Here is a 68804-nt window from a genome sequence, read left to right as displayed (position 1 = left end):
ATCCATAAATACAGTTAAACAATAATATTAAATACATATAAAAACATTAGCTTTTACAATACAGCTTTCACAAAATACATAAAATGTGAAATTGCATTTTCAAAAATAGGTTGGTGTCTTCTTTCTGCAAGTGCAAGGTAGTTGCCCACTTCAGACATTGTATTATTCAGAAGCAAGGCATTCATAAGCAAGAGCTCTGAAACAGAGCTTTTCTTAAAATACAAACAAAAAATCCATATGTCCAACCAGGTTTTCATTTTCGTGTCCATAGAGAATTATTAAAACTATAGAAAATAATGGGAAAATAAATTAGAATTGTTTTAAAAATCAGTTTTTAATGTGCACCAATGTCATAATAAGGATGTATGAATAGGTGAGTGTATTTATTTTAGCAGATAAATTGGAAAATACAAGTAAATAATTTAATCTGAATTAAGCCTATGTTTTTAATTCTGCCTACAAAAATAATTATTTCTTGTAAAATAGAAGGTGTTATTTTGTTCAAAATAATTCAAAATTCTGCCTTTTTCAAATGCTGAGAAATGTGATGAAAATCACCTTTTCACAGAGAAGGAATAGTAAAAAGTGTTGCCCCTTTCCTGCTCAAGACTAGAGCAGACATCAGTCACAGAATAGCTGCTTACATTATGTCATGCTTCAGGGGTTAGGAAAAGCTTCCCATTTGGGAAAACACTGGACTCACCAAATTAAAAACTCTGCAGGCTCACCTCAGATTCAGCTTTTGACATTAAGTCTCTACTAGTAAACATTCAGTGTGCTTGAGACTGGCTCAGGAGAATCCCATTCTTGTCTGAATGGGTGAACTGTTTATTGCTGCTCCTGCTATGCCGGAGACGACTTCCTCCACTGCATGTTTTCCTTGTTTTCTCTCCAGGTTATAGGGTGACTTCAATCTTCAGTCATGACTAGTTTCAGGAAAACTGAAATTGGATTTAACTGAATTTTGCCATAAGTAAAAATCACTCCATTCCAATAGAAAGCAATGGAAGTATTTAAGGATATCTTAATGGAAGCAATCAAAACTTGAAGTGGCAAGCGTGGAGAATAGCTTTTAAAAGAGAACAGCAAACTGGATTTTGATGTGACAGTATTGCAAGTGACTTTTAAAATCCAGTTTTAAAATCAGAAATACATGAGTAGCCTTTAAGGACGAGGAACCCATTTGCATGTTTTTCACCTGAAGCTTTTAAACCAATCTTGTACTTCCAGGATTTTTTGGTAGCATATTTGGACTGATGGGTGTTTACATTTATGATGGAGAACAACTGTCAAAGAATGGATTTTTTCAAGGATACAATAAACTTACTTGGGTGGTGGTTGTTCTACAGGTGAGACCTTCTGTTGTATGTTTCTGTGAAAGCATTAGGGGATTTACTCTTCTATAAGTAACTGGAGAAACTAATGGGTGTCATTGAAGCTGCTGAGAATTCTATAGTCAAAGGTCTGATCTATCATTATTAGCATAAACCTCTAAATGAAAATCTGGGAAATATATAGCAAGTATGTGCTTATGTATTGTGCAAATTAAAAGCATGCAAGCATTAGTGATTTTGTGATGCTTAAAATGATCTCTCTGTATGCCCTTCCTCATGTGGCTAAAAATGTACAGTACAAGCATTTCCACTTATTTCATGGTGCTAATGTGATCAGCAATTTCTTCAATGGGGAAAGAACTGCTCCCCCAATATTTATTTTCAACAGTGCGTATCCCTAATATAAAATAAGTGGTCAGCATAGACCAAAGCTTTTCCTAAAGTAGGTGCATGGTGTCAGAATAGATGCTCTCAATCAAATTAACAGTTTGTGAATCCAAACCTTGCTATTTTTCCAGGCACTTGGAGGCCTGGTGATTGCTGCTGTTATAAAATATGCAGACAACATTTTAAAGGGATTTGCAACTTCTCTCTCTATTATACTTTCAACGTTGATCTCCTATTTCTGGCTGCAAGATTTTGTCCCTACAAGGTAAGAATTATTTTCCTATCCTATTACTATTTAAAATAGTAAAAAAAAAAAAAAAAGTTGAAAACTTATTGCTTACCAGATATAAATGCGAAAATAAATTAAAAAAAATCCAAATCCCGTCCAAGCCACACTTTCAGAATGTTTAGGTCCAGCATGCACATCAAAGTTTAGCCTCATCCCGTGGCTAGCAGTGAGTTTTTCAGGCGGGTGAGGAGCTTCTGGCTCGGGGTCCCTCGGCGGCCGCGCTCCCTGGGGCAGCAGCCGCCGCCCGGGGCCGCTGTTCCGCCCGGGCGCGCCCCCTGCGGCCCCGCGCGGGCACTGCACGCCTGGCGCTGCGGGGCCGGGCACACGGGGTACCGCTGCTGCTGCTGCTCCGCGTCCCGCACCGCGGGGCCGGGCACAGGGACATGCCCTCTGTGCTGCCTTTGATCGTCCGCACCGCAGGCTCTGACACAGGTCACTGCAGTCACGCACCTGTAAAGTGACGCTGGAGCGCTGTGTTGCCCAAGGGCACCCAGGAGGCCAAAGGCAGAGCTGTTTCTAAAGGCAGTGCTACATTTAGTAGTGAGAGCAGCCGAGAAGGAGAAGTGCTTGCTCTGTTCTTCTAGGCCCTGTGCAGCGTCCGGGTGCTTTGGGGATCAGAATGTGGTGGCTCTGCATGCAAGAGTTTTACACATGGGTGGGATGAGAGCACTGCTTGTCTTGGCAGTGCATGTTCTTGTATGGAATGTAGAATTAATAATCCCACTGCCAGATACAGGAATCGGATTTTGCTTATGACTGACCAACACTCCTTGCATATACTGCATGTACTCATAACATAAAAATATTTTGAATAATATTTACGACTTTTGTATCTGGTACAACGAGACATCTTTTATCTAAAAATACATATTTGCAATACTGTGGTCCCTTCTATCCCTATTCTGTGATTCTGTATTATCAGGGCTTTAAACATTCAAAAAAGGAAATGGAATAGCTGTTTAGGCTTAAGAAGTGGAAAACATTGAACTTAAATTATAAGTAGATTATATTTGTCCCATTAAAACAAACGTAGAAAGTGTTTTAAGAGTTTCTGTGTGCTCAAATGGAAAATTAATAAGTAACTTAACAGCTTCTACAAACATATTGAAAATTAAATAGAGCCCAGTAGTGATATGTAGAACTCGAAGCCATCCCACTTTATAGAACTTGATTAACTTGAGTTAATCAAACTTAATCTTTAGTACCTTGCTTATGCTAACAGTGCATTTGAACTGAAACTCTGTAATTGTTTCTGTCATATCAACAAACAGTTTTGATTGGGGTAATAGGTGTAAAGTATTTAAATGCTTGAATATGTTGCAAGGGGCCATGTCCCAAAATAGGCTAAATGTATTCTCTGAAGGATTATCATGTCATATGCCACAGGTTTTTTAGCATTTGGTTCAGAAGATGAACCTGTTGACATTGCCATGTCTGTGAGAAGATTCTTTTCTAAAATGTGTACTGATGGTCTGCTGGCTTCAGTTTCTTTGTCTCAGACTTTAACTAAAACAACTTGAAAGGCCAAAATGTCACAATAGAAAAGATGCTTTTATTGTGTTTTCATAAGACAAATCTTTCTGTATCTGCCAAAAATTAGATTATACTGACTTGCAAACTGGTTCTTGGGCAGCAGTAATTTGTTTTGACACAAGCTTTGGACTTCAAAGCAAACATAGTTTCAACAACATGATGTATGTAGTATGTTAAGAATGGGTGGGTAACCACAGTAGCTGCTTTTCTTCAGCTCATGCTTTCATTTTGCACTCATCTTTAGGTAAAAATTTAGGAAAAAAAGGATTGATCTAATTGCTTTTGCCAATTGTTCCATGAAAGTGTAATTTTAATTTTCAAAATATGTTAATATAATGATGCATTAATTTGTAGTTACAGGTTTCTTACCTCTACAACTTTCTGTATCCCACTAAAACAAATACATACAAATTATTTTGCTCCTTATAAATTGGACAAATATAATTTATCTTCCTGTTTTCCTCATGAAAAAATGTCCTTACTTTTGATTATATTGCATAAATAAATTTGCATCAACTAAAACAATTTTTTTTTTAATCCCTATTCAGTGTCTTTTTCCTCGGAGCCATCCTTGTAATAGCAGCTACTTTTCTATACGGTTATGATCCCAAACCTGCAGGAAATCCCATTAAGGCATAGCAGACTTCCTCATCAACCTGCTTCTCAAGATCATGCACTGGGGGCCATGCTGGCACTGGCATTTGGAAAGTGTCACTGTGCACTGCAAGGGAGGATGACTGCCCTGAATGTATTGAAGAAATGCTGATGAGTAGTTCTGAACAGCCAGAGAGGTTACAGGTGGAGGGTGATGCTGTCTGTAACTGAAGGGGGGGGAAATGTCAGGGGAATGCCCAGTGCAAATTGCTAATAAAAACTTGAAAGGAACCAAAAGTTTCCAAGAAACTACAATTAGGAATGTTTACAGCTTTGACTAAGATTGCATCAAAAGAATTACTGTATTGACTGCTGCAGAAATATGTCCTATGCACTCTTTGAAAGAGCACATGACAACATTGTCAGATTGTATGTTTTTGCGATTGGATTCTATTTAATGTATATGTTTTTAACTGTTTGTCTATTTACGTGAAATGAGCTGAGCATCATAGTTCTAAAGTGATGGTTCTAATTAGGTACTCCTTATTAAAACTGTGAAAATTGAAATATGATTAAAAGACACTTTCACAATATCAAATATTTTTATATTTTTAGAAGGCTGATTTAATAACAAATCTGTTATTAAATGATATTATTACAATTCTGTCGCTTCTATAAAACTATTGTAAGACTATTAACATTCTCACTGAAGTACAAAGGGAAGAATACTCCAGCCTTCATCAGCCTGTAGCATTGGAGCAGATGGAATAACTCTGGGATCACCGGCTGGAGGTTACTGCGCTAACCTGGGAGCAGGAGCAGGGTTATGATGGGTGCTTACTCAGATGTAATGTTCATTCTTGTTATTTTACTGATTATAAATCAACTTTTTGGTAGAACCTTGAAAGTAGTTTTTGTGCTTTAAATAGCCTCTGAAGATTTCTTTAAACCATGATTTAAAAAAACAAAGAGCCCATAATAAGCATTTTAAAGGCATTATCATTGTCTGTAACAACTCCAGCTGGAGATATTATGGTATGGCATCTGTATACTGTACTGTACTTTATTACAGAGGTGTTTTTAAATAAGTATTGTTTACTCATGAACTCTTCCAGGCTTTTTCTGTATACTTCTATGTAATGGCTTAATTAGAGTTTTAGTGGGGGGTTTTTTAATTATTATTATTTTATTCTGGGAGTCCTTGAGCCAACAGACCAAAATGGGTTCTCTGGACCTATTTCTTCTATTAGTGGAATTACTTTAATAGGAAATATAATTAAAAAGCAATTAATTGTGCAATAGGTAAATATAAAAGCATGCTGTTATTGTGTTTCAAACAAACAAAAAAAAAAACTTCACAAAGAAACCTTGCTGCAATAAGATCAATTAGACTGTTATGAACACTTCACTTGAAGTATTTGCATATAGTCAGAAACACTAAAAAAATCTGGAACTAATAAACAAAAAACCTGTCTTAAAAATCATTGTTTTTCAGGAGACTGTTCACAGTGGATGTTAATGTCGGGTGACTCGTGTGACATCTGTGATGGTGCATTTATATAAAAACATATCAGGAGTCCCTTACCAGTAGAATGGCAAGTAGTAAAAATATCTTTATTCCTTTGTTCCCCGCCACTCCATTCATGCTCTTTCTCATATCTGCCTTGTACTAAAGAAAAGCGTGTAAGAGAAAGGTGTTTTAAAATGTTTACTAGAGTTAACATCTGATTGACAAGGAGATTCTCAGAGTGCTCTGAAATTTCTTAGTGAAGTGTTGTAAACAGGAAAGGAAGAATTCCACTTATATCAGTCAAGTAAAAATAGTGTTTTTCTTCTGTTGGCAATTACCTGTTTTATCGACGTTTTGTTTGTTTGTCTTATCAGAGCAAGACATTAAAGAAATGTCAGAGCTCTGCCTAGGGCTTGCTAAGTTTTGTGAACTGTGAATCTGTCCCAGCATGTTGTAATTGCAGGAGCTTTGCTACTTGGCAGTCAAAACTATCTAAATGGGCAATCTGTGTTAATATTAAATCTTTTACATGTAACATTCAATGTGGCACAATCTTTGAGAAGTTACATTTAGCCATTTCCCCTGTGGTGCAGACTGTGTGTGTAGTGCAGTGGCTCACGGCAGTGCCGAGTGCAGAATGGGAACTGCATGGCTCTGAAAGGAGGTGGGAAGTGCTGGTAGTAATCTCTCAGTTGGGGTTCGGCCCTACACAGTAATACTTTTGATTTCAGGAATCACAGTATTGGGGGTGTTCAAGCGATGTAATTGGTTACTTTCCTAAGAAAAGTCTCCAAAAACGTAAAGAAGCAGGTTGAGAACACTGTAAACCAAGTTGTACAGGAAGGGACCAAAAAAGCCTAATAATTACCATGTGGCTCGAGCTCTGTGACATGTAGCCTGATTTTAATATTTCAGGTGCACCTGCCAATATTTACCAGTAAAGATGTTTAAAGGAAAGACCAGGAATATGTGTTCTTTGCTTTGGAATAGGATGCCGTGCAACTTTGGAAAACTACCTGCTGTACTAAGGAACAATAACTCCTGTCTGTGAATCAATGACTTCCATGCTTTCACTTGACTGTCCAATTCTGTTTTCCAGCAGAAGGATAGAGCTTGTCATGGACGTGTTGCTGAAAAGGAAAAATGAATTTGCATTTTAGCCTCTTCTCTGAGGTGTGACTGGACAAGGGGAGGTAGCACGGGTTTAGTGAGAATAGAAGGGAGGGCTTACTGATTTCTGTAACCTTTGCATCTGAGAGCATATGCATATTTTCTCACTAAGATACTTTTGTATTTGGATTTTAATTTTTTTTTTTAATGGCTTTAAGTCTATAACTCATTAACTAACCAAAGAAGAATAGCTAGCACAGAGCTTTGGGAAGTAGTGGATAATGTGCTTTGAGTTTGCCCTGAAAGCAAATGCTATAGGAGTCTAACTTCCCAAAAAGGAACTTGTCTTTCTGAACTACTTCTCTGACTTTTAGACAATGGTTTTGTTAGTTTAGTTGTATATTTAGGAGGCTAACATATACTTAGCAGAATTTTGTTTAAATATTTATAAAGTTATAGCTAGGTATTTATTTGCAATAACTTGAATTATGTGATTTTTTTTTTTCTCTAGACATATATTGGGTGTACTAGTATTTATTGAATACTTGGATATTTGGTAATTTTATTTGAGAATCTCTGGGATGCATGATAAATGGTCAAATAATGATAAATTTAGTACTATCTTCGAAGCAAAATAGATCAGATCAGTGGTGAGAAGCCTTGAGTCTAATAAAGTAAGATAAACTTTTCTTTCAACATTGTACTTCTAAGCAATCCACAAGTGCCCAAAAAATTTGTTTTCTCAAAGAATTCAGATAATTGTATAGTTTTGTTCAACTTCATTGTTTTAAACAAACTTTAAGAAAACTTCCCTTTTTATTTGTTTCAGTAAAGGGTAGATTAATGTTCTGGATTCAACTTCTACAGTAAAACACCTTTGGTTTTTTACTACAGTGTTTTGGTAACTATTGTTTTCTTTTTCCTCAAAAGACAAAATCTCATTTTGCTTGTGTTTCATGTGCATATAGGCCTCTCACAGACACTTAGTACATAATTCTTTTGTGTTTCTAACTTGTTTTTATGGCTGTAATTCAAGATACTGTAATAGATTTTGTTCATTTTTTAAAAAATTGATAAATGAAACATTGCAATTCTTTTGGTTTTTGTTGTCAGTAACTTTCATATTTGAATGTACTTCCTGATCAGCCCAGCATGTTCTGTTGTATTTAAGCAATTGTCATTTTCCAAATTTGAATTTGTTGCTCGTTTTTCTCCTGGTGACAATGTTTCTTGCTGGATATTGTGTTGAGGAAGATTATTCATTTCTTTCATATCTGAAATCTATGTTTTGTGAGAATGAGTTATTAAAAAACAGGGAGTTTTCTTTGTGTATTAGAAGAGTAACATTTATGTATAACATGATATTGTACCATATATGTGTAATGTGTCATTACCTAAGGTGGTGCATTACTGTGAGAAAGTCCAAGTAGTGTTTCCTTGCCTTTGTTTTAATTGTTCTTTTCATTTTTAATGCTGATTATTTTCCACAGGAAGAGAGTCCCACTCTTTCCAGGTGAGCTCATTATATGTTTTTAGATACCTAGAATTAAGACATTTTACTAAAGAAAAATATAGAGAAAAATGCAACAAAATACGTGGAATTTTTTAGATCATAACTTCTGCTTCAGTTACTGTCCAGAGTTCTGTTCAGTTGAATTCTTAACTTTTTCTAAGTATTTCTCAGCTGAATTTATAACTCTTTCTAGAAGAAAAAAGAACCCGTCCTGATTTGTCATTCAGTGCTTGTTCTCATTCTTGAATGTCTGCTGCACATTTGCATCCAAGAGAAGTGGCACATTAACTCATCGTCACCCTCCCATCATCCTTCTGACTGTAATTAGCCATATTTATTTCATTAGTGATTTATAGCTCAGTAAGAATTGCTTATATGTTAAGCATATGTTTATATTTGCTGCCATGACTATAATTTTGTTAGATTTTTTTAAACTTTGTCCTTATTGTCAATATATGATCCCAAATATAAACCATTTATTCAAACATTGTAGCAAATTTTTTAAGGTAGTCTTAGTTTTTTACATGTTGTTGTTGATATTTGTGTGTGATTACACTGAATACAGTTCTAATATATGGTGTTTCCAGGCAGTTTGGAAAAGGTTAGTTTTTTGGTGTAACACTGCTGAACACTGGAATGCATCTTACATGACCTAACACAGTCCTTTTTTTAATCCATATTGAGGTAAAATACTGTAATTTTTTTCCTTCTATACATGTAGATAATGCCACTGTAGTAATAAACTGGTTGAAATTAAGCACTGTCTTTATTAAGAATATGATTTTAAAAAAGTTTGAGAGCTTTGTTAAAAGGAGAGGCTTGCCTTGTGCATATTTTTGCAGAAATAAAATGTTTTAGCTAACGTTTATTATTTCACAATATAATTTTAGCATAATTTTCTATAAATTCTAGAAGGCTGTCATAAGACTTTTGTTAATGTTGTCTTTTAACATACATCTTACTGAATGTTGCCAGCAATTTAGTTTTGACTGAGACATGCTTCTTTTTGACCACTGAGTCATGACTTCTTGTGAATCACATTCAAGAACAGTGTTCTTGTGACACTCTGAGCTCTTCTGGCCTGAAACCCCAGGTGTGCCCTGAACCAGGGAGCACCTGGGTCTCAATACCAAGTGGTAGTGTTGGGTGTGGTTGTAAAACACTGTAACACTGTAAGCAGCTGTGAATAGTTGTAATCTACACTGTATCAAAGACCTGAAGAGAGTTTACAAGCAATTGCTATAGATGATGGATATCATGTTTCTCTGCCCTTTCTGCAGTTTCATATACTAAAACTGGGTCATTTCACCAGCAGTTTTCAGGGCATTTAATTTCTCAATTTCTTTTGTCAGTTTTGCCCTGCTCTTAACATTAACATGTAACATGATTTAAACTGAAAAATTTATGCCATTAGGTAAAAAATTAGTTACTCATCATCTAGGGAGAGTGTTCTTCAAGATTGGTGTAAAAGCACTTCCCTGAGGAATCTTATCTGAAACTAGTGAAATCATCTTGCCTGTGTCTTGGAATCCCCTTAGGGAGATAAGTACTCTGTCGATTTTCATCCCTCTTCCAAAACGATGATAATGGCTTCTATGGCTAGCAGGTAGTAGTATGCATTTACTTAGTACAGGCAGTCAAACACTGTAGGTGTTCAGATGTAACAGACAGTTCTTGTTTCTCTTCCTCAGGAGTTTGTGTTAAATAGTAAGGTTAATGTTATGTTAATATATAAATTAAATAATGTTAGAGCAGATTATGTGTGACTTGTGTAGGTGAGTGGAGTTTAATATTTGAAAACATGTAGCTGGCTGAAATTCATGACAGTAACAGCAAGTTTCTGCTACATTCTTATTATTTGAGTTTATTCTACATTTCTTTATTTGAATCATCTGCTCTGTCTATATGAGCAAACTTGATATTAAATGCATTTATTTTGAGATAATGACATCAATAACAGATGTTGGTCTAATATGAAGGTGGGGGTAAAAAACCATCTTGTGAGCCTAGTTACCAAATGACTTTGCTGACACTGTAGTTGTGTTGACTTTTTACATGAGTCCCTTACATGTCACATACATGTCTCTGTGTGACTTTCCCACCAAAATCTAACGGCACTCTGAGGAATAGGCTTGAAACTATGCCAACATTTTAGACCTCTCTCCTTTTCAAGTAGAAGTGGGACAGAATTGTCAAATATTTCATGTGACACCCTAATACTTGTAACAGATGACTGATAATAGCAAACATCCCAGACCCGCTAGACGCACTCATTGTTTCCTGAGCTGGAGTCTGCTTGTCTTTGTCTAGATCCATTGGTCTGAGTAGGTCTGTGCCTCGCAAATTCTAATTCCTTACGAGGTGCCTTATGATGGGATAAGAGGTGCTTGATCTTGAGGCTAAGGGTTTAACTTAAGCCCACATGATCTTAAGTGGTGAGTGATTGACACCCGTTTGGTAACACGGTGGGAGCTGCAGTGCCCATCTGCACATCAGGAATGAGTTCCACTGCTGGTAGGGACAAGAAGCCGTTCATGTTTAGCTGAGGTTTTGGGAGAAACGGTGATGTCACAGCAGCTGGGGAGATGGAGATAAGCGGCAAGAGGGCTGAAAGATGGAGGACTGAGAACATAGAGATCAGACTGATACATGGGTACAGCCATGGACACTTGTCTGTGTCATGCACGTGATAGTACAGCATGGACAGTTGTTGCTCCTTAGTGAGGCCAGACATCAACAGTGGATGAATTTATAAGCCACAGAAAACCTAATAATGCCAGCCACATATTTCGAAAAGATTTTCTCCGCTAATTGGCATGCTGCCGTGGGGAAGCTGATCCCTGTTATCTTGTTACTTGCAGGTGTTGTGGCAAATCAGAACCTGAGGTGACCTGCCGGTTTGAAGATGTTGGAACTTTCATAAACTAAGTTTAAAACTTGAGAGTAAGAAAGAAGAATATGTATCTCTAAGCTGTATCTTTAGGGTGGATTATATCTGTGTTTGTGTACTCTGGCTCTAGGAATGTCAGGTATTTCCCGTACGAACTGCCTTCCTTTGCTCCTTTTTCTCGGGCGCCTCAGCAGCTCCGGAAGGGAGGAAGCGGGGCCGGGTGTTTCGATTCGGGTGGGAGGGACGGGTGATGCTCCCGCGGGGCGGCGTTCGGTGCTTTAGCCCGTGGCCTTGTCAGGCTGGGGTGCCGAGCGGTGGAGGCTGCGGGGGCCGCCCGCGTTCCCACAGGTGCCGATTTCCCGGGGCGGGGCCAGCCCCAAGCACGTGAACGGCGCGCGGCCAATGGCGCGATCGCGTGATGCGCAGCGCTGGCTGCGCGCGCGGTGGGGCTGCGCAAGATGGCGGCGGGCGCGTGAGGGGTGGCGGCGGCCGCGCCGTGGGGACGGAGGGAGCCGAGGCCCGAAGGGAGCCGGGAGGGGCCGCTGGTGCCGCCCCCGGGGTGCGATGGTAAAATGACCCAGGCGGGGAAGAAGAAGAAGCGTGCCGTGAACCGCAGCATCATGCTGGCCAAGAAGATCATCATTAAAGACGGCGGGACGGTGAGGCCGGGGGCGCGGGGCGGCCCGGGGGACGGCTGGCGGTGGCCGGGGGCCCCGGGCTCTGTGGTGATGCGAGGGCCGGCCCCGGACGGGTAGGACCCAGTCCAGAGGGAGTCGGTGGGCCCGCGGGCCTCGGGCGGCGCGCTTGTGTCGGTCGCGGTGCCCTCACGGTCGCCGCAGCCCCGGTGGCCCCGCTCGGCAGCCCGGGCTGGAGTCCGCGGGGCGGCTGCCCGAGGAACACCTGTAAGCGTGTCAGGCCGCTTTGCTCCGCCCGTAAACGGGGTTTGTTCCTCGCGTGGGCCGGGTTTTGGGGCGCGGGAGCGAGGGCGGCCTCAGGCGCTGGGCCTGGGGCACGGCGGGTCGTTACGGGCGCCCGAGGTGAGCGAAGCGTGTCCGAGCCCGCCCTCGCCGAGCGTGGCTCCCGTGAGTGGCGGCTGCGGGGGCACCGTGCGGGCAGGGCCGCGGAGCGCGGCTCGAGTGCGGGGCTGCCGGCGGGGGCAGGGACCGCTGTCCCCGTGGTCAGACAGAACGGGCCCGCGAGGGGGACAGACGCCAGCGCCTGAGCAGTTCCGCAAAGGGCGCCTGGAAGAAAGGTTTTGCGTTTCTTCCCACTGTTTTGCTTCCTCTTAAATACATAAATTTGAAAAAGGAAGGAAGTTCTTAAAGCGTTTTGGCTGCTGGAGCTTGGAGTTGGTTTCGGTGGGTTTTTTGGTTGTTTTTTTGTATTGACGAGTGCTGTTACTTCCAATGTATCGTTGCCCCTGGATTTTTTCCACTGTGTAACACTGTGTAGCTTCGATGTTCCCTATTCTAAATATAGTGTCATTATTTCAAATAAGGAGACAACTTGACAGACTAAATTGCTGATGGCCCTTCAGTTTGTCTTTTTGGAACAATAATGAAGAAGAGGCAGGTGTCAGAGTCACTAGATGTGTTCATTGAGGTGGCCAACTGGCTGGATTACTGAAGTAGTAGGAAGCAAAACGAATTCTGGTGATTGTTGTTGATGTTATCCAGGATGTGTTCCTGGTGTTTGTAAAGATAGAAATGTGTGAGATTACCTTGTACTAATGTTAAATGCAAGTATTTTAGATTGAGTAGTACAAGGAGAGTAAATGTTGTTACTTAGGGAACATGGTGCTTCATTGTTTCCCTCTGGAGTCATTGATTAAGATACAGCATGTTGTGTTTCTAAGCGTCCCTAACCGCTCAACTTTAACTTCCTTTTGCCAACAGAGGAGAAAGTATGTTACAATTAACTGCATTCTGTGATACTTGTAGTTCATCATTCAGTGCCTGCTGCCAGTTTCAAAAGCTGAGTGCAAACTCCTGTGAGTTCTGTATTAATTAATTTTTTGAAAACACAGAAAAATGAGCCAAAAACATTAGATGAAGGTATGTAGATTGTTGTTAGGCAACAAAAACTTCCACTTGTGATACTTTATGCCTTCAAATAAATGTTTGGGAATTTATTTGTTTTAAATACATATTTTTAAGTTATGAAGTGATGATACATGATATCTCTTATGAGATATCATATTATATATCTTACGATATAAGAGTGTTCTTTATAACAACAGCAGAAACTTCATGCATGGATTTTTTTTTAATATTTGCTGAAATGTGAAGTTTGCCTTTAGTGCTCAGTGTCCTCAGCTGCTTTCATTCTTTGCCCAGCGTGGTGTGTGACACTGTGGGAAACAGGTACCTAAAAATGACCCCTATGTCTTCAATGTCTCCTGCTGGCAAACTGGTAATTAATCAAGCATCTTCATGTTCACGTTCCCGGCTGTTTGGTTTATTTTGGAACTGTTTGACATCAAAGAAAATTGTGTGAGCCAGAAAAAAATATACAGATGGTTAATGAGGTAGTGGCACAGGCAGAAAGTTTCTGATTGGAAACCAAAAAAACCCCAAACAAGCAAAAAGGAAAACCCACCATTGTTTCTGCAAAGCCTCTCCTCCCACTGCATTTTCTGCTGGGTCTCCTTGACAAGGCAGTGGGTGGTGCAGGAGCTTGGGTTGGTGCATGGTGGTATTTTTGTGTTTTTCTATTTGCAGCTTTAGTAGCTGTATCAGAGAAGGAATGTGTAATGGTGTGTTGTACTCAAGTGTGTGTTGTCAGATTTCACCAAAGGAGAGGCAGTAACACCAGTGATGTGGTTTCACAGAATCATAAATGGTTTGGGTTGGAAGACACCTTAAAGATCATCTATTTCCAGCCCCCCTGCCATGGGCAGGGACACCTTCCGTAGATCAGGTTGCTCAAAATCCCGTCTAGCCTGCCACTGAACACTTCCAGGGCTACGGCAGCCACAACTCCTGTTTCAACAATTTTTTTTCCCCAACAGTTTTCATTTTTCCTTCCCTTATATATTCATCTTATGTATGATGATGCATTTGTGAAACAGTCATGAGATGAATTAGAGATTAGGACTTCATTTGGTGCTTTTTCTTTTCCAGCAGAGAAGCAGCAGCTGTGGTCTTACACACGATACCTTTGTTGCTTTGATAGTTAATCTGTTTTGTTGTCAGGTGGGTGTTCTTAGGCTTGCCTGGCATGTACAGTTTTTATCACTCGTATAACTGACAGTACAAAATGTTTGATTAAAGGCATCTTCTCTATAACCAGAGGAAAAGGTTTTCTAGAAGCCCTCTTTGTGCCGTGGGTTTAGCCAAGCTCAAATATGCTCTGCTCTGGCTGCTGGTAACAGAGGAGGGTTGATATTAATCTGATTGGAACATCTCAGTTCCAGCTTGTTCACATATGGCCTCTGTATCTTTTCTCTCCAGGTGTAGGGCCTTCAGATTCAGTTGCACTTTAGAGCACTGCATTACATTGTGTTCAGAAAGCTCAGGAAGCAAGTTTGTAGGGTAGAGGAGGGCAGGACACCCAGCACCTGCACCACACCTGTGGGCTCGGACAGTGCGTCAGGCTGGTACTGAAACCTTGTGGAGTGAATGCTTGTAATGTGTCTTAATACACTGCAGTGTAACTGCTTATCCTTCCCTTGCTTCACCTCAGAAGCATCCTTGCTACTGGATAGTTGCCACCACCTTTAAAAATAGCTATAAAGGTGATGATCTAAATGTGACTAAATTACTTCCTGTTTTTATAGGTAAGAGCAAATAACAATACCTATGATATGTGGGCACTAGCAACAAGAAAGCAGGGAAGTTGCACCATAGTGATCTAAATGTCACTTCTGGTTTTTTTGTCAGCATGATGGAAAGCTCTGTTGGTGCTGCTTACAGCTGGGTGACATGGCAGAGGGCAGCAGTGACCCACATGAGGCCTCTAAAGTCAGCAGCAGTTCCCCTGTGCAGAACAGTCGCTGCTTTCATTCTGCTGTTTCGCTTTGTGCGGGTGGTCTTGGAGCTGCCCAGAGCTGGATGAGGGCAGCGCGGGCACAGATGGCCTTTGAGCTCACTTGTGTTTGCTGTGAATGGAGGTGCTCCTGACCCCCATGCTGGGAGGGGTGGGATGGTTTGTGACACCTCCCTCACTGTCTGTCAGGCCTCCGGGGGTCATGAGCCAGCAATGTGACAGGAATCTGGGGGCTATCAGAGTGAACCTGATTTTATGAGGCTGAGTCAAACAGCTAACGATACTTGCAGTTTGTGCAGAGCTGGATAAATTTTTAACCCAAAGCTAAAATAAGGATTGTGGGTGGAAAGGGAAAGGAATTGTGGGAAGAGAGGATAATTATAGCCACTCTGTACCTACAAAGACTGTTAATTTACATCCTTGGGAGAGTAGGCAGAAAAAAAAACCCAGCAGAAATATCTGTATGGTATGTCTGTATTTACTGAAGAGGGCTTGGGAAAGAAAAACAGCACAATGCTGAGGTACTTCTGTAATTCACCTTTTACAGACTGATATGGTCACTTTCAAAAATGATGATATTTTCTAGCAATAGGAGTGAGTAGGCAGTAAGATTTTCTGTATTTATTTCCTACATTTTTTCACTAAGCTTTTTTTTCTATGTTAGAAATATTGGAATCTGGAAAAAAAAAGCTAGGTATGGCTTGCATAAATCTCCTAATTAAAGAAAGACTCCAGTATTACCTAACTGCAACTTAAAATTGTGTAGTATTTGAGGCTGGAAGGCACCTCCAACATCACTAATCCAACTACCTCAGTCTCTTACCCCAGACCAGGGTCAGCTGGAGCAGTTTGCTCAGGGCTGTGTCTAGTGGGGTTTGGAGGATGGCAACTCCAGACTTCACTGAGCAGCCCTTTTCAGGAAGGGTTGCTTTTTGAGGTTCAAATATAATTTCTTGTATTTCAGTTTGTGTCTCCAGTCCTGTCACTGACACCTCTGAGAAGAGTCTGGCTCTTGTATTTACTCTTTCATCAGCTGCTTATACACATTGATAAAATCCCAGTGAGCCTTCTTGGGGAGCAGCTGAGGTCCTTAGCTTGTGTGTGTGCTCAGTGTAAATGCCAGGTCTGATCGTATCACAGCCACTCTGCTAGTAGCTCACCTTTGCACAAAATTGGCAAAGTAGATGTTAAGGCAGCACTTCTAAGTTGAAAGAATGCATATGAGATTTCTGAGGAGTTACTCATACTGCTTTCATATGAGAATAATTAGTGAACCCTATCCTTAATTTGCAAATGTTGAACTGTGGCATGTTGTTTGACAGCATTTACAGTCCAGGAGATGAGCAGGTTTTCCCTCCCATGCTCTCTTTGTTCCCTTCAAAAGCTACTTCTGATTCTACCAAATTGCTGAAGAATTTCAAGTTCCTTTTGTCAAATCTTTTGCATATCTTCCTGCATTTGAAGCACACTGTAACTGATAGGCCTGCACTCAGTATTTGGGAAGTGATCAGTGCTGGTCCTGAGATTTGCTTCTGGTGTTCATTATCTTTCCCGGTTTAGAGCCATGTTTTGTATGGAGCACTGGTGCCTTTTAATAACAGAAGAGCTGTTTGATAGACCAGGTAGTGAGACTTGGGGATAGCTGAGTGTGAACACTGCTATGTTTTGAAGCCATGGAAACTTGGTTCCATATGGCTTTGTGTAGACTTAAGCACTTTTCTCAAGGAAAACAAACTAGTTGTCTGAAGAAGAGTCTGTTTTCCCTGCAGCATGCTTGTTTCCTGGATTGGAAGTGTAAGTGGTTTATTTTTTGAGATGGTAGTGAATGATTCTGCAGCATAAGAGTAGGACACTTCAGGACATTAGCATCAAAGGATTAAAAAATGGAGTTTCATTCCATACCAGTTAGTTGGGCAACTATTCCCAAGTTTTGAGTCCTGTTTCATTATTAATCGTTCTGTTTATAGTGTTCTGATGCATTTCTCATGACTGATAGATGATCAGATGTTTTAATCACCTGTCTTTTCTCCTGTTTCAGCCTCAAGGAATAGGTTCACCCAGTGTCTACCACGCTGTTATCGTGATCTTCTTGGAGTTTTTTGCTTGGGGACTCCTGACAGCTCCCACTCTAGTGGTAGGTGATCCTCAGGAGCTTTTTCTTGCTGTATGGGAAGTGGGACAATTACTGCAAAGGCACTGAGCATCTTCTGAATTACATGAAATGAAAATTACATATCACTGAGCTGCTCTGTTGTACAAGTGAAAAGTTCTATATTTTTAGATGGTTTCAGAAATTTATTTTATTATAGCAGTGTAATGGTGTGGCACAACTGTTGATATGCAAGTCTGCTAACACTCAAGCTTACATGCAAATAGTTTCTGATTGAAAGGTGGTACTTAAAATTAAGGTGGTAATGAAATTATCTTTCCTTTCAAGATGCCATAAAACATTGACATATTACAAATGTAAGGACAAAAATACACTTGGAATGTAGTGACATTATGCAAGGGAGGTCTTTGCTGACCTGGCTGTGTTTTAAGCAGAAGCTTCAGAGCACAGACCCTGTTGGACCAGTCAAAGCATCCCTGTGATTAGTGAAACAGTCATGCCAGTGTGTTTGTACCAAGGTACTTTCTCATGTAGTTGGTTGCTTTTAATTTGGATTTAATTTGTGAATGATACATGATGACAAATTAAATGGGGAGGGCGGGGGGAGGCTTAAAAATCTCCCAAACCAACTCCACTGTAAAAGCAGTCTTGGTGCTGCTCTGAAAGCTGATGTTACCCATCAACAGTCTCTTGGGTATGAACTACACATCGTCAGTGAATGGAATTCCTCTCATCTAAACACAAATCAGACTGAGACAGCTGCATTTCTGGATTCTGCTCTCCAAACTGAGAGCCACTTCAGGATGAGAGGACATCTTTCCTCTCTCTCACCCCAGTCCCCAGCAGATGACACAGTAACATTTGGAGAATCTGGTCGGAGATAATTTTGTAGGTTCTCTGTGGTTTATTTATATTTCATGCACTGAAATCTCAAAATGCCTTCCATGCAAATATTAGTCACATTATTTGTGGTTTGCCCTTTTTTCTTCTATTTTTTCCTCTGTATTCTATGAAAATAAGAAACAAAAACTGCTGTGCATCATAAAGTTGGATGTATCATGAGCAATATTTGTAGTTGATATTGTGTAAATGACTGTATTTCCTCTCCAGGTTCTGCATGAAACCTTCCCAAAACATACATTTCTAATGAATGGTCTAATTCAAGGAGTAAAGGTAAGTTGCCAGATGTTAATCACAAGTACAATTTAAAGTGAATGGTGGGAGGAATATAGAAATAACTGCCAACTGAGAGAAACAGTCAAGAGGTTTTTCAATATGGCTTTCACAGTATGAATAAAATGGGAATAAATTACTGCTGAAAGTGCAAATGTACATCTTTTTACTTTCAGTAAGATATTGCTTGGTCTGTATCTACTGTTTGGGTTCAGCAAATAAAAAGGTAGTTGCTTAATTCCAAATGATGCATACGGTGCTGAAAGTGGATAATTTTTCACTTGGAGTTTGTTGCTCCAGTAGACTCTAAAACACAGTTCATGAAACTGCTTGTATGACTGGGTCATCTGCATTTTGAATTTTGTGTGGCTCTGAGATAACAGATCTCAAGTTTTATTTAACCAGACATGGGATAGAAGATCAGTGATGCTTGGCCATGTTGCCTTTGGTGCATTGCACTGTAGCTGTTGGCTTGAATGAAATCAGAGCCTGGGCTGCTCTCTGTGTTGCTGCTCTGACTGTGTTGTGGTCAGGTATCACAAGTCTGACCTCTTAGTTCTAACTTCAGATGTTTTGTTTCATTTAGGGCTTATTGTCGTTCCTCAGTGCCCCACTCATAGGTGCCCTGTCTGATGTGTGGGGACGAAAGTCCTTCTTGCTGCTAACAGTGTTTTTCACCTGTGCACCAATACCACTAATGAAGATCAGCCCATGGTTAGTAAATTGTTTCATGCCAGATTGGCTGTTGTTTTTCAAGGTTGCCATCTAATGCTTATGTGTGTAGCATTGTTGATAAAATGCTGTTTGTGCTTCATGGAAGATTGAGGCTTTTGTATTATTTCTGTGCAAAGCTGGAGGAACAGTCAACCTGAAGCAGCTGCCATGAGGCCAAAGGCCTTGTTCAGAATTTCAGTAGCTGCTGATTTTGATCTGTGCTGTAAGCCTTACTTCCAGCACATCTGCCAAAGCTGGAGAATGCTGTCGGGTGAACTATGCAAGTCTGGATTGTGGCCACAGTTCTCCCTCAGATACCAGCCAGCAACACTGAAATCAAAACTTTACCTCATCAGGGTGCATGAGGTAACCTACAATGTTGCAGCACTTTTACACTTTTGTTTCTCAGATTCTAAGATCAACTGACTTTCATGCTTTGTGCACCTTACTGACCTGTTAGCTGGCTGGAACATTGCCCAGGTAGGGCAGGAGTCAGAGCCCTGGGCTTGCTCCTGACCCATGCTGTTCCTGAGGGTGGAGCAGCAGTGGCACAGCCTGCACTGGCACAGGCCACAGCCAGCTGCTCAGGCAGATCTGTCACCCTTTCCCATCTCCTCTCTGGTCACACAGGCTGCTCACCCCTCTTCAGAAGGAGCTTGTTTTTTCAGTGTAGATTAAAGTTTCATATGCCAAATGCTAGTGTCTGTGGCATAAAGATATTGCTAATGTGGAGGCCTTTCAATGACCAGGTTCTCAAAATACTGAGGTTCCTAATTTGCTTTGGGTCATAGACCAATAAACCCAAGTTTATTAGCTGAGCACCTTGTTTCTCAGTAGTACTTAATTACAGCAGCTTTTTGTAGTTGTTACAAAATCATGCTGCTTGTACTTGGAGCACGTAAGAGTTACACAATTCTATCAAGGCACAGTCACATTGGCTTTATCCAAGATTATCTCAATAAATTGTCAGGATAAGTTGGACAAGGTGATTTACTGTTTAACTGCATTTAGATTGAATATACTTTTTGTTTCTCTTTAGTTATTCTAATTTTTTTATTGTGTTCTTAGGTGGTACTTCGCTGTAATCTCTGTGTCTGGAGTTTTTGCAGTGACATTTTCTGTAGTTTTTGCATATGTAGCAGACATAACCCAAGAACATGAGAGGAGCATGGCCTATGGTTTGGTATGTATTGTTTGCCTCTTTTCCTGTTGGTATTCAGTACTAAGCCCTTCAGTTTGTCATGCTTTTCAAAGCTGTGTATTTGTTACTTCTGTGATTTTAATTTGGACTCAGCTTTTTCTGTTTAATTGTTCCTATCATCCAGTCTTGTATCTCTTGAATATTCTGCTTCTAAATGAAACAAAGCATGACCATATTAAAAGCTGTCATGTCTGTCTGTCTTAAAAGCTGCTATCAGTCTTAATGATGTAATTTGAGGAGCTTTAGTTATTCTTGCATCGTTGCCCACACTGATACTACTCTGTCATCAGAAATCTCACCTTTTGTTCTGGAACTGCCACTGTGTGATACTTGACTGCCCCTGCCTGTGTCTCCAGTCACTCTGCTGAGCTGCAGTTCAGAACAAACGTAGCTGAGTTACTTGTCTGTGTGAAGTTCTTCCAACTCACCTCTGTTTCTCCTGATAACCTGCCAGCTCTCAGGAGCTTTGACAGTCTCATGTTATTATGGATTAGCAGAACTACTTGTTGTGTTTAGGTTACAGAATCCATTACCATTCAGCAGGAAGAACTGAAAGCAATGGATATAGAACTAAATAGTTTCCTTGTGTCTGTACACATCAGAGATGAAGATATGTTGAGAAAGTTCTTTCAGTTTTTAAGTTAATATCTTTACAAGGCCAGCTGATTAACTGACGACTACTGAGTTGGATTAACCAGCATATTACATTTAATATACCCTTTGTGCATGTGCACTTTTTTTAACAGACATTGCCTGTTTCAGTAATATGAAGATTAAATACAGCTCATTGCTTCCCAGAGGTATCAGCAGAATCTACAGTTAATTAAACCTAATTATGTCAGTACAGGAGTGCTATGAGCCTCACATTGTTGTCCAGGTAGCAGAAAAAAAAGTTTTTATTGAAAAATTGTGATTGTCTAAAATCACAATATATACACAGCTGCTACCACATAGGCATAGGAAAAAGGTTACTTTAAATCACTGTGTGATTATAATGGTCAGGCTTTTGAAAAGAAGGAAATGAGGGTAATAACACTACTGACTTGTCTCTCTGAAAATCTTACCAACTGTTATTTATTTCAGGTTTCAGCAACTTTTGCAGGAAGTTTAGTCACCAGCCCTGCTATCGGTGCCTACCTTGGCCGAGCGTACGGCGACAGCCTGGTGGTGGTGCTGGCTACAGCAATAGCCTTGTTGGACATTTGTTTTATCCTTGTTGCTGTACCGGAATCGCTGCCAGAGAAGATGAGGCCAGCATCCTGGGGAGCACCCATTTCTTGGGAACAGGCTGACCCCTTTGCAGTAAGCTACTTAAATAGGGAATATTTTGTTATTTGTAGATACTGATCTTTGGATACAGGGAAGAGACTGAATTTACAGTAGTTCAGGCTTGAAAAACAAAGCCTTCAATTTCTTCAAGCTTGACCTTGCTTCACTGGCGATACTTTTGCCAACAATCTTGCTAAACATACAGAGAATGCTTTGGTAGTGCCACGTAACAACTTCATTGTCAGCCTTTTCAGAGCCCAGCTAGGGATGCTTTCTGGAAATGAAGGTGGAATGTTTTGTAATTCTTTTTTCTTGCCATAGTCCCTGAAGAAAGTCGGCCAGGACTCCATTGTGCTGCTAATCTGCATAACAGTCTTTCTTTCCTACCTCCCAGAGGCAGGCCAATATTCCAGCTTCTTCCTATACCTCAGACAGGTAATGTAACATTTTGGTATGAATTTGAACAGAACTTCATTTACAGGATTTAAGGAAGTTTTCAGTATTACTGAACTAATACAGAAAATACAGATAACTTACGTAATTTAGAAGCTCCCAGCAACTGATTTAAGTCCCTTTGTTGTTCTGTTTTTCTCTTTTAGCAGGCAAAAATAGAGGGGAGTGATGAATGAGTTATAAAACAATTTCTTGTATTTTGTAATTATTTGTGTTATTCTCGGACTGCAAGGTTCAATATGTTAAACTGGTATTATTTTCTGAGGGAACAATTTAATTGTTTTTTATTTATGCCCCTTTATTTCTGTTTACTTGTTTGATGTAATGGAAAAAAAGATGAAGAGCTGAATAATACTGGTCCTCTGCATTGTGTGTTCCCTCACTGGGGTTTGTGACAACATGACACATGGTTTATGGTTAATAATCAGATTGCCTTTTCTATTTAATATAGATAATGGGATTTTCATCTGAAAGTGTTGCAGCATTTATAGCAGTCCTTGGGATTCTTTCCATTATTGCACAGGTGAGTTACTGCTCTGTGTGTTGTTGATTTGGCAAGTTGAAAAAAAGGAAGCACTTTGGAGAATGGAGAGCACTGTGGTTCCATAAATGTAACTCAGCTTTTCTGTGTCTGTGTTTTCCTAAATCTCTAAAAACTGGTTAAGACACTAGCTTAGATGAAAACATTTGATAACAAGTGTTTGGTTCATTAAGGGAAAACTAAATCCTTCGTGCATCAAAGAAGGGGTAGTAGTTTGGTCATATTACTTGCTAAATGACTGTCCTCTTTTTTTTTGGTAGAGGGAAATACTGCTTTTGAAGAACACTACTTTAAAATAATTTCTGCATGTATTTGACATTGAGAATAAAATGTTCTCAGGGATTTTTTTGTTGTTTTTTTTTTTAACTCATTAACTCACCAGCATACTTGTGTTTAACATTTAGAGTAAGATGTTATTTTTCTGACATTTTACTTTTGCCCTCTCTGTTAGACAGTAGTGTTGAGTTTACTGATGCGGTCCATTGGAAATAAGAACACCATCCTGCTGGGCCTGGGGTTCCAAATACTGCAGCTGGCCTGGTACGGCTTTGGGTCAGAGCCATGGTACGCACATTTCACTTTGGTCTGCCTGATGCAGGGTTGGTCTGCATTTTATCCCTTCTCCGAAGGGTGCGAGTGCAGGATAGGCAGTGCAGCGTCCCTGCACTCCCAGAGCAGAGCTGCAGCCCCAGAGCAGTCACTGCAGTGTGTGTTTTGCAGGATGATGTGGGCAGCTGGCGCTGTGGCTGCCATGTCCAGCATCACTTTCCCAGCTGTCAGCGCCCTGGTCTCACGAACCGCTGATGCCGACCAGCAGGGTATGTTTGCTCCTGGTTCTTGGAATTCTAGTTGAGAAATACTGTGCAGACCTACTGGAGTCTGGGCTTAGTGCTCATCAGCCAGGCTGAGTCTTGGCAGGGCAGCCCAGATACCTGAGCCTAAGGCACCACGTTAAATCCAGGTTGCTTGGAAGCTGCCCTGTGCATGTTCTGCGTAGTTCTGTGCAGAGGGAAATCTTAGCGAGGCCCTAGAGCAGCAGAACATTCAGCAAACTGTTCCTCGGTGTTGCACACAGTGCTCTCTCCTGTGTGAGACAGTGACAGCAGGGATGGTGTCCCTATCCCAGCCTCTGAACTAGCTCAGCATGGCAGGCGCTGCCCTCTGCTAGAGGCAGATAGAAAAACCACTGGAATATATGATAGCGACGGGCTTTTTGTGCCCCTTGTTCACTGCTACACCATTTGCAGCTTTCCTACTTGCATCAGTTTATAGTTAATAAAGACATTAGAAATAGTTAATTATATAACTATAGATAGATAAGAATATGTATTTTACTTTTGCCAGGTGTTGTTCAAGGGATGATTACAGGAATTCGAGGACTGTGTAATGGTTTGGGACCAGCGCTTTATGGTTTTATATTCTATATATTTCATGTTGAGTTGAATGAACTGCCCATGCCCGAATCATCGTCAGGAGGTAGTGTGGTTGCACAATACCATTTACAACAGGTAAGTTTCTTTTGTACTTACTGCTTCCAAAAGAAGAAGTTAGGAAGGGCTCCTGTTTTCATCAGTTCTCCGGTTTGATGCTGTGGTACATTTTGTTATACTGACTGTAATTGGAGGGCATAGAAATGGGTTTCTAAGTCCCTCTAGGGGAGGGTTGTTTAACTGATCTGTTTAATTACATGCACTAGTTTAGTTTAATTCTCAAATAGCTACAGCTGACAGTCATAGACAACTGTGACTCTTGGGAGAATACCTTGAGGGAAGGGTGGACAGATAGCAATGGTGAATGTGTTTGTTTTGTCGTCTTTTTAGTAAGCTTTTTTTTTCCCCCTAAATTAAGTTTTTGGGGAAACTCAGCAGGAAGAAATTGCACCAGAAAAGGAAGTTGGCAAGCATTAAAAAGAATCATGTGCTTCCTTGTCCTAAATCATAGGATGTAATGTTGTTCCACATGCCTTCTCAGAATTGGTAGTGTAGTCACTAGTGTGTCAGGCAACAGCTCTTCCAGCTCTTGAAAGTGGGTAATTAGCAATTGTAGGCTAATGTGTGTCGAAAGGCTCGTTAACACTTTGTTTTTTTTTCAGAATTCCATAATTCCTGGACCCCCATTCTTATTTGGAGCGTGCTCTGTGCTCTTGGCACTTCTTGTTGCCTTGTTTATTCCTGAACACACAAACCTAAATGTAAGATCCAGCAACTGGAAGAAACACTGTGGCAGCCACGGCCATCCCCACAGCCCACAAGCTCCTGGTGAAGCTAAAGAACCATTACTGCAAGATACAAATGTATGACAAAAATCCAGGAAGACCCTTTGGACTCTTCTTTCATCAGCAGTTTGGGATACACATTCCAACTCCATCAAAATATAATTTCTTAAGGTAATCTTAAGAAGTATCTTTCTGCATGAAATCTGTAGGAGTTGAAACAGGAACTTTCTCCAAAGATGTTGCCATTGAACTAAAAACTTACTCGCTTTTATAAACAAACTGTTGCATACTTGTCTCTTGCCATGAAATGCTGTTACTGCTAAACTTCACATTCTAGTTCAGAGACAAACAATAGAGTCAAGGCATGAGCATGTGTCCTTCTGTTTCCTTACGGTGGTGAGCTTTAATTCTAGTCATGCTACGTCTCAATGAGACAGACTGGCATCCATGTGGACCCATCTGTTTTAATGTTGTAAAATCTTGGGTCAGATGATTCAAAGCCTTAATGTAAATGTACTTAAGTAGGGAGGTGAATTGGTATCATTTCTTTTCAAAGTCACATGGCAGGTTTTTTTTAAGTTTGTACTAATATAAAAATCACATGGGCACGCTTGCTAAACAGTAAAAGTTATTTTTATGTAAGTGCATTTACTCTTTCTATTTTTGAAGAAACGGTCGTATCAAACACTTGTTGAAATACAAAGTGGGTGTTTTGGGCCTACAGATTTTAATACCGGCTCTAAACCTCTGCTTTCCTCTGTACCGTTTATTAAACCACTCTATTTCTGATGTTTGCATAATCATAAAGGATCTCGAAACTTGAATACACAGACTGAACTCTATAAGCTGATAGCCTTGAATCTGTCCATGTGCTATATAGTGGCCTTTGAGGACTGTCACAAGAACCCTTTTGCATTACAGAGCTAAAGTTTTAGTCCTAAATTTTCAGGACCCTTAGTACAGAAGAGAGCTTTATACAATTACTGATGTGAATTTCTCTAAAAGTGTATATTTTTGTGTCCAGTTGTATTATTTAAGTGTTCCTTTGTATAAATTTGTGTATAAAGTATTGTATAGGTTTAAAATGTTTTCATCTTGTGGTTATTGCTTAATGCTTTTTTACCTTTGAACATTCACCATGGTTGACCAAGAGCAGGAAAAAAAAATGTAAATAATCTGTTAATAAAGTTGAATATTTTAATGAATTTTTAAATAATTGTCAATGTGTCTTCAAACCTTTAGTCAAGTTCAGTAGTTGCATGTGTGTTATACTTCAGCAGGTAGAAAAAGTCACCTGGAGCAGTGATCCAGCATGGAGCTTTATGTATTAGCTAGAGCAGCCCTGAGCCCAGTGGAAGGGTCCCCACTGTCCAGCAGCACAGGCTGCCTGCAGCTGCTCCTCGGTTCCTGGGGATCCCGTGGGACAGGACAGCCACAGCCGCAGGCTCCAAGGAATGAGCCAGCTGCACACAGCCAGCCTGGCCAGGGCTGCCCAGGCCCACAGCACAGCCGTTGGTTTTTATTTAGGTGGCCTGGGAGGTGCTGCCACACTCCTGTGACAGCAGCTCCTGCAGCTCCTCTGCAGGGTGAGATGAACACAGCCTCAGGCACTGACACCAAAGGATGGCTGGAGAGAGGAGCTCTGCAGGGCTGGGCCTGGGGCACTGCACACCCGGGGAACAACGAGTGACAGAAAACTGCAGAAAAAGGTAATGAAAATAGAGCAGTGCTGCTGCTTACCTCAGCTGGGAATTTCACTACAGTGGAGATGGTGGTTTGTACTCCTGAAACATTAACTAAGCAGAGCTTTTGATAAAAACCATTTAATATTTCCATTAAAACATACACATGGCAAAACCAGGTACTATACATTAACATGGTACTAATTTATAAACAAATTTACACATTTCACACAGCAAAACAAACCACTGAAATGTACAATCCTGTGGGTGCACTTGAGCAACTAAGGTAAAAGGAATGAAATATCTTTACCAAAAGTAGGGAATAATCATTATAAGGGTACTTTGCCTGGCAGGATTCCATGCGTGCTCCTTTTGCAGGGAACCCCCAAGTAAAGATGGCACGGAAGGAGTTGTTACATGATCCTAGCATCTGAACCCAGACAGTACAACAAGCTGCACAGATGTAAGAGTACCTGAAATTTCTGTATAGTCTTACAGTTATAAAGTATGAGTTATAAAGTTTTAGGTGTTGATACTTGTCAACAGTTAACTGTTCAGTTACTTCATGTTTTAATGTTTTATGCATGGTGGCCTGTAATACTGAGAGATTAACAGAAAAAATACTCTTGGTTCCCCTAAGAATTTTCAATTTTAATTTTATACCTTCAGTGAAATAATTAAGCATTTTTAGTATGAGATTATTTGTAAGTCTATATGCAATTCAAATAAGAATTTGATTTTTGTTCCAAAATTAAAAACTTGCTTAAGACTAAACTGTAAGGGAAGGTTAGTGAGGCAGTCATGCCCCCATATGAGCTTAAGCATTACTAAAATGGACAGCAGTCTTCTCTGCTTTCCCTTCACCTCATCCTTTCTCTGACAGGAGTCAAGAAACAGAAATTCAGGAAATTGTTCTCACTCAGGGAATGTACATTTCACCTGGTATAAAACAGTCAAAGCATTTTGATGAGTTTTTAGGAGGATTTACAGGTCAACAATAGACTAAGAAAATTGTGTGCAGCCCTGGTGTTGTCAGTGTTGTTCCTACTAAGGCCCCTTAAAGGCTTTATCTTCTTAGGCTCAAGCACCATGAAACATCAAGTCAGTCAGGGTCCCTTCCTCAAAGAAAATGGCTCATAAAACTCTTGTCAGTTCACACTGATACTTTACTAAGACCATTGCAGGACAGTCAAAAGTCCCCCCAGTGGTTTAAAAGAGGACTCTTACTGAAAGAAGCCTGTCTATGATCCCGGAAAATAGGCTGAGACTGGTGTTCCGGCAGCTTTTGTGGACGCCTGGGCTTTGGCTGGCACGTACGGTCTCAGGTACTCTGCAGAACAGCACAGGACACTGCATTGCACCATGGCTGTCATTGCCCTTCAAGTACATTTCAAATAAGGCCTTGTTCTGTTTCGTACTTACCCGAGTTAAGTGTGTTTTGACTAAGCCCTCGTAAAGGAATGCTGTCATCTTTTTTCTTGAAATACTTCAATTCCAACCCCAGCTGATCCCCACTAGAAACAGAAAGACAAATTAAAATTTAAAGCAAATGCAGCTTGTCATCGGTGCATAAGAAAGAGGGCAGCTACAGACTTGCTCAGGAAAACCTTCACTAGAAGTGCAACTACTGCATTTCTATGACCTTTACCATGTAAAGTTTACTCAGGGATGGTTTGGTAGAATTAGTAGAACTAACTTTTTCAGTGACCCAGCACCTGATGGCTTTGATCTGTCAGCAGGAGCAATACTGAACTGTTGCTCCTTGGGGCCCACTCCTGCAAGCACAGCTCTTCCTTTGGTTTCAACAAACCAACACAAAATTAATTAGCATGGTAACAAAGAATGCCGATTACAGAACCAGGCTCATACTAGAACGTTTAGTCAGTTCCAAACACACCAAGATGACGAAGGGCTTTTTAAATGAAATAATAAAAATACTAAATTGCAGTAGCTGGCACTCACTTCTCCTTGTTTGCTGTGTGACCAGCTGCAGACACTCTGTGAGCATCAGAACATCGACTCAGTTTTGAAAGCTGTGAGTTCAACTGAACCTGCAGAGACAAAGAGGTGCAAGAGTTATTCCAGATCTGACAGTCCCCTCCCCCAAGGGCATTCAAAGCCAAATCCCAGGGATTCCTGTTTCTACACCTCACTAGCCCTGCTGTGCAGCAAAGCCTGTGAGAACACACAGCCTGAAGACAAGCATTACTTATGAATAACAGGCATAATGCTCAAAGCAGGGACCCTAAGAGTAAATACAGTAAATATTTATGCACTTTGAGAAATAGCCAAAACATAGTGCTTTGATATTTTATACTGTCACATTCTTAAACAAACAAAAAAGTCCAAGTGCTTGCCTTTGGTACTGGACATTGGGAATTCCCATTTTTGCTTTGTGTCGATTCCAGATAGTTCTGGAAGGCATAGAGAGGAGAAATGGCATGACTGACTCCTGAGCTGTGAAAGGATGGTCGGTCAGGCTGTAAAAGAAATAGAAACACATCCATAAATGAGAAACACAGTATTTTATTGTGTTTTAAATACAGTATTTTAAGTAACTGTAGAGATTAAAAACTGCAAAATTAACAACTATTTGCCATTACAAAGCCAACACTTATCCGAGTCTTCCTGATGGGAAGAAAACATCACTTTTCCAAGACCTGCACACTTAAGGAAAACGTAACTTAAAAAAACTTAGATGAGGTGAGCACTCTTAGCTAGTAATAAGCTACACACTGTCATTGATTAAAGTAATTAATGTATCCAGCTACAAGTCCAGAGACCTCTTGGTATGAACATGCCCTTCCACTGTGAACCAGCAGCTCATCAATTCCTGTTGTCCTGTACAACACAGGGTGAGAAGCAGCACGTTACGGTACTCAACAATGACTGCAGGCAGCATTCCTTAGCCCCTGACTTTCCTGTTCCTAAAAATCACTAGTTAAGAGTATTCAAACAGAACACTTTGGGTTATAACCATTACAAAGAGAATTAGTAAGTTAGCCTCTCAACACAAAAATGCCTTCTTTTTTTGCCTTCATTATGCACTTCATCTTCTCCAAGCTAATTCTGTATTGCTTTGTGTATTTTATGTAAGCAAGACCTTAGATTCTCACCCACAAGGCCCAGCATATCAAGAAGCACCCTCAGGGTTTGATGTTGTTGAAAATTAAGCAAACAAAGAATGCCAAACCACACCCACCCAGAACTGTAAGGCCAGAAGAAGATGAAAGCACATTGGTTTTATTTCCTTTGAAGGCCCTGTATTTTAGCAACTGATGCCCACCTCACCAGCCTGTTAATTACACCTCTACTTTACCATGCCAAGAGGTGAAACAGCAGCCCTCCCACCAGCATGGGCACTGGCAGGAGTGTCCAGCTTCTTTGCCATCTGAACTTCACTCAGCTGTCTGTTCAGCCACGAGATAACTGCAGAGAGAAGAAAAAGCTCAAGTCCATTTGCTCTCTTACCAGCTGCTTGAAATGAACAGTAGCCCATCCTCACAAAAAGTGGCAGCTCACTGGGTATTTCTCCTCCCTAGTCCCATGCAAAGCCATTTGTTGAAGCTTCCTGCCCCTCTCCAGGCCTCTGAGCACCTATCCCACAGCCCCAAGGAAAGGCTTCCCCTCTGTGCAGCTCTTGGCTGTTGCATGCCCACAACAGCCAGAGGCTCGTTTCCCATACATGACATAATGGCAGCTCTTCACAAAAACCCCAAACACTGCTTCTATCAGTTTCAGTAGTAGTGAGATCACTGGGTCATTTTTACAGAGGGACAAATCAAACTGTATCAACCTACCATTTTCATTGGTTTTCAGTAACTGCTTACTTTCTTCAAGTTTTTGTATTGTACTTTCTAGCTGTTCTTGTAGCTTGCAAACCTGTAATTCCCATAATAATTGTAAAACCATCAGGAGTGTTTTACTACTAGTGTTCTACCAGCTACAAACAACAACAAAAAAAGCATTTATTAAGTTACTCTAAAATTGAAGAAGTTTGAACTCGGTTTGTCACAAAAGCAACATGGTAATCCTTTTAAAGGAAGCCCTGCTTTCAGCTAGGATTTTGACAAGGTAACAGCCAGAATCCTTTCTGACCTTTATTTTTCTATGATTAAATAGTGCAAGGACTCTAAACAGGAGAATGTCCTGTTTAATGGAATGGAAGCAAAAGGTTCACTCTGTTCCTGTTCTTACTCCCTTCACCAACTTACACAGGAATGTGCCTTCTGAAGGGTGCTGATTCATCCATTACATTGCTTTGTTCTCTTGAAACAATTTTGGTTGCCTTCCATATAAATGGATGGCTTTTACAAATCAGGCTAACATTAAAAAACCTGAAAGTTGATGACACATTTAAATAAACACGTTAAATAATCAAAAGAGTATATTCTATTGCATGGAAAGATTTAACCCCTATTGCTGTAACTAAGTTAAACCCTACAAAGCCCAACAAAGTCCACACAACAGCATTTCCAGCACACAAGGTTAACCCATCAATACCTCTTGCTCTTTCATTTGAAGGGATTGTCCCATCTCCTGTGATTCCCTCTGCTCTTTTTGAAGTTTCTCTTCTTTTTCTGCCAATAGTTTTTCTTGCTGAATTGTTACTGTATTTTTCAATTTTAATTTACTCATTAGAGTTTTCAAATCTCCTTGTAACTTCTTGATAATTTCATTAGCCTGTTAAAAAACCCCAAATTATATATTACAAAAACAAACAGAATAAGGGAGATGTTGCACAAGGGAAGTGCCATGTTCAAACAAACCTTAAGGAGTTCAGCTGACAGTGACTTAATTGTTGTCTCTAGTTTTTCAATATGCTTTTGTTTTTCCTCTGTACTCTCTTCCAGTATCACCTTGAACAGAATGTTACAAAATATAATAAGGCTGTGATACACATTGTTTTTGATTTCAAGTAGACTGTTCATAATTCTTTGAGAAATATCCTTACAAGGAACCAGCTGGTGCTTTTCACTCAAATTTTACAGAACCTGTATTAATTGGGTTTTTTTCCTATCAAAATTACCAAAAATTATTACTCCAGTATCACAACATTAAATCTGAACCCAATATACTTTTGAAGCCATAATTTAGTATCTTAACTACATTTGAAAGCCGACTGGCTATATTCATAAAAACTGTTCAGCAGCTACTCTATGGAAACCACAATTAGGAAGGCTGAAAAAAATTCATGAAGAAACCTTTTGCTCCTGTGTTGCATCTAAGACTTCTTTTGTTCTGGTGACAAGCTGATCTTTGTCTTTGATCTCTTGTTCCAAGACAGCAACTCGTGTCTGCAGCTGATTAATGAGTTTCTCTTTTTCATGACATTCAGCATCCAGAGTTGTGTTCTCCCGGCGCAGGGATAGCACCTCCTGCTTTGCTCTTTGACATTCCTAAATATTGGGAAGGAATGGAATTTTATTTTATTCTTCAAGAAAACCCATAACAGTAACTTAAAAAGACCTATTTAAATAGCAAGCACAATATGGAATAAAGAGAAACTAAATGAACTTGATAAGCTGCATTTCCTGACGTGCCCCAGCAGGCACTGTTAATGCTTTAACAGTAGTAAGCCTGATTTTGGGTATTGGGAAGCCATACATCTTCTAATCCAGAAAGCTTTGCTTTCAGTTCTCTGACTGTGGAGTCTCCTTTGTATCTCCTCTCTGTTAGGTCTTTATTGATGACCTCGAGTTCTGAGAGCCTGTTCTGCAACTGCTGAATACTTTTCTGATGCAAATTTTCCAATTCCTTCTTCTGTTGTTCATGCTGTTGTTGGTACTGAGTTTGTGCCTGTGAAAAGCAACAAAACAAAGCAGTTATTCGATATATCTGACTATTCCCATACAAGAATCCTGCTCATTCTTTCCAACCACTGTACCTGGAGAGCTCTTTCCTTCTCACTTGTCAGCTCCTGTGAGTGTTTGTTGCTCAGAGCTGTAGTGTAGGATGTCCATTCATTTTTCAGTTTGTCAAGTTCCCGGCTCTTCTCTGACAAGCTCTGTTTAAGTTTGACAAAGCATACAGAGTTTAAAAATGTAACCATTTCAGCCAGGACTAAGTGATTTTTACTGTTACTTACTATAAGAACATGGACTTATTTAAAAATAAATTTCTGCTAAATTTCAGCACCAGATGCTGAAATATGTTAATTCTGTGACCAGGAAAAGTAAGGCACTGAGAAGCTAAAGAACCCTGTTCTGATGTTATGGATAAAATTATCTTAATTTCCAATTGCATTTTTTTCCAACCACTATTTAAGAGTGAAAAACAGCCTGCTGATGTTCCCTACCTTTGTAACACACAAAGCACCCTACTAGGTGGAAAAAAAAAAAAAAGTTCTTCAGCAGCATCTTTTCCTCTTTTTGATTTGTAATTCTGCATTCCAATTCAGCAAACACATTCCAGTAACTCAAACTGAAGTTGCAGACATGAGGCAAACAAATATTCCATTCCAAAACCAATTCTTAACAGTTTTAATGCATTTGTTCTGTTGCATTCCAAAAAGTCACCTTGATAATTGCCGAATCTGACCCAAATCATTCTCTTAAAATACATAAGTGTGTACTATGCTGACTGAAAAAAAATCAAAAAAGGAGTAATTAAAATCCATGACTGCTAGTTTATTTACCATAGTTCCACAATTTGTTTTAGAAAAAGGATTTTCAACAATTCATGGAATATATGAAGTGTATTTATCATTTATCTTCACATGACCATATATTCAGTCTTCAATTTGTATGTGCATACATAGACCTCTGCACAAAATAAAGTAAAATTCTGCTTGAATACTGCAAGAACTTAATTTAATTCTTCATCTGCAGGCTTTACTCACTCTCTAGAAAAGCTACAGTAGACTATTCTCTTCAGTCATATCTTGATTACGTAGTGGCTAACCAACCAGTCTACAAAAAGGGACATCTTCCATAAATCAAAAAAAGCGCAACACACAAATGTTCAAAATTTTTGTTACCTGTTGAGTGTAGCTCAGTTGTCTGGTAAGATCCTCTTCGGTTTTTTTAAGCCTTTCTTCCAACATCATTTTATCCTCCTATGCACAAATTGACATCAAGTCAAATCCTTAGCTCCCAAAATACAAGTAGCATTTAGCTCCCATTTAACCAGCACAGCCTGCCTAAGCACCATATACTCACTGTATTTGTGAAAAGATCATCTTGTTAAATAAGTGTCATACTGAATAAGATAAAATTAACAAATTCAAAAGAAAAGGCATTAGCCCACAATGTAAAAACCCAAATTAGATTCTTACCAAATTTCTACAAGGAAATAGTATCTTATTTACAAGACTTGTTTACAAAGGAGTTACCTAAACAAGGGATCAACTGAAATACTCTAAATCTACGTTATTAAAATGGCTTATTAGGTGTCCAGAAACATGACAGCACAGTAAGAGAGACAAATCCCAGGCTATGAAACTGAGACAGGCAACAGTTGAACTATGAGGCCTATAATTTCTCATGAAATCAAACCTAGCATGCCACCAAACTGCATCAACATGCCAATTTAATTTGCTATTTATAGCTGTTAGTCTTTTGAAGACCACCAAACCTGACAACTACCAGCAGCCTGTGCTTTCCTACAGCCAAGTGCAGAACAGAGACTGAGAGGTTCCACTAAGTCCTGCAGCTGCTCTGGCCATCAGCACAGGCTGTGAGCAGGGAAGAGCAGCAGCTGCACACCACCATGCACTGTGTGTAAAACAAAACACCTCCATTCCTGCCACTTCAAATGGCACTGCTGCCTGAACATACAGAAAGCATTTTCATTGCCAGGGTGACAGTAACAATTCAGATTTTACAACATGCACCCAAGTAGCTGCATGCAACGACATATTTGGGCTAAAAGGAAAAATAAACCAGAACGTACAACTTGGTACAGACCTCTGAATTATTCAGAAAGAAAAAAATGCTTAAATACATAAAGCATCAAAGCTTAGTTGCAGTTATGATAAACTTTCATTTTACCTTAAGGCATTTCAAACAGTTGGCTAAAAACTTCTTTATTTCTGCATCAGTTCCTGGCAGGAATTTTAGAGAGAGATGGGTAAGGTGTTTGAAAGGGTTGGTCTCCACTACATTTAAAGAGACAGGTGTGTGATCCAGAGCAGGTGCTGAAGAAACTAACTGCAGCAAAAACCTAGGGAAAAACCAAGAAAATCCAATGTTTAGCATGTTTGGGTTTTTTTTCCTGAAACTACCTGTAGATCCTAAGCTATTTCCCATTAAAATGTATTTTCATATGTGCAGTAAAAGGCTGTCCAGTTTTTGCTCGAGAAGGAATTCTCCTCCTGAGACTCAGGTTTTGCCAGTTACATCCACTAACTTATATTTGGGTCGGGGCAGGTCAGATTATCCTTTTCTTCTGACTCTTCTCAGTCTGAACGGCTGACAAGCACTTTAAGAATTCAACAGGTGCACACAGAGTAACGTGGCATACACTTGGGACCTACCTTGGGATATCTTTGTTCTGCTCCTGAATGCATTGCTGAAGCAGATCTATAAATTTCTGTGGGAAAGCAGAGAAGTCTACCAAGAGACCTTGCTGGGATTTCAAACTATAGGAACAGACAGGGAAAAAAAATATTAACGATATAGAGAACTGTAATTTACTTCCTATAAAATATTTTATTTACACTAGTAGAAAGAACCAGTTCTGATCATGTCATTAAAGTTTACTAGCATGTTATTTCAAATCAGAAGTGTGTCCACATATCACAAAATCACAAAAGTGGTCAGGCTGGAAGGAACCACAGTGGGTCAGCTGGTCCAACCTCCCTGCTTGAGCAGGATCATCCTAGAGCACATCTTTGATAATAATCCCCAGAGGATACGTCTCATCACAAGAGCCCTTGCAAACAGGCTACACTAACTGAAAACCAGAAGTTGCTGTGGTGTAACAAATTGAGCAGGCATCACCCTCACAGGACAGTGCAGAGCAGTGATGGCACAGGGAACAAACACAAGACAAGGAGTGGAGCCTCAGCCATTACCTCTGTTCCCTACTGGTCCATTCCTCTGCCTCCCTTCTCCACAGACACAGCAGAAACATCCCACAGTGCACACACAAAGCTGTGCCTCCATGCAACAAAACACTCTCTTGCAAACGCTGCTTTGCTTTTGCCTTTTGATCCACACACTGATCACACCTCCCTTTTTAAAAACAACACCAAAGCCACTCCTCCCGCCACCCCCCCCAAAACCTCAAACAAAAAAACCACAACAAAACAAAGCAAAAATTAAAATAAATAAAAAACCAAAGAAAACAGAAAAAGGAAGTCTTCATCTGTTCATGCCTGGAATCCAAATTTGATGATTTGCTCAAATTCTGAGCAAGTAAATGAGACCTAACAGTACAATCACACAGGAAACCCCTAAGATACAGGCTCAGGTTTGTAAAACCGCGCTCATGCAAACAGACTTTCTTCTTGTAATTATTTCCTGAACTAGTTCACTCTCACACACACACACACACACACACACGCACACTAGTCTGTAAGAAGCAGTTAGGATAAACAGAAGATACGAGCAGTAATATGAACTGTGGTACTGTGGCACTGTCTCCCTGCAGGGAACTTAACATTGGGATCTCAACATTCCTCTGTGTAACCTGAGCCAGTCACCCTCCTGAACCTGGCTGTTTCACCCACTGGTCAGAGAACAATATTGACAAAACCCCATAACTGAAAACTGCCAAAACCTGAACTCTAACATAGATCACTCTAAGCTAAAAACATTCTCTTGTTTGTTCTTTTTGCCATTTAGAAATGTTTCACAGCGAAAATACTGTATTTTCACTTACCTTTGAAAATCTTCCTCTGATATGACAAGGTTATAAAGGAAAAAAGGATCAGTATCATCAGTCAATCGAACAGCTAAGTCCTGAAAAGATGTACATTTAAATATTATTAAAATACTATAAGCTACCCAAGAGTCTTCAAATATTTAAACCAGCATTGCAAATAGCATTGAATGTTTTTACTGTCTAGTCAAAAATACAACAGAATTGTGGCAACTTATTCAGAATGTGTACAACATGACCATTTAACACAACTTCAAATATTACAGCAGGAAAACAAAGAAAACTCTTTCACAAAAACAAACCAACTCAAAATCTAAAACTTTGAGCAGCAAAGTTTTTGAAATTCAATGTATATCCTTCATTTTTCAGATAAAAAGCTATTTGCTATTTTTTCCCCCTCATGAAAGAGGTGTAGCACTAGCAGCCCACTGTCATGGCTTACTAATATCTCACTCTCCTAACTGGAAGGCTTTCAGAGCACACTGCTCCTACAGTTTATGAAACCACCAGCTGATTTTATACACTTTAATACAGAACTCTGCAGATTGGTACTCTTAAAGCCTTCATGTTCCCCTGAGCATCTTGAAATACTTCTAATATACAAGCCTGCTAAGACCCATCAACAGCCAAACTAAAACAGAGAGCTAAAAAAGGCTGGGGGCGGGGGACAGCAGGCTGCAGGGGTGGAAAAACACAATACCAAACCAACTAAGTTACTCAAAAAATTATATAAAAAAATAAAGTTAAATGGCAAACACTAAAATCCCATTTTGCTTTCCCTACTTATTCTTTTATACAGTGAAATTCAGTTAATACCTAATGAATGACAAAGATATAATTAATTTACAAACCTTTTTATGAACAGGATTAGAAATTGACAGTAGTTCAATATTCACTCGAATATTTAATCTCCTGTGTTTAAAAAGATGAAACTTATTAATAAACCAAGAAAACGTTCTCCAAATAACAGCTGCATTACAGGAATCAAGGACATTTCCAAAATAAAAATTTAGGCAGAGACATTAAGAAAGTTCCCACAGATGACTATACCTAAGATACAAGAGTTTCAATCATTGCAGCTCTTCAGTCAGAGTTGGTTTTTTTGCTGCTTACTATCCACCAGACCTTAAATAGCAAGGCAGAAGTTCTGAAACTTCGTCCAGAAACTAGCACTTTTGTAACAGCCTGTTAAAATTTATTAACGGTTGCTCAAACTCCTGATAATCTTTTATACAGTGCTATCCTGTCTTCAATGATTTCTTGTCGAGTACTAAGTCACCTATATTACAACACACAGACACATCTGCCTTTCCACGCCCTCTCACACAGGTGAGTCGGGCACACACGGTCTAATCCAGACAGGACCCACAGTGCCGAAATTAATTCTATTTTGAAGACACGCTTCACATACGGAATGTCTGGGCTTCCCCAGACGCCACCGACGTGCGCAGCCTCGCACAGGTGGCTCAAACCCGTGTCCCTGGGCCGCGGGGCACTGAGGAGGAGCCGCGGCTGAGGAGCCTCTGCGGCGGGAGAGAGGCGGGAGAGAGGCGGGAGGGCCCGCAGGCAACGCTGCGGCCCGGGAGACGCCAAACACCGGGCGGGCCCGGCAGCCACCCGGCCCTCGGGTCGCCTCAGCCCCGGGCACAGCGTCGCTTCCGCCAAACCACCGCGAGCGAGCTCGGCTGCCGGCGCCCCGCTGGATTCATTCCCTTGGCGAGGCATCGACGGCGACCGCCCGGCCCTCGCCGGCTGTCCCGGGCCTCGCCAAACCCGGTCCCTCCCTCACCCGGAGGGTGCCCGCAGCAGCCCCAAAGCGCAGCACCGCAGAGCGCCGCCCAGTAGCGCTCAGAGCACCCAGGAAGAAAGAGCTTGTGACTCGCAGCCCCCTGAGGAGCGCAGAGAGACTCCTGCACTCACCGCTCCTCGCAGCCACAGCCCCGCACTCGCACCCACAGCACCCGGTCGAAGATCCGCTCCGCCGCCATCTTGCTCCCGCCCGCGGGGCGGGGCCGCAGCATGGCGGCGCGGGGGCCGCCGGGAGCAGCGATGGCGGCGCTGGAGCCGGAGCCGGGGCGCTGCGCGCACTTCGTGCTGAGGAAGGGGCGCTTCTGCAGGATGATCCCGGCGCCCGGCAGGCGCTTCTGCGGGGAGCACGGGCACGAGGAGGTGCAGGGACCCTTCTCCGGCCGGCCGGGAGGGCGGGCGGGCTCGGGGTGGCCCCGCTCTGGCGGCGCGGGTGGGAGAGGCAGTGCCTGTGCCTTCCCTGGAGCCTTTCTGTGCCGGGCACTCGCTTCAGCCCAGCAGTAGCGCTGCCCTTGCGTTAGGGGTTTATTCTTCTAGGATCCAGTCACGTATGAAGTTCTTGTCTCAGTTTCTCCGTTCCGGTTAACTCACCTATTCTGAACAGATGTTTTATGAAGCTGATGCCCCTCAACAGCTTCATTAAAACACAACACTGAATGCATGCTGAAGTGTTTTCTAAAACTTTTCTAAACTAGGAACAAAATGACAGAAAAAGAATTCCGTGCCCTCTTGATCCGAAACAGTGAGTATATGTAAATGTTTTTCCCGTTCTTTGTCAGTATTCACATTGATACTTACTTATCTCTCCATTTGGCTTTTAGCACTGTATATGAAGACCAACTACAAAAACATTTAAAAAAATGTAACTCAAGAGAGAAGCCAAAGCCCGTAAGTGCAGTGTAATTTCAGCACTTCCTCTCGGATTTAAGACCTTAAACATTACAGCTCTGCAGAGAATTTTCTGTGCTGACAGCAGCTGGGAGCTGCAGGGCAGCAGCTCTACCAAAGCACTACTGTAAGGCAGGATGGAAGCTCTATAAGTACTTGCTGAAATGCAACTCACATGCCAGTCCCCTTGTATTCTCACTGTAATTTGGTACACCTTTTCAGTTCTTGGTTACCAACAAAAATGATGAATTCATTTTTCTCAGAAGTGCACCCAGGGAACCCAGGGTCTCACCGTGCCATTCATTTCAGAGGCTGGGTGAGAGGTTGTCCTGTGTAAGCAAAACGTGCAGGGAGGCTCTGGGTATTCCAGCCAACTGCCTGCTCCACTCAGGCTGGCACTGAGCCACAGAAAGCTTGGCTGGCAGCTGCTGAGGCAGGCAACAGGACATGTGTTTAAACAGCTCTTCCAAGAAAGCAGAGGATGGCTTCTTTATTGCCTGCCTTTCTGCCTTATTAGAATTAAAAAATAAAAAATACTACACCTTTAGTATTCCCTGGGACACCTGAACATGGTCTCCGGAATCTGTCTAGTAAGCACAAACTGCTTAGCTCTTATGAACATGTTCAATCTTGTAAAACTGTGTCAGAAGAGTCATTTCTGGCTGGGATTCAGGATCACACGATAGGAAAAAAATTACTTGGAAAATCTTACTTTGCAATGGATTCCTATTGCTACATACCTTACCATAAGAATGCTGAAGAATTTAGCTGTTTGCTTCCTGGTAATTAACTTTTTTTAAATCAAATTTTTTTTCTTTTGCTTTTTTGAAGGTCTACTTTGTTCAAGATATTAATGCTGGTTTAAAAGACATAATAGAAATACCAGAAAAAAAAGTGAGTACATTATTTGGTTTTAGGTTCAGTCCTTACTTTACACATTGTAATTTATGACTACAAAGATACATAAAATTTCAAAGGTCTCATATTTATTTGTGTCACTTTCTTTTTCCTTAAAAAGGTTCCTCTATCTTCTCTATCTATCGAAGAGCTACAGAACTTAATTATCAAGTTGAAAAAAGCAAGTAATGGTGAGCTTAATACTAAACACTAAAAATAAGATGTTTTAAATTTAATTGATTAACTATTTCATTGTTATTTTTGTTGTTAGATACCTGTAAAAATATCAGATAGATGCCAAAAAACACATCTGAAATAACTATCAGGCAGACCTCCAATAGCTGAATTTTGCTCCAAAAAGTAATCTAGATAGAAAGAATGATAAAACTCCAATCCTGTGTTCCTTTTTTTTTTCCTCACTCAGATATCACTACAGATAACAATACAGCTCTGTTACAAACATACTATGATAGATTTATGCTCCCAGCAGAGTGTTTTGTTAGTGCTACAAACTGAGCTCATGTCACCATTGTAATGTGTGTTAAGAACTAGGAACCATTGGAAACTTAAAAGTTGTACCTAAAAGTTATGCATTTGCCTCCAGGCCTGGAACTTCATCTTAAGGAACAAATACTGTCCCACCAGGCTTTACAAGAAGCCTTAAATGACCCAAAGAATGGGGAATCTGCTTTCAAACACCTGAAACAACAGGTTTGGTCTGACTTACTAGTAACTATAGAGGGGTTTGGACCTGGAATTGTGCTGCTGTAAATTTGAGTGACTGTTGCTTCCCGCAGAGGAAATCTGATATGGTAAAACATAAGATATAATCCCTATCCTCTGTACACATATCATCTTTTCCCTAATCCCTCACTGAAAGGAAGGCTTAAAAAAGTTTTCTGCAGTTCAGTGAAGGAATAATTGTTCTATAAGGCATTACAAAACACAGGGTATATATTTTCTTGGTTCACAAATAATCTTTTGATGTTTTTAGGCTTCTATTTTAGGTAACATGGAAAAATTGCATTTACTTGGTCCAGGAAGGTGTTTTGTCGAGTTTGGAGCTGGGCGAGGAAAGTTGTCTCATTGGGTTGATATTGCCTTAGAGAATGTTGAAAGTGTTCTGTTTTTGCTTGTGGAAAGGGCAACCACAAGATTCAAGGTAAGAGGATGTTGTTACATGAGTAAAGTATAATTTTTAAACCATTGCCATTGAATTTGTTAGTATTTATTTTTTATCTTCAATAAATTTGAATTTTACAACTTAGACATTCCATACTTCACCAATGGCAAATTTATTTTTAAAAATATGATTTTTAATGTTGGAAATTCATAGGTGTTGAATTGACAAGAAAAAAGTCTTGACATAAATATCTGGAGCAAAATTATAATTATTAGTGGCCAGCCCTTTGTAATCCCTTGTTTTGTTTAAACAGGTGGATGGAAAACACAAAAAGAGAGATTCTATATTTGAGAGGCTTCAAGTAGACATTCAGCACTTATGTTTAAGTAAGTTCCTTCTTGGCCTGTGTCATTCTGAAATAGATGCTTATTCTTAAATTTTGAATTGGGGTTCCAGTCAGTTTGTGTGTAATGTGCTTAAATGTACTTGGTTCTGAAGATTATTCTCACTGGTTGCTTGGACATGTTGATGCTGTGTGTATATACACACAGGCATGTGTGAATATATATACACATATAATTTAAATGGAGTTTTAAAGTTTTCTGCTTCTCTACTCATAGGACATCATTACAGGTGAGAAGTACCAAAACAAATACATTTTGAAGGCTTTTTAGCACTTGCAGAATTAAACACGTTTGCATTGTTTGTTTTATGTGTAGAATTAAGTAAGTGTTGCACTGTCAATGCTGTAGAATTATGGGAGCACCTGTCAGCACAAGGTGCATTAATGTCATATTTACCTTTCACAGGCAGTATAGAAAAGCTGAAATGGTTAAATGTGCTTCCCAGCCACAGCATCCTGTTCTTTTAATTTCTCTTAACAAAACACTCCTTTTTTTGAATAGCTTATATCTGAATGTACCAGTCACTGTATTTTTAGTAGTGGCAAACATTTATTTCTATATGTGCTGAAATTATATTAATCAGAAAATACAGAGTTGTGGATTGGATTGGGGTTTGTTCATTATGTTTTTTTTTCCCTCCAGATAAGGTACCTATTTTGGAGAAGAAAAAACTACCATTGGTAGGAATTGGGAAGCATTTGTGTGGTGCTGCGACAGGTAGGAATTACAGATGTGTGTACTGCAGAAAGGCTGGATATTAAACCTTACACTCTGAATGGACTGATCTTCCAAACTGTCCTTTTCAGCTGCTCTCCAAACCTTTGTTGGTGAACACAGTAATGATATTCTAAATATCTATTGACTCCAGTGGAACAGTAAAAGGATAATAGATATAAGGATACTTTAGGCAGAAGTGAAGCCCTTCTTGGCTTTAATAGATTAGCACAGAGAATAGTATGTGGTGGCATGGGTCATGTATTTGAGAGCGCTTCTTTTAGCACAGTTGCCTCTTTCAATTTTCTTTCTAAATTTTTATTGGTTGTTTGACTACATATCCCAAACACAAATATGTTTGTGTTTCTGTCCTAATAACCTTAAACTAACACAGTTTTTCTAATGTTATATGGCTACTATGTTGAGAAAGACATCTCAAATATGACACCTTTATAGGTAGCATGACAAAGATGACACAGTTAAGCATTTAAGAAGTACATGTGCATTAAATAAATTGTGTCCTAGATAGCAAACTTTTAGAGCAAATACTTGTGCATTTTACAGGGAGGAGATTCTCCTACAATATGCCAATTTGTTAACCAAACTATTTTAAATTCACTTTTCCAGAACAAGTATTTCAGAGGACAAGCTCTTAGAAGCTCCAGAGAAACCACAATCAGGGTTTTCATGTTTTCAAAGCATGTTTATAATTTTTAGGTATCACTGAACTTGCTTTTTGGCTTAGTTTGTGATGTGTAATTTTATTTTTCTTAGTGGGAAGCCCATTCCCAACCATGATAGAGCCTGTATAATAATGGCATGGCATTTATGGATATTTTTCATTGTGGGGGGATGTATTTGTTCATTCCCAGATCTTGCTTTGAGATGCTTGGTTGAAAGTTACACCACTTGCTGTGATGGAGAAGGTGAAGAGCCTGCACCAAAACGCTGCAGGGCTGCTCAGACAGAGGGGGCTCCTCACAAATCTGCTGGTAATGAAAGCACCACAGGAGACCATAAGCCTGTAGCTGGAATTGTTATTGCTCTGTGTTGCCATCACAAGTGTGACTGGACACATTATGTAGGCAGAGATTTCTTTAAATCAGTGGGACTGGGACCAGTGGAATTCCATTATTTTCAGAGAATGAGTAGTTGGGCCACTTGTGGCATGCAAGAAACCACAAGCAAAGCTTCTGGAGGTGAAGGCAGTGAAGATCAAACTAATGACACAGAAGAACATGAGGAAACGCTCAGCAGGACAGAGAGTGGTTCTGATACTTTACAAGGGTATGTACATTTCTTTTCCTAGCAAATGGACTTCAGCAGAAAAGCTATGTAATTGTTAAATTGTTTTGGGTTCTCAAAAGGGCTGATTTTGCAGAAACATTTAATTACTAAACTTAAAATATTTTAGTTTAAAAATACAATTTTCATGGACATACATTTCAAAATATTTCTACAGTAATGCTTGCCTGACTGAAATGAACTTACAATGATTTTGGTAGTTTTTCTAAGCTTAACTACTAATGTTAATTACCAAAACTCTTTTCTGACAGCTGTTCTTTCCTTCCCTCCTTTCTCTGTAACTAGGATACTGAGTGTTGAGGAGCGAAAGGAGATCGGTTGCCTTTGCAAACGGCTGATTGATCATGGACGGATTGAGTATTTACAACACCGGGGATACAAGGCTGCACTGCAGTATTATACAGAGTCTGCTGTGTCCTTGGAGAATGTCCTGTTGACAGCTGTCCCAAATCCTTCTTTGATACCAGAGCCAACTCTATGATAGGAGATAGATTTGGAATTGGTAGGGGAAAAAAAATAAACCAAATAAACCCTATAAAACTCATCTGGGTTTTTTTTAAAAAAGGTAATTCACTTCTTAGCAAAAAAACCCCATTTTATCATCTTTCCTGTACCCAAGAAGAGGTCTTATATTTTCCAGTCTTACTGGGAATTACAAATATGCAAACCAGTTCTCATCAGTGGAAAAATAAAATTCCCAAGAATGTTTGAAACCTGTTGTAGCCTCCTTGCTGTGAAGAAGTGTACTTGATAGTTTTTTCATTCACAGTTACATTCTTTATTCAGTAGGATTCATGACAGGAGGTGAACCAGAAGTACAACTTTCCACATTTCCTGAAAGACAATACATTAAAATAAGAAAAGTTGACATACTTTATTTTCACTTTGAAGCTCAGAATAGCTTTGTATTTCCTCTTAAAATATTTAGGTAGGCCTAAGTACTTTCATCAGCCTATAGTGCTAGGGAATCTATTCAGAAAGAAAACTTATGTCTAAAATGTCATCTTGATATATTTTTGCTAATTTGGTTATTCATGCATGAAATATTGATAAGAAAAAAGCTGGCTTAGTGTTCTAACTCAAGAGCATTTCATTCATTTTTTTAAGCCTTCATAAAACACAGAATGAAGATCAGAGAGAACATTTTATGTCTGCAGTGAAGTGCTCTCTGCAAGTAATAGCTGCCAACTGAACATCTGTTCAAAAGTGCTTATTTGGGTCTCTTACTGCAACATTAAAACTGTTACTCTGGAGACAATGAACAGCAAATTTTTGTCATGTTTTAGAAATGGGGTGAAACTGGGCATTTTGTTTAATTTTTTCCTAACATTCTATGTTAGGAAAAGCAAGTTGTGAGAAACATCTGGTGTTGATAGTTCATTGCTAAATGATGTATGGTGGGAACCTAGCTTTTGTCCCTTAATCTTCTTCTGGAAGTACCATCTGGACAACATCCAAAAACAGGAGAAGTTGAGCTTCATGAATTAAAGGACATGAATTAAAATACAGTCATCAGCATCTAGTTATCCATGGTATAGATATGTAATAGTAGACACTATTACAGTGCTCCATGGTTCCAGTGTGTTCCTACCAGAATCTATGCTGTTTGTGTGGACACCTTACTGTGCCAACTCCTGTTGAAAGTGCCCCTGCCCTCAGTAAAAGCCTGTTTACAGATTTTTTGGAAAACATTACTCATTTATTAAGAAGGTTATTCACATTTCATTTCTATACATATCCCAGATTTTATTTATCCAGTTTATCCCTCTCTTCCTAACTGAATTGTGGAGAGATAAAAATTGATAAAAAAGCCATGCCTGTTTTCTTGAGTGACTCCTGGATATACATGTGCATGAAGTCAATGCCAAACATTTCCTGTTGCTCCTCCTCATCTGTGTTCTCACACGGAGGGAGTGTTACCTCTAGCTCCAGTGGGTTGTCTCTGAAGTTGACAAATCTAGGAATTCACCAGAAAAGGTTACTCCTGCAGTAAGTTTTGTCCAGAGAAAGTAATTCTTTTGAAACTGAATTAAGATTGAGAAATCTAGTTTCAAACACTATTGTAAGCAAAAGCAAATTAAGTTCTTGTTATACTAAACTCACCTCTCTATCAGCAGTATTAAGTAAACTAAGCTAAGAAGATGCTTTACAACAGTAACTGGTTGTGGTGGGAAAAAACATTGTGGTCCTCATCATTTTGTCTTCAGTTTCTGACCCCACTGTCAGATGTGTTGAGCTTTCACAAACAGGTGAGTGGATGAGAACAGTTCAAGTGGCTCCTCCCAGCTTTGCAAGGCAGGAGCCAGTCCTGTCACTATTCTTGGGCCATCCTTGGGCCTGTGCTTGTATCTGTTTAGTTAAGGAAATGCTTCCAAAAGAGCTGAGAACAGGAATTGTCTTTTCAGGTTAGACATGGTTTATGCAGACTAGCATTCTTTCTCTAAAATGGCCAGCATCCCGTAAGCCAAATGAAAATGCTAATAGTAAAGTTTCCGCCACAGTATACTAAGGAGTAGTTCAAATTCTACCAATTAAGAATTTACATTTTTTATTTTTCATATCAAGTACATGAGAGTTTTATCCATGTCCTTAAACCTAATAATTTTTGTTTAGTTCTGAATGATTGATTTCTCAATGGCGAATTTCTACTTTTTGTCATTTTTATGCCTGCCACATTTTTCTGCAAGTTCTTGCCTTTAGAGAATGTTTAAAAAGGGAAAATATAGGGGATGGTATGATATGAGAAAATCTATTATAATCTACTTTTTTATGTGAGACTGTAGCTATCATAATTTACTTCTTTAGCTAAGTTTCACTACACAAAGCTTGCTTGACCAGATCCTTAATTGTTGTGAATCTGTGTAGTTATGTTGATTTATTGAGTCCATCTGTACAACTGAGGTAATGCCTTTTCCTTTTCCTTGGTATCACTCTGTGATACACAACTCAAGGGAGGCTTTAAAAATATTTTCTAGTATTTTCATTTATATTTCTGGTGCTTTTTCTTACCTCAGATTTGTCAAGTCTTTCATACAAGCTGGAATATTCTTAAGTTTGTTGTTGCTAAGAACAAGAGTACTAAGATTTTTCATATTACCAATGGTTTCTGGCAAACAGTTTATTTCATTCCTTTGGAGCCATAAAGTGTGGAGGTTTTCCATTCTGAAAAACAGGTATTTGTGCAATAAATCAAGATTTAGAAAATTAATCTTATCAGACATTACTATAAAATAACTTTTCAGCCACATAAAGTACATATAATACAACAAGTCTCAAAGGAAACCCCATATCCAACATAATCACCTACTCTCTGTTGAAAAATGTCATTGACAACAAATATCTAACCTCACAATTGATACAGAATTTATTGTTAGTTGAAAGGATTATTCAATCTTATCCAAAACATCACATTAGGGCTGATAAAATCTTGACTTCAGAGTGAGGTTAATATAACATTAACAATTACCTTTTGAAGTAGTATTTATTAATTAGAATTTCAATGTAATGGAATTGCACTAAGATGAGCTTTGAGCTATATTTACCTGTCAATTGCATCAGGAAGCTGCTGGAGTTTGTTTCCCCCCATATCTAACCATTCTAGATTGGGCATGTTGAGGAGAGCTGAAGGGATGGCAGTAAACTGATTCATGCATAAATCTATGTGTGACAGCTTCTTTAAGTCACTGAGCTGAAAAGAAGGGGAGATGTAATGCAACTTTGTGTAGTTGTTGCAGCAGTACTGCAGTAATCTAATAATGCTGAGAAACATTACAACACATTTTGGAGCCAGTAAACACAGAATGGTTTTGAGTTCCCATAGCTGATAGTACCTAACAATAACAATTTTGCCTGGAAGGTAGATAGGTTGGGAACTGGCAAGGCAGCAGAACTTTACCTCCCAGCCAGCAGCTAGTGCCCTAACTTCTGTCTACAATGCAGATATGCCCCAAGTCTTAAGAGAAAGAATTTTAAAGACAGCACTGTCCTTAGTGTTTCATACTGCATGCAATATGCCATTTTTCATTTGTAAAACATTTAGATTTTTATGTATAAAATTGCATGGACAGTATTTTGCAGTGAATTGTAACACCTTCCATGCTGCAATGTCTACTTTGGGGCAAGACATTTTGAAAAAGCAACATAGTATCACAGCACCTAAGTCCTTTGGTGAATCATGCCTTTGGTGCTTTTGCAATGTTCAAGCGATACAAAGACATTTTATAGCAGATCTGGTGCAACCATCTAAAGACTGAATGCCACTCAAGTGTACATAACCAAAGCTTCCCTGTGCTCACAATGCTACAGAACTCTGGATTTTCTACATTACACCCTGCAACCTGTATCCACATAGATTTTGTAAATTGTGGATTTTGGTTAATAGTGTATATTTCCATTTGAAGATTCTATGTTGGCTATTGCTGTTTGGACTCACTCAATTTTGCAAGGTACTGATTGCTGTCAACTATTGCCATGACTGATTTTTTTAAAATCAATTAAAACAAGTAAATACTGTTACATACTTGTCATCTCTGTCTAAGAGACTAACAGTTACAGATGTAGGTACCTCACATTTCAGTCTATTCCAATTAAAGTTCAATAGTAGGTGAGTATTTCTTTTCATTCTTTCCTAATTGTTTTCAACATTTGAGAACAACAATTTTTCACCTCTGCACAGGCAGTTGTATAAATCACACCATCCTTTTTCAGATCTAGCTGTTCTGGTAAAGATGCTTACAGCTGTGTCCTGGCATATGGTATGAATTTGTACTCTCAACTGCAAAAGGGAACTTCTCTGTGCTAAGGCATCAGATTCTTAGTGGGGTAAATCAGTGACATTAACCAGCCTAAACAAATTGATATGGAGTGTTTCGCTGCCCTCTGTGCACTGCCAAATCATTTAACTGGCTGAAACAAAGACTGGCTCCATCAGCTACTCAGGTATGTGCTTCTCATATGGCTTCAGTTTGACAAGTCATAGAAAGGTTGTTCACATCAGTGTTTCTGTGGATTACTGTGAAATCACAGCATCACAGCAAATCTGAAAGCAGAAATGCAATGAGTAATAATAACTGGCTTTGGATAAATTCAAAATATGCATTAAACAAAACTAAACACTCTGTCAAAACCTGAGGAGGAAGATCACAGATGCTTCTGTTGACAGCCAGTTCCAATCTTTCCAGACTGATGCAGTTACTTATTTCCTTAGGAACAGATTTTATTCTGTTGTAACTGAGAAGCAGCTCTTGGAGACTGGTCAGCTGGCCTGCAGAGAGCACAAATGAGAAATGTTCATGTTTATTCTATTTGAGGCACAATATTATTTGTTTTGGCTAATCCTTTTACTGTTATATAAATGCTCTGTTCTCTCACAAAACAAAAATAAATCACTGAACTGCAAATAATGGCACTTCAGGGCTCTTTAGTACAGGACTGCACTTGAGTTGAGTGCTTCAAGGAAAAACCCCAAACCAAAAAATTATGACTAGGCTGTGGACTCAGAGCATGAAGTCTGGTTTTCAGTATCACTTTTCTAGCTGCATTCTGATGTCTAGTCCCTGCTGTGCAAACAGGTCCTTTTTTTGTCATGGGGAGCTTTCATAGAGATATGTCTCTTCCATCCAGCCCCATTCTTAGTTTGTAGGGAATCTACAGTTTGGAGATCGCTGTCTCACTGTCAGATTTAAACCATCTGTTTTCTTACTATCAATGGGATTGTTAGACAGGCAAAGGGCACAAAAATGGTATATTTGTGAGAGACCAATTTTCTTAGAAAAGCAGCTTAAAATAAAAGAAAGCACAGCTCACCAATTTCTTTAGGTACACTTTCAATTGAGTTCCGGGATAGATCCAGAACAACAAGGCTGTGAAATCTTCCAATAAATTGAGGAATTTTCTGCAAACTAGTTCTGTGAAGCTGCCATTCCTGGAGATGGATTAGTTTCAATAAGCATGAAGGTAATGTCTACAATAAGAAACACAAACCAGAAAGAATTCAGTTTAGAATAGAGACTGAGGCAGAAGTTTTATTTGAAACACTAACAGTCTGTCCTTTTTTTAAGCTAACATCTAGGTTACAAAATTAATCCTGATAACTGTTTTCTAAAATATGCTAGAAATAGCAACCATAACTGATACAATTTTAATATCATACATATTAGGAAAAGGTTTACATTTACATATATACATCAATATATTAGTTAAAAATTCTTCCACCAGAGGGTGGTTGAGCACTGGAAAAGGCTCCCCAGGGCAGTGGTCACAGCACTAGCCTGGCAGAGTTCAAGAAGTGTTTGGACAACACTCTCAGACACTTGGTGTGACTCTTGAAGATGGTGCTGTGCAAAGCAAGGAGTTCAACTTAATGAATTCAGCATATTCCATGATCCTGAAGTGAACACCAGTGTGGGTTGTCATTCTGATCACAGATTTAAACTGGCCACTTATGGCTCCTACGATTTAGATACCTGCACTACTGTCATTGACAGCTTGACTTTCCCTTTCCCTTTCCTTTTCCTTTTCCCTTTCCTTTTCCTTTTCCCTTTTCCTTTCCCTTTCCCTCCTCTTTTAACAGATAAATAAAGGGGTATCTAAATTCTATTTCCTATTCTGTCAATAAACAGTGAGCAGCTGAGAACAGAAGAGCTGAAGGATAACAAAACTACAGTGTCTATATGCAGCATTCTGAACCAGGATCACTGGCCTGCAGACCACTGGAGTATGGCTGGGTCTGGTTGTCATGTTCTCACTGGCCTCAACATGAACTAATACTCATCACTTTCTAGGAGCTGGTCTGTGCATTTCTGCATGGCTCAGAGCACTGCTGGCCTTCCCTCTGCCAGCATTAACAGCAGATTACCCCTGTGCATGAAAAACAACAGTAATAGTGTTCTGGGAATATATGTCTCATTTTTGCTCTTAGAAGGAAACAACAAACAATAATAAATACCTTTATGCACACAAACACAGAGGGTTTTCATCTTGATGCATTTCATTAGTTCTGGTGTGTGAATGTTACATGAGAATTTACATAATGAAAATCATACTTTACAGTGTAAATAATTTCTAATGCAGAAAAGTCTTTTAGGTTTTGTTTTTGCAGAGTAATGCTTAATATTCAGGACTAAAAAACACCCAGCTTGCTTTTACACTCACAACAGTATGTCCCAATTCACTGTTAGCAAAGCACAGTGAGTAGTTAATAGAACAAAAATAGTTCCACTGTAAGTGTAAAGTTGTAAATAGCAGTTTTCTAATGCATCAGTCATTCAACACAAGCAACATTTATTCCTATCAACACTACCTTCCATTCTTCTTCCTCTATCCTTAAAATTGCTCTTCCACCTTCATTAATAACTTTTTCTTTGAGCTTTGCTAAAGCAGCTCTCTCCTCCCAGACAAGAAGCAGCCTACAAGGGAAAGAAGATCTGCCAGTGGTGCTACAATGAATACAGCCAATAATTCCTATCCTATCTGTTTTCTGGAAAAAGAGACAATTTCCTTATTGCCAAATAACATTAATTATATCTGGATATGGATATATATAATATATACATGTATACATACATACATACATATATATAATATACTATATACTATTATATGATACTATTATAGTATATAATATACTATAGTTATAGCTATAGTAGTTACACTATAGCTATATACTATATATTATATACTATACTTCTAGGGAGAGAAGCCCTTAATGTTTGGCTGAGGTAATTTATAGTAATTCTATTTTACAGTTCTCCAAATTTACATTCAGAAGGGGGATATAATTCACATTCAACATGTTACAGCAGGGCCACAGAATACAGTATCATGTGGAATTACGTTCCAAATCACATTTTGAAGCAGTCTCCTAAAATGAAAGTCTTCCATTCCACCACATATAAGTGCAAGAAAATAGGTCAATCAGCTTCTTTTAGCTTGATTTCCAAAGGGGACCTGAACAAGAATTATTAGTCTTCAGAAATGTAACATATGGTTTAGCTTTTCAAATACTTAAAGAGCTACAATTTACCTACCTTCCTGCAGACCTCTGCCTGAATTCCTTTTCTTTCTGTAATTCTTCATTTATCTTGTGTATTCTCACTTCCCAGAGTGTCTTCACAGCACTGAATGTTCCCAGGCAAACTGCAGTTTCAGCCATGGTCCTTTACATGTTCAGATTTGCCTGCAGGAATCTGACTGAATTTTAGGCTCAATGCACCACTTCATGTACAGGTTACCAGATGGGGACAGTGATGTGGAAACTAAAATACTGCAATACTCACTTCATTATGTTATTAAATTAGTTAATGTAAAGAACTGACAGGATTTTATCAACTGCTTTCTCTTTATAAAAATAGATAATCGCACCTAGTTAAATTTTATTAAAATAAGAAATGGTACTTTTGCAGTCTCTGCATTCTTATTCAGTGACCAACTGCTTCTCTCAGCTCCTTCCAAAGGCAGGCTAAGTATTGACCATAACTATTAAATGCAGACTTGAGCATTCATTCCCATCCCAGGAAGAAACGAAGCTGTTACCTACAATCTAAGGCAGTTCAATTCAGATAGCTGCATTCTGGTACCTACCTGATATAAATACTTGTCACTAAAGGAGTTTTGCACTTTACAAACACTGAAGTATTCCTGGAAATTAATTAGTATACTTCAGGTGCATTCATTTTCTTCATAGCTTAACTCATTACAATGTATTTTATAGTTAGTAATGCATTACCTTTGGGAAAATGCAGTTAAATCCTTCTGATTTCTCTTTGAATGTTTGTGTATCCCTATTTAGTGTCAGAATTCACATCTAAAATTAATTTCAGTCTAAAAATTTGAAATTATCTATTCTTTAGTGAGATGATAAATACATATTGTCCTGAAGAGCAGCAAAATAGGATACTCACTCATCTTAATCAGTGCCTCCCTCTAATATTCTTATTGCCATTACTGGAGCTAAAATACTGATATTCAGAGAAGCTTGCAGGGCTAAACTTCATGCCAGCAGCAGTGTACTCTGAACACTGATGATCTGAATGCTCCCTTTCTAACTTTTCACTGATACTTGTAGTGGCAAGTAAGAAAAATAGCCTATGTCTGTTTCAAACTAAAAAAAATTACTTTCTTCCAAACAAGAGGATAGGTAACAATAAAAGAGGAATTTTATGTCTTTTCATACATATATTTCCCTACAATAATTGCTGCAGTTCTGTCTTTTAGAACCATTTTTTTTTCATATTTTTTCTATTATAATTTAGTGTGGCCTGGATAAGCCACAATTGCTTAGTGACCATTTTTGTGTTCAAACTGTCAGTCATTCTATTTTATGTTTACTATGTCTTTTGCTAACATACTAATTTGTAAAGTCTGTTTATACTGAAATCAAGTTAAAAGTGTAGGCAAATAAAATATAAAATGTCAGGGTTGCCTCCTGTTGTAAAGACAGTACAAAATCGAATTATAAAGCTTGAATAAAAAAGAATCTGGTCTAATATATTAATATTTATGATTCTTATGTGTTCTCTGTTTGTTAAGGAAAAATGGTAGGATTTGACAAGTGACACAAATGGCAGCCCCAGTGTGGCACAGTGCAGTCTGGCCTTCGGATTCCTAGAGAGAGATTGGATTTTTTCCTGTAAAGAGAGGACTGTATACTTTTCCCCTCCCCCACATAACTGTGATCACATTTACTAGTTTGAAGGATTAGCTTCTCTTTCAGTGGTCATCAGAGTACCTACCCTTCCCAATACCCACCCCCAATATGCAACAGTAATGCTAGGTATGCATGAGGTTTTTTGCCCCTGTCAGTGGTTACAGTTCAAATTGTCTGATATTTTCAAGATTAAATTTCTATTGAGACCAAGTGATTAACTAATCTATCATTTCTTGTTGTTTAGAGACATTTTTTGAACTACAAGCTGTTTTAGGTAGAAAACTAGAAATCTTTTTTATATAAATTGTGCATAAAAGAGACATTTGTTAATAGTTGTACTACCAACCCAGTGTCATACTATATAGTCAAACTAATTCTTATTTCTAGTAAAGCTTACTCTGGGCAACTCTCTTCTGCATATTATTCAACAAGTACTGCCTTAGAACCTTAATGAAATGAAATATCAAAGGATCTAAGTATATGACTACTTTCAGGATGATTTCATTAATTATATAATCCATCAAAAAGGTCTTCTTCTTAGATCTTATTATTTGTCAAGAAAATAAAAACCAAAATAATCTTGCCATCACAGCCAACAATTCACAAGTGAATTCCCAAGTGTGGCTCTAAAACAACTACAAATTCACTCTCAAATAATCATATCTCCAAACAACTGCACCTCCAAGCATCAGAAAGAGTTTAACAACAACTTACCTCAATTATTTGGTGTTTTCAAGGATTTTCTGTGACTCATTGCTTTCTGGACAAGAGCAGAGATAAACTATGAATCTTGTCTGCATTACCAAAGCCATTTAAAACTCTCACTCAGACTCCAATGCAATGTCAGTCTAGTTCTAATTTTAACCTATGCTGAGAATAGAAGGCATCACATGAGGCACTTTTGCAACCCCCCCAAGTATTTACCACTGTTAAATCTTCCCAGTTTGCTGAGTGTGAATGGACCCTAAACTGGACTCCCACTAACAGAAATTGTGAACAAGAAGAACAAAGGAATGCTTGTTATGCTACACAATAAATTTGTTTTACATTAAAAATGACAATTAGAAACAAAAAGGTCAGTATTGAATTAAAAACAACTGCTTTCTTTAGTAATGTTTCTCTGCAAAGTAACTGAGCTTCAAAGTGCCATTAAACAGCATCTTTGACCAAACAGACTAGAAAAGGTATTACATCACTAAGTATTTAACTCATTACTTTTGCCCATGCTGAAGAATTCTCTTGCTGAAGAATTTTACTGCAAATTATCAAAGTCCAGACAGAAAAGCAATCTTTACCAAGATGTGCAGAGGGGTTATTACTCACCCCTTTTCATGGTTCCAATCATGAAACATATTTAACATTCTATTTCTTCAAATAGCCCTTGGGGAGGATAAAAGGAGAATGAGTCTGTCGGAATCTTTTTCTTCAATCAAATGGGAAGAGAGAAACAACAATTATCACAAGTCACTATTTGAGGCAGAAGCCATAGAATTGGATAGTTCTAACCAATTGCACTGGAGTATAAAATGTGAAGATGAAATTTTAAGCGTATCATTAATTTGGTTATAACTCTACCACACAGAACTTTATAACAAAAGTTATAAACCCTCTCCAGTCTACAAACAACTAAATACATGAGTACCAATACCTACTTTAAAAGACACTAAGTACTTTAGCTTTCTATCTTCTCCTTTTGTCTTAATCTTCTCCTATTCTGTCTTAAGTATTTCAAAGTAATTTTATTACTTTCTTTCATATATTTCTATTTCCTCTATTTATTTTCTCAGTGGTCATTAAATCAAAAAACATCCTTAGCCTTTAGACTGAGCCCTTACCAACAATATACTTGTAGGAAAGTAGACATTAGGCTGTGTTCTTTTGGTAGCCTTGTGTACAGTATGTTCTTTAAGGCATGAAGAAAGAGTTTCAGTCACCTGTACAGGATTGCCTGCATAAAATTCACAAATAAAAACAATACTTTGTGGCTTTATATTTTTTATTAGGAATAAATAAATCTGATAAAAATGAAATAGGTGATAAGCATGATATATTAGTCAAACTTTGCAAGAAATGACCTTTATATAAAAGACCCTTATACCACAATAGAAATATTAATAGCACCTTACATGGATGCGCCACACTCCCCTTCGCACATTACCAGCTTTCCTCTTACTCAGTTTCAGCATTATGGATAGCAGGGATTCTACCTCTGGTAGCCTGTCTCACATCTTCATGGCTAAATGCAATAGACAACTTTGGTCTACAATTTTGAACAATGCTCCTGCTTTTGATATATCTAAAAAAAGGAGAAAATGCCCATTTTGTGCATTACAAATTCATTTTTAAGGCTATGTAAATGTCTTTTCTCATGTCTGTGTGAAACTTAAGTGTTTAGAAGGTATTTATATACAACCCTTTTCTTCATATCTCCCATTAAATCAGCAGTGCAATTCTCATGATCTGTTTAGTTTACCTTAAAGCCACATAAGTTTTCTGTTCTAAAGACATTAACTTGAACTGATTCATTATGTGCCTTGTATCTGAGTTTAAGAAGTCTTTATCTCACAGTATTTTAAAATATTCATTCTTCGTTGAATCTGATTCATCTATCAGATTCTAGTATCTGAATATCAACAACAGAATGCAAGCTCTTAGATCATGATCAGCTTACTGTCAGGCTTACCTAATGGCAGAATAATAAAACAAGACCCTTCTTTTTTATTTTTTCTCTTTCTTTCTCATTTGGTTTTAACAGGCAGATGCTTTCTATAAGAATCAAAAACAACTGGAAAGCATTAAGGGCTGAAACTACTTCCAGCCTTTAAAAATACAGGATATTCTAGAGAGCATTAAGGCCTTGATAGTTATCAACCAATGTTGTCAGTAAGCATTTGAATAAATATGGCCTCTTTGTTTATAGTTTGATAAAGAGTACCTGTGCAAGTAATTGCCAGAAAAAGTGGACTAGCAAAAGACTTAAGAGGTTTACTCAGTTAAACAACAAAAAGCTCTCTGGACATCTTACAGCAGAAGCATTAAAGGCATTTTATTTGCATATGATTTTTGCACAATCCCTTTAAGGAATTCAGATATTCTTTGTTAAAATAAATTTACGTGTCCAAAATGGAAGAACTGTGAGTATTCCCCTCCAGAATTTTCCTTCAGATTATAAATACTGCAGGTGTAGAGCAGTGGCACTCAGTCATACCAGCCTGACAATCATTCTTATTGTAAAAGGCAAAATAAAGACATTCCACCACCATATTCAGAAGCTGTGACCTATTCAGTTTGACAGTCTGCTGTAGAGGAAATTACAGCAATACTAAATGAAAGAAGTAACAACTAATTGAGACTGATCTCAGCTGTTGAGAACTTCCAACCACATAACATTATTACATAATGCACGTAGCAAAGGGCACATGTTAGCAGAGACAGCTTTTATAACTACTCAGTCTAATCCACAGAGCTTAAAGGCATATTCTAGCCATGGTTTCCTTTATTTAAGGTCCAGCAGCATCGAAGCAGGGTTCTCCAAGTAAGATTTCCACAAGTTAGAAAACCGGGCCATTGTAGCTCCATCAATGATGCGATGATCAGCTGACCAACTCACATTCATTATTTGTGCTTTAAATACTTCACCTTTGCCATTAAACCGAGGAAGAACCTAAAAATCAGAGGAAGGACAAAACCAGAATTATTAAATACTTTCATTAGAAAATCTACATTTTTTTTTTGTTGATCTAAATTAAAACATTTTGCTGAATTAGACAGACAGCAGAAGCACCATGCTAAAAACCAAGACCTTTCCATTACTGTTTATGCTGTGGATTAGAATATATTGCAAGCCTGCATAATAAACAGTCATAGCTTGCTTCCACCATCACGGAAATACTGAAATAGTAAAAGCCTTTCCTGACTCAAAAGTTTCTTCCTGAATAGTTTATTGCACTTTTAGTTCTCAAAGTGGCAGTTTCCTTAAAGCATCTCTGAAAAGAAACGGTCAGAGGAAGAACATAGAATTTCAGTTAATACTAATTTCCTTTTCAGCATTGAGCTCAAATACCTATATTAAAGAATTAAAGCCTGAGATTCAGAAAATATAAAACTGCCTTCACATTCAAAATTCTATACAGATTCAGCTATCTGGCTCATGAAATTAAACTTCATTTTCAGAAAACTTCTCAAGTTTCCTCCTTGCTGATAGTAAAATTGCTATTGCCATGTTGCAAAATTTGTAAAACTGTATTTACATTGTTTCATATTAACCAGAAGGCTAAACATGGATGTGAGTGAAATAGAACAGGATTCTGGAAAATAAATATGAACTTATGGTGTAAGAGACGTCTATTTAAAGATTTGGTGTGTGCACAGTCATCTAAAAACATCACAGCCTTTTCAGTCATGAGCTATGCATCTTCTCTGCAACAAAGGCAGACTCCATGTTCAATTTGCATTACAGATGACCTTAGCTAACACTCTCATCACTTGGGGTAAAGTTAATATACCTGTATCTTTCCAAGTGCTCCAATAGCTACTTCAGGAGGTAGTATAACTGGTTTGGCATAAGTGCCACCAATCTAGAAAAGAAAAAAGTGGGAATATTATTTAACAGCTTATTTTAAACAGATTGCCTCTTAAATTAATTGCTACAGATTTTGCTCTTCACAAATTAAACTTCAGTAAAGTTTGCATTTCAGAAGCAGCTCCCATTTTCCCTGTACTTACTGTGCCAATATTTGAAAGGGTGAATGTTCCCCCAGTGAGGTCACTTGTTCCCAGCTGGCCTGCAGAGCCCAAGGACTGGAGGCGATTTAATTCCACAGCAATGTCAAACACACTGCAGACTTGAACATTTTTCACGTTAGGGACAATTAAACCTTGCTCTGTGTCCATTGCAACTCCAATGTTGTGTGAAGCCTGCAACAAGTGTCATTAATCAGATATTAATATTAGCTGTCAACATAAAATGTATTTTACATAAAAAGCCACTTCAATCACATTTTCCTTATTTATCTTTTTAACCTGGAAAGTGCTGTATTTAGTTAGCAACTCCTGCATACAACTTTAAGGAGAGGAAAAGGATGTCATTTTTCTTTAAATTAGCCTCACATCTGCAAACTGTAAATTGATGTTGAAAATTTCACCTTCAGAGAATACAAAGTCCTGGAATCAACTTCACACCGAAAACATTGTACTTTAGGATGACCATGTGTGTAACAAAATATAAATTTCAGATTTTAAAGAGAGCACTACAACTAAAAAAAAAGAAGAAAAAAAAGAAAAAAAAAAAGAAATTTGGTGTGTGCATAGTCATCCAAAAATACCACAAACTTTTCAATCGTGAGCTATACAGTTTCTCTGCAACAAAGGGAGACTCCATGTTCCATTTCTATTAGAGATGAACTTAGCTACCAACCACATCACTGAGATCACCTGCTTTTCGTTTTCTGGAAGGAATATAAGGATTCTGAGAGATATTTATAAAACAGCGCAAAAAAAAGTTTGTATTGGAAGGAGCAAGTACACATCAGGTAAAAAAATAGATACTTGCTTCTCAGAAGTATCAATCCAGCAGCTTTTATAAAAATTATATAACCTTTATCAAGAATAAACTTTAATATATAAGGTTTGAGTATTGGAACAGTTGAACCACCGTGCCGTTACTTAAAAATTGTTGTATTAGGTTTGAAATGTACTCATTTTAAAAGCTTGGCCCATATTCAGATGAAAAATAGGAAATTAATATATTAATATGCTTTTTCGAGGCAAGCCTGAATAAAAAAAGTGACTCTTATCTAACAAACTACTGAAATAAGACCAACAATAAATCAAATCTAGGTCTCAGAATCTGAACACACAAATTATTTTCCTGCACAACACCATAATTCTTGGTTGTTACAATTAGTTCAGACATTCTGAAAAGCCCCTGTTAGACATTACTTTACACTTTCTGCTTTCAACATTTATCCATAGTTTACAAACCTTATATGTGACATTTTGACAATTCTCATCCAAAGAAGCATTAAGAATGGGATACTGCAGCAATCCCAGAGAGGCTGCCTGTTAAATATAACAAAAGAAAACAAAACAGATTTTTATATTTTATAAGCAGAGAGATCCATAGAAAAGAAGAAATGGTAGGAGAAAATTTAGATTAATAACAATATGTAACGAGTGTTTAGGAAGCACTCTTTTACTGGAGTGCAATAGCATTACCCAAAGTTTCAGACTAAGCTGTATATTCACTGTGCATGGGTGCAACTGCCTGCTCTTCTGAACAATCAAAGGGACAACAGTGAGTGACCTAAGGAATTCATTAGCAATACAAAGATTACAATATTAACATCAACAACAATAATGATGCATTTCATAATGGTTCATTTGAAAGGAGTTCAAAAAATACTGACAATTTCAAAAACTTGTTTTGTGCGATTCAAATACCTGGTGATGCTTACATCCATATTGAATGATGTTAAAGACACCTTTCCCATTACTATTACAGAAAATTTCAATGATATTACATAACTCTATCTGCAATTCCAACTGTAAATTGATAAGTGGCTCAATAAACCAGAAAACAGTTGAAAGCTTTCCTATGATCTGCCATAACTCAGATGACAGGTGCTGCAAGCTTACAATAATCACTGAACACATTTTGGCAAAACCTGTGTAAGTACTCCATATAGAGCTCTGCTGCATGCCTTACCTTTATGAAGAAAGGCATAAAGGAAAGCTTAACTCCACGGATTTCAGCTAGAGGCTTCAACTCTTCTCGTAGCTGAACAAGTTGAGTCAAATCAATCTCATCAGAATAACCAAAGTGGGGAATCTTCAGGGCTGCACTCATAGTCTTTACCATGGCCTTCTGAAAACCTGGAAAACATTCGTTGTCTTCTTAAACCAACAAAATGAGCTTCTGTGAAGCTGTGGTGAAATTTCATCTGTTTCCATTAACCAAATTATACAAATTTAAAAAATCAAACCAAAGCCAAACCCATAAGCAAAGAAGAACAGGGTAAAGAACACTTATTGAGTTATTCAGCTCATAGAATTCAATTTTGATGTCTGTAATACTTCAGATTATATTACTGCATCTCTCTCCTATATATGTATGAATTTGAGATCAAAATATGATAATCTGCATTATGCTTCCCAGCCTTTCCAGAAAAACACAGCTTGAAAGGCAAACAAAAAAAATTTCACCTTCCCCTTTTAATGTGATTTTTTGTTACCTTAGTGTCTTTTATGGCATTGTTCTCCAGAACAAGTGTGAATGCTACTCACATAATAGTGCAGTATTCTATTATTAGGCATGATAAACCCTTTAATTCACTGCACTTTGCCACTAATTGCATAACGATTCCTACTATGACAAATCCGTGTTTAGATTTCCTACCTGTTTCAACATACACCTGAAAAATGAGCAAGTGCAATTTGCAGCCCAACTCCATCCTACCAAAACATGAACAAATATTTCATAAAATAATTTCAGCAGACATGTTTCTTACAGATAATGTTTTCCTAAATACTCACTTGCATAAGAATAACATGAAACACACTCCCATCAAAAGGAATCAGCTGTTCACAGAGCAACAGTTACTAGTAGTCTACTGTGACCATGGTCTCAAGGCTTTATATTTCATGATTTACCTGTTACAGGTTCAGTTTTATCTTTTCCTGAAAATGCAATGGGTCTGGAAACAGGTACAGGGATTTTACGTGTTTTGTCCTTTGGAGCAGCTGGCACAGCCTCTGCTTTCCGCACAGGTGGGACAATTTCAGCCTTTGGTGATGGAGGCAAAATAGCTCCTGTTTGTTTGGCCAAGTAATTGAGTATATCTTCTTTAAGAATTCTGTTATCCTTCCCTGTTCCAACAACTTCACTCAATTTGATCTGAAAAGTACATAACAAGCTGTGACACTTTGGTTTTACTGTAACATAAAAGTATCTTATACTGAGAGATATGGTTAAAAATTATTCCTATTTCTGACCCAACGTATTTGCAGTTTTCTTTTCCTTTCTATAATTTATTAGGTATTCAGCACAGTTCAAATCATCCAAAAGTCCCACTAGGTACTTGACTGCATATTTCAAGGAGGAACTATGAATACTATTAACCTCCTAATTACCTCACAGGATCAATAGTGAAATATTAATTTAAGAAAAGCTATTTTTCACTTAATTCTCTCCTAAAAATGCACCATGAGCTTTCAAAACCAATGGAATATTCATATAAAGGAGAAGAGGCATTAGAAAGGCATGTAAAACATCACCTAGTATATCATCTACTCTAATACAAATCCAAAAAGCAAAACAAGGTGTGTTTTTTTATTTTTATTTTTCTCTCCTACTTTCTCTATTGAGATTCTCAGAAATCTCCTCTGACAGTTTCTTATTTTTATAAGAATTTTATAAAGGTTTTCTCAGTCATCAGCCTAAAGCCTCCTAGCTGTGTTTTAAGCCCAGTCATTCTTTTTCTATTCACCATAATCATCAGAAAGCACAATCCTCTTCATTTTTATAACAGTTTCACACATTTAAAATGTATTTTAAAACAAGTGTTTTTCTAGTCTGTTAAACTGTCATATAAAAGCTGGGTAAACTGGACCTTATTCAGCAAACCTACATTGTTCTCCATGGCCAGGCGACGAACTGCAGGGGTTGCTAATGTTTTGTGACCTTTTATCTCTTGGTGAGTGTGCTCTTCATGAGACATAGGAGGTGTTTCAACAACATCTTCTTCTGGGGAAACACCTGCAAACAAAAAGAAAATAGTTAACTTTACTACATTATAAGCATTTGTTAAATTTCAACCTCAACCATTCTGTGACAGCTGAAGTTTTTATGATTTACTTTGAGCTAATGTGGATGGAAACACAGCTGGCTAAAGGCTGCTGCTTAAGCTAAATATTCAAGAGGAAATGTCAGGGAGATTTTAAACACTAATGAATATCACAAATTTCTCTACTCAAATTTCTTGACTTTATAAAGGGGAAAAAAAGCTCTGGAGATTTTTGGGAGGAAAAAGTAAGCTTCTCTGTCACTGGTTGTTTTATGACAACAAACATAAAATATGCATGAGAAAAAAATGGCTTCCAATACCTTTTGAAGCATCGATTTCAATGTCCACTAGTGGTTTTCCAACAAAAGCAATATCATCTATGCTGTAATGGAGTTTTCTGATGACTCCATCGTAACGACTGGTGATAGTAACAGAGGCTTTATCACTCTGTACCTCACAGATGCTGTCAAACTGAGACACACTGTCACCTTCCTTTATGTACCTGGGAGGAAAGACAGAAAAACCCATTCTCTGTGTTCCTTTGGTAAGCTCAGTAGTATACATCCCACAATGTGTTAGTGCATTCCAGATGAGAAGACAAATTCTACATACTGGATATGTTTGCTACATGCCTTTCTGCCTGCCACAGAACTCTTTGTTAAGTGAAAAGACAAAATTATTATGAATATCATTACACACATATTACATTTATTTTAGTAAAGAAGAGTTTTCCCCTCAGATTAGAAAGCATTTAAGAATAAGAATGAGCCCAGCTTAATCTGTTAGTTCCTAGTTTCAACTTGTCAATATACAAAGAAGAGGTATTTGTACAAAGAACATGGCCTTTTAACACTGCCTTCCTTCACTGTACACTTTGATTTTGTTTAATCCATTCATCACTGGCTTTTTACAAACAATTTAAAAGTTCAAATATTTTACTAAAAGCAATAGAGAAAGGGTATAGGATAAAATTATGTGGATTCTCTAGACTAGTCATTTGTTTCTAAAGCTCAGTCTAAGTAAACATAACAAAAGACAGGCCTCCTGAACTCAAAAAACATTAATCACTGAAGGAAAAGCCTAAACACAGGTGCATCCCATTCCTTCCACTTTTTTTCACTCACAAATACATCAGACTGAAAACAAACACAATGTAAATCTCAGTATGTACAAGGTTTTAAAATGTGCAAAATGAAACCTGGAAAACTTCATTGGTAACCCAAAAAATATTCTCAGATAATTCATTGATCATACAGCTAAAGCAGGTATTCTGATTTCTTAGTGTATTTCCAGGAAAGCGGAGCTTACCATTCTTTTACAGTCACCTCTGTAATTCCTTCTCCAATGTCAGAAAGCTTAAACTGGACAATTTGGCCACATGAAACTTGAAACAGAGAATAAAAAAATACAGCATGTTTAATATGAAATACAAGCTACCAGACAGAAAAGTCTGAATGCATCAGAAATAGTCTACACACCAGCCATATGCAAACCTCTAACATAATATTCATAAAATAGTAAAATAAAAGAAATTATTTTATTATGAAAAAGATTACCAGCAGATGTTCTGAATAATCGCTGTTGATGACTAAACTTGAGGGCAGATTTGTCAAACACGCACACATATTTTGATTTTATAAAGCGAATGCTGCTGCACGATCTAACGCGATGAATGCAAACCTGGGGAGAAAAGTCTCAAGGGTTAATACAATGGACTGAGGATATAGTGTTCATTTAATACTCCTGATGTAACACTCATACTAAAATAGTTTCATTCTAGTCTATATAAGAGAAGTTCTTATGGAAACACAATTACACTGAATACATTCTTGAATATAAAATAACCTTTACATTAGCAAAATCTTTGCTAGTTCTTTAACTTCTTTCACTAACACAACACACAGGGAGATCAAAGCCACAGTGACATAACCAATTAACAAAAATCATGACAGGATTTGGTGAGTGATTCATTGCTATTGTTTCCCTCAGGAATTAGCTTAATCAGGACAGGCACACAAAAAGCACATATACTATCAACTACATCAGACATCTGAAGTATTCCTATCCAGGATGAATGCTAGAAGTCTTCCCTAGACTGCAGGGAAAACCAGCATATATTGTCTTCATTAGCTCTTATTCCAGTCAGAAGTTTATCAGAAGTACTAATCAGAAAGGAATTCACACCAGAGGGCCCAGAAAGTTGCCCTTTCATTTTTGTTCCTATAGAGGAGGCGATTGTCTTCAAGTAAGCATCATCTCAAATCAGCTTCAAAGATATTTTGTAAGAACTGACCATGAGATGGTTTTCTTTAATGGTTACAATTTCATTTATCCAGAAATCAACTTTAAAGTGTCTACAGAATTTTCTGAAAGATTCTTTATGCTTTAAAGCTTCTTGTAATCAGTCATGATTGTGATCAAAAGCAAAGCTGGTAGTGTTTGCATTGACATAAACAGGTATTTTATTAATCTCAACACAAGTTAGTTCAGACACGTTCTTATTCAGTAAAATTTATTAAATTTAATAATAAATTTAATTCTTGTGTTATGTTTTCTTAAGAGTGCTGTAAAATTTATAAAAATAACAGTTTCTTTGTAGATACTATCTCTAACTAATTTAGAGATATGAAAAAAATTCAGGTGCTACAATGTACCTCAAGTAGCTCAAAACTGTAAAATTTAGAAATTATCTTCTTAGAGGAGCCAGAAAACAGCACACCTGCATGGGAAAGTTCATTTTAACTTCTTGTTTAAAAAATCCTTTCAGTAATTACAGAGCATATGAAACTTCTTGTTTCCCTCCCCACACCCCACGGTGTTCAACTATTTGCTATCACAGTCCACTTTTTAAAAAGTACATTATTCAGGGCCACACAATTCTGAACTGACAATGTACTAATTTTCTGTATTATTTATCCTAGTACTGCAAGTTATATTTAATATCCCCTTTCTTTAAGGAACAAACCTTTTATACAATACAATCTATCAAAATGGGCACAACAAAGTTAAATCATTTGAGTTACCTTTCACTGCCTGCCACTAAAATGGTACCTACTGATCTAGAATGAGCATTTTCCTAATTCCTATAACAAGCAAATAGAAAATATTTTCATTTGTCCTCCAAATAACTATCCATATTCAACAATCAGATAGCATGGCAATTTCCAGCTATGAAAATTTGTATTTTAGGAATACATTTAAAGTTCTCATTAAATTACAAAACTAATGTACATCTTCACAATCCTATTTTCTCCTACTTTAATTCTGGGTTTCTTCCCAGTTGAAGGTAACATGTTTACATTAAAATGTTACTGAAAAAAATGTTCAACTAGACCTTTTTGTCACAAACTTGCAAAAAGGTCTCTTTTCTCTTTACACGACCCTAAATGAAAAACATTCAGTATTTACCTGTGAAGATGATCACAAGGAGCACAAGGAGCACACTGAACTATTTCTAAATGTGAAGTTTCACAATGATTTCCATGTGTTTTTAACCTTTGGTTACCAATGCAGGTAGTGAATTAATAATGTCACTGCCAAAAAAAGAGACTGGTGTTGTTATTGAAGAGTGACCATGCTGTTTCATATTATATCTGTAGGAATAATTCAGAACTACTGCTTTTTTAAAAAGGAACTCTCTCTAGTTTTTAATTTTGCACATTCTCTACTAAAAGGTTGCTGTGCTAGTATGTTAAAGTAATAATGCAGGACACAATCTCTTCACAGAGCAGTGTTCCTTACTAGCAAGGAAAAAAATCCATTAAACAAAAAGACTGTGCTTACAAATTCAGCATTTAATCACCGTAATACTGGTGTTATGCCAAACAAGGGAATAAAAATGGCACCTAAAAGACAAAATTAGCTCTAATATCCATAGCATACCCATCTACATATTTTGATGTCTGGAAAAATCAATCAGTAAACCCCAAACATAACTGCTAGTAATGAGTTTGTTAATGTGGCTACTATTACTAGTATTACTAGCTATTATTATTTACACTAAACAGCAACTTAAAGGCAATAATGTCACATCAAGGTAACATCTTTCCTGTGCAAGTCTCTGATGTGCAGTGTGGCTCTGGCAAAAAGGAACCAAGGGCCCACTCAAGTCCCTGTCTGGGACTGAGGCTGGGACTGAGGCTGGCTGACAGAGCCGTGCTCTGACCCGAGCCAGGAGAGGAGCTGAGTGCACCCAGGGAGAACTGCCTTGGCCCTCTGGTTTAACTTCGGTTGTTTCCTTAAAAACAAGACAACTCCGGCTTTCTAAACTACCACTGATCCTGAAAATGTATTCTGGCCTCAGACCAAAATATTTTTGAGCAGCTTCCAGAGAACTGATTACCTGATGGATTAACACTAAATTTCCAAGTCAAATTGAGCAGCTCATGCTCACATGCAATGATTGTGCATTAAAGGATACTGCCCTGTTGAACTCTCTTGACTTCTGTTCCATGGAGTCATTTTAATAAACATTTCCTCACATTGGATGTGTTTTGCATACATATTCTGTATTTCCAAGGATATAGTTACTGATATACTATACTTAATACTAAAGCAAGATCCCTGGTAACATGTTTTAATCTGATGTCATCCCTCATCGAAATACCCAGCACATGTCCCAGTATCCAGGTAACTGCAATTTCCCTACCACTTAACACAAAAGCCCCCTGGCTCAAATTCAAAACGTGCTTGCAGGAAATACACACTATAAACCAGCCAATTCTACAGTTTAGCATGCACATAGATGAGTGTTTTCATCTTACCAAACTCTCCCTCTGCATTTAAGAGTAGGTGGCTAGAAATACAACTTAAAAGAAAGTGCTATTTTCAATGCTCGTAATTAGCAAAATTATTTTAAAAGTTACTAACTGAAAACTGGATTACAGAAGTATCATTTATAAATTCCTCATCCTTATACTTTATGAGTTATTAAAAAAAAAAATACTAGAAACTGGAACTGATCCTTAATTTTGCTTCCTAAAGTTCAAAAGTTATTTCTTCTCTGACATCCCACAATGTAGGGGTAATATAATAGTAAACCAATGCTCTTCACAACAGCAAGAAGACTATAATACAAGAAGACAGAAGAAAGCATGGACTAGGTCCACGTTCACGAAATTGTAAGTATTCCAGAAAGGCAACCAAGTACATTCACTTCTTATGGTAAGGTATCTCAACTACTTTTCAAGCATCAAGGCTCCTGGAATCCAAAGAAATCCGTTTCCCTTTTGTGTACGTGTAGCCACACGGTCCCCGTGCAGATGCTGTATGCTAAGAGAGGTGATGCATGGGCGGAGAAGCGTTGATGGCACAGCAACGTACAGGCAAAGCAATAATGGGATGACTTAGAAATAGCAGAAGAGGACGTGTCACTGGCTTTTTACAGAAAGGCACACGTTTCTCTCATAGGGAGCACGGGCAAGGGCAGGGCACTCCGGGGGCTGCGCGGTGCGGAGGGTGCTAGTTCTGGGGGTCCCTGTGCAGCGCGGGGCGGGCGGTCCCGGCACGGCCGGGGGCTCGGTCACCTGCGCGGAGCACGGGCAGCGCACGGCGGGCAGGGAGCTGAGGCGCCGCCCGCCCCCGGCCACTGCCGAGGCGGCAGCTCCGCGAGCTGCAGAGGCGCGGTGCTCGCAGTGTGCCCGCCGGACGGCAGGAACCGAGGACAAGGGCTCGGGGATGCCGCGCGTTATTCCTCCCACCCCGGCTGGCCGGGAGCGCCGCCGCCAGCGGGGCTCCCGCTGCCCTTACCAGGCGCCCCGCGGCTCGGCAGCTGCTCCTCAGCGCGGTCACGGCCGCCATCTTGCCCGGGCAGAGCGGCCCCGCACACACCCCCGGCTCAGCCAACCGGCGGAGGCCGCGCCGCCACAGCCAACCAGGAGCGGGCGGCGCTCGGGCCCGGGCAGCGCGGGCGGCGCTCGGGCCCACGCACGCCCACGGTACGGACCGGGAGAGCGTCCCCTGTGCGGGGCCCAGAGCCGCGGCTGGCGGTGCAGGGCGTGCGGCTTCCCCGGGCCGCAGTACCGGGAAGGGCAGCGCGAAGAGCCCGGCCGTTCCCGATACGCGTGTAATAAAGTCCCGAGCGCGCCTGCCAGAACAACACGCCCGTGTCTGTGGTTCTACGTGAAAAGTGATTGTAGCCAGGTCGACCTCTCCTTCCAGGTGACGAGCGACAGGGTATAGTCTTAAGATGCTCCAGGGGAGGTTTACGTTGAACATTAGGAAGAATCTCTTCGGAAAGGGTGATTAGACATTGGAACGGTCTGCCCAGGAGTGTGGTGGAGATACCAACTCTAGAGGCGTTTAAGGAAAAAACTGGACGTGGTACTTAGTGCCATTGTCTGGCTGACATGGTGGTGTTCGTTTATAGGTTGGACTTGATAATCTCAGAGGTTTTCTACAATCTAATTCATTCTGTCATTCTGAGGAAAACTAGTTTGTAACGAGGAGGACAGCAGTCCGGCCGCTCCCCTCCGGCGGCAGCGCTGTGCCCACGGTTCTGACCTCGCAGGTGCAGCGGTTGTTACCGCTCCGGCCCTCAGGACAGGGAAAAGGTATTGCTTCCTACGGGGCGCCGGGACGCGGTCAGTGCCGCGAGCGCAAGGGACCTACCCCTGCTGCTCCTCCCCACGGCGGAGCCTCCCCGGCCAACCCCGGCGGGCGGGCAGGGAGGCGCCTCCGCTCTGCGCCTGCCCGGCACCGCCGCCCGGCACTACCGCCCGCCCCCAGCGCCGGCACCGCAGCATCCCGGGCGCGCCTCCGCCGCCAAGCGCTCCTGGCCCCGAGGCTGCTTCGCCAAGGACTCGTAGTATTTAGGGCCCCGCCGGGATCCCATCGGCGCGGCCTCTGCGAGAGACATCGCTCATCGCCAGCCATGGACGGGGACAGAGTGGAGATAGACGGCGGGATCA

At 39.2% G+C, this 68804-nt stretch overlaps 7 protein-coding genes across 15 annotated transcripts in view; 4 read left to right on the top strand and 3 right to left on the bottom strand.

Moving 5' to 3' along the window:
* The window catches only part of SLC35A3 (solute carrier family 35 member A3), a 23633-nt gene extending 14501 nt beyond the window's left edge, over positions 1-9132 (top strand). For 3 of the 4 annotated variants that reach the window (XM_015635949.3, XM_015635945.3, XM_015635948.3), the window contains exons 6-8: positions 1231-1349; positions 1853-1986; positions 4092-9132. In XM_015635949.3, coding sequence (XP_015491435.1) covers positions 1231-1349; positions 1853-1986; positions 4092-4182 — 344 coding nt within the window. In that variant the 3' untranslated portion in view covers positions 4183-9132. The remainder of the gene's footprint in view (positions 1-1230; positions 1350-1852; positions 1987-4091) is intronic. The other variant, XM_015635947.1, reaches the window with a different exon arrangement.
* Positions 9133-11607: 2475 nt separating this feature from the next.
* On the top strand, positions 11608-26036 carry MFSD14A (major facilitator superfamily domain containing 14A). Of its 2 annotated transcripts, none has more exons than XM_015635942.3 (12): positions 11608-11819; positions 17186-17281; positions 18368-18430; positions 19017-19144; positions 20213-20327; positions 21429-21647; positions 21936-22049; positions 22519-22590; positions 23060-23172; positions 23329-23426; positions 23953-24116; positions 24701-26036. In XM_015635942.3, the coding sequence occupies exons 1-12, from the start codon at positions 11733-11735 to the stop codon at positions 24905-24907; spliced, it is 1476 nt and encodes a 491-aa protein (XP_015491428.1). In that variant the 5' UTR covers positions 11608-11732; the 3' UTR covers positions 24908-26036. The 2 variants fall into 2 exon arrangements, with proteins under 2 accessions (XP_015491428.1, XP_033372242.1); XM_033516351.1 differs by lacking the exon at positions 11608-11819 and adding an exon at positions 17692-17775 and having other exon boundaries at positions 17185-17281.
* Positions 26037-26630: 594 nt separating this feature from the next.
* On the bottom strand, positions 26631-38366 carry SASS6 (SAS-6 centriolar assembly protein). 2 transcript variants are annotated; one of them, XM_015635940.3, is made up of 17 exons: positions 38251-38366; positions 37182-37242; positions 36331-36410; positions 34982-35086; positions 34497-34668; positions 33485-33562; positions 32393-32512; positions 32113-32304; positions 31710-31904; positions 31275-31364; positions 31009-31188; positions 30306-30387; positions 29825-29934; positions 28863-28985; positions 28468-28556; positions 27928-28019; positions 26631-27855 (listed from the first exon to the last, which is right to left on the bottom strand). In XM_015635940.3, the coding sequence occupies exons 1-17, from the start codon at positions 38349-38351 to the stop codon at positions 27827-27829; spliced, it is 1899 nt and encodes a 632-aa protein (XP_015491426.1). In that variant the 5' UTR covers positions 38352-38366; the 3' UTR covers positions 26631-27826. The 2 variants fall into 2 exon arrangements, with proteins under 2 accessions (XP_015491426.1, XP_015491425.1); XM_015635939.2 differs by having other exon boundaries at positions 26631-27835.
* TRMT13 (tRNA methyltransferase 13 homolog) lies at positions 38335-44172 on the top strand. Its single transcript, XM_015635944.1, has 11 exons — positions 38335-38499; positions 38832-38878; positions 38958-39024; positions 39856-39918; positions 40043-40112; positions 40526-40632; positions 40916-41083; positions 41358-41430; positions 42091-42165; positions 43035-43449; positions 43753-44172. The coding sequence occupies exons 1-11, from the start codon at positions 38350-38352 to the stop codon at positions 43946-43948; spliced, it is 1431 nt and encodes a 476-aa protein (XP_015491430.1). The 5' UTR covers positions 38335-38349; the 3' UTR covers positions 43949-44172.
* LRRC39 (leucine rich repeat containing 39) lies at positions 44003-55290 on the bottom strand. 3 transcript variants are annotated; one of them, XM_015635951.3, is made up of 10 exons: positions 54437-55290; positions 53828-53873; positions 51495-51643; positions 50768-50873; positions 49273-49429; positions 48594-48730; positions 47010-47155; positions 46477-46629; positions 45285-45424; positions 44003-44301 (listed from the first exon to the last, which is right to left on the bottom strand). In XM_015635951.3, the coding sequence occupies exons 3-10, from the start codon at positions 51617-51619 to the stop codon at positions 44246-44248; spliced, it is 1020 nt and encodes a 339-aa protein (XP_015491437.1). In that variant the 5' UTR covers positions 51620-51643; positions 53828-53873; positions 54437-55290; the 3' UTR covers positions 44003-44245. The 3 variants fall into 3 exon arrangements, with proteins under 3 accessions (XP_015491437.1, XP_015491438.1, XP_015491436.1); XM_015635952.3 differs by lacking the exon at positions 54437-55290 and having other exon boundaries at positions 51495-51681; positions 53828-54400; XM_015635950.3 differs by lacking the exon at positions 54437-55290 and having other exon boundaries at positions 51495-51653; positions 53828-54127.
* Positions 55291-56137: 847 nt separating this feature from the next.
* DBT (dihydrolipoamide branched chain transacylase E2) lies at positions 56138-67730 on the bottom strand. Of its 2 annotated transcripts, XM_033516350.1 has the most exons (12): positions 67645-67687; positions 64551-64615; positions 63453-63576; positions 63205-63280; positions 62217-62398; positions 61741-61868; positions 60764-61007; positions 59820-59986; positions 59096-59173; positions 57839-58030; positions 57619-57690; positions 56138-56777 (listed from the first exon to the last, which is right to left on the bottom strand). In XM_033516350.1, the coding sequence occupies exons 6-12, from the start codon at positions 61828-61830 to the stop codon at positions 56610-56612; spliced, it is 1011 nt and encodes a 336-aa protein (XP_033372241.1). In that variant the 5' UTR covers positions 61831-61868; positions 62217-62398; positions 63205-63280; positions 63453-63576; positions 64551-64615; positions 67645-67687; the 3' UTR covers positions 56138-56609. The 2 variants fall into 2 exon arrangements, with proteins under 2 accessions (XP_033372241.1, XP_015491427.1); XM_015635941.3 differs by lacking the exon at positions 64551-64615 and having other exon boundaries at positions 67645-67730.
* Positions 67731-68583: 853 nt separating this feature from the next.
* The window catches only part of RTCA (RNA 3'-terminal phosphate cyclase), a 7868-nt gene continuing 7647 nt past the window's right edge, over positions 68584-68804 (top strand). The window contains exon 1 of the mRNA XM_015636860.3: positions 68584-68804. This exon is cut by the window's right edge and continues 8 nt beyond it. Within this exon, the coding sequence (XP_015492346.1) occupies positions 68768-68804 (37 nt within the window). The 5' untranslated portion in view covers positions 68584-68767.

This window comes from Parus major, chromosome 8, assembly GCF_001522545.3.
Source record: "Parus major isolate Abel chromosome 8, Parus_major1.1, whole genome shotgun sequence".
Lineage (NCBI taxonomy): Eukaryota > Metazoa > Chordata > Aves > Passeriformes > Paridae > Parus > Parus major.
This window is presented reverse-complemented; position numbering and strand designations above follow the sequence as displayed.

Excerpts from the sequence above, each read along its gene's own strand:
- MFSD14A (XM_015635942.3), top strand. The coding sequence starts at position 11,733 with ATGACCCAGGCGGGGAAGAAGAAGAAGCGTGCCGTGAACCGCAGCATC. Across the intron at positions 20,328-21,428 it reads GGAGCATGGCCTATGGTTTG|GTTTCAGCAACTTTTGCAGG; the intron begins GTATGTATTGTT and ends TATTTATTTCAG. Across the intron at positions 22,050-22,518 it reads TCTTCCTATACCTCAGACAG|ATAATGGGATTTTCATCTGA; the intron begins GTAATGTAACAT and ends TATTTAATATAG.
- TRMT13 (XM_015635944.1), top strand. The coding sequence starts at position 38,350 with ATGGCGGCGCGGGGGCCGCCGGGAGCAGCGATGGCGGCGCTGGAGCCG. Across the intron at positions 39,919-40,042 it reads TAGAAATACCAGAAAAAAAA|GTTCCTCTATCTTCTCTATC; the intron begins GTGAGTACATTA and ends TTCCTTAAAAAG. Across the intron at positions 41,431-42,090 it reads CATTCAGCACTTATGTTTAA|ATAAGGTACCTATTTTGGAG; the intron begins GTAAGTTCCTTC and ends TTTTCCCTCCAG.
- SASS6 (XM_015635939.2), bottom strand. The coding sequence starts at position 38,351 with ATGCTGCGGCCCCGCCCCGCGGGCGGGAGCAAGATGGCGGCGGAGCGG. Across the intron at positions 34,669-34,981 it reads CAGAACAAAGATATCCCAAG|GTTTTTGCTGCAGTTAGTTT; the intron begins GTAGGTCCCAAG and ends GTTTTTCCCTAG. Across the intron at positions 29,935-30,305 it reads ACTGAAAACCAATGAAAATG|TTATCTCGTGGCTGAACAGA; the intron begins GTAGGTTGATAC and ends TTCTCTCTGCAG.
- LRRC39 (XM_015635951.3), bottom strand. The coding sequence starts at position 51,619 with ATGGCTGAAACTGCAGTTTGCCTGGGAACATTCAGTGCTGTGAAGACA. Across the intron at positions 48,731-49,272 it reads AAGTGTACCTAAAGAAATTG|GCCAGCTGACCAGTCTCCAA; the intron begins GTGAGCTGTGCT and ends TGCTCTCTGCAG. Across the intron at positions 46,630-47,009 it reads CTTCCTGATGCAATTGACAG|AATGGAAAACCTCCACACTT; the intron begins GTAAATATAGCT and ends CCTGTTTTTCAG.
- DBT (XM_015635941.3), bottom strand. The coding sequence starts at position 67,695 with ATGGCGGCCGTGACCGCGCTGAGGAGCAGCTGCCGAGCCGCGGGGCGC. Across the intron at positions 63,281-63,452 it reads ATTATTCAGAACATCTGCTG|TTTCATGTGGCCAAATTGTC; the intron begins GTAATCTTTTTC and ends CTCTGTTTCAAG. Across the intron at positions 59,987-60,763 it reads TAAAACTGAACCTGTAACAG|GTTTTCAGAAGGCCATGGTA; the intron begins GTAAATCATGAA and ends AATGTTTTCCAG.